General features: G+C 53.9%; 1 protein-coding gene across 1 annotated transcript; it reads right to left on the minus strand.

The window, feature by feature from the left end:
- Window positions 1–1,263: 1,263 nt before the first annotated feature.
- TBX21 (T-box transcription factor 21) lies at window positions 1,264–35,217 on the minus strand. The gene is made up of 6 exons (XM_074940667.1): window positions 34,386–35,217; window positions 5,717–5,871; window positions 4,609–4,730; window positions 3,795–3,953; window positions 3,311–3,372; window positions 1,264–2,170 (listed from the first exon to the last, which is right to left on the minus strand). The coding sequence occupies exons 1-6, from the start codon at window positions 34,967–34,969 to the stop codon at window positions 1,522–1,524; spliced, it is 1,731 nt and encodes a 576-aa protein (XP_074796768.1). The 5' UTR covers window positions 34,970–35,217; the 3' UTR covers window positions 1,264–1,521.
- Window positions 35,218–70,750: the final 35,533 nt, after the last annotated feature.

The raw sequence follows: 70,750 nt of genomic DNA on the forward strand, positions 1-70,750 counted from the left end.
GGGCCTCTCAGACAGTCCCCAGAACTGCCCCGGCAGGCCCCCGCCCAAGGAGCACCACGGTCAGGGCCCCAGCAGCGGGCCTGGTGGGCAGAGACATAAGTCCAGGACTTTTTGTGGATGCCACAAACCCAAACCCATGAGCACAGGGGCTGGCCACAGCCAAGGGACGGGACAGGGATTGGGGTGGGGGGCGTGAAAGGCAACACCCCCCCCCCCCGCTGTGCATGGCAGCAGTGGGACAGGCCCATGACGCCAGGTTGGTGCTGGGGGGGGGGGGGGAGTCGCCCCCAGCAGGGCTCAGGGGGGGGTCTCAGCAGGTGGAGGTGTGTGTGTGTGTGGTGGGGATGCCCCGCACCCCTCAGCTGGGAGTGCCCCTGGGTGCCTCATCCAGCTCGCTGCATTGCCAGGGGCACTGAAGGCCTGTTCCCGCCCCAGCACGGCTGGGTCGCGGCGCCCGTGGGGCCCTGTCTGCTCTGCCCCGTGAGCTGGGGGAACCCAGCGGCCCCAGAGATGAGGTGAAGACACAAAGACCCGGGGCAGACAGGGAGGGGGCTCTTACGTTAAGGGCAGTCTGACAAATCTGGGGGCGGGGGGGCGGAAACGGGGGGCAGAGCCTGCCAGGCTCCAGGGCCCGTCAGGCAGGGCCCCCACTTTGCTTTCGCTGCTCCCCTGAGCTGAGGGCAGGGGACAGCCCGGGGTCACCGCCAGTGGCTGGGGTAAGGTTGGTGCAGGACTCACTCCCCAAAACAGACACCACAGAGCCCAGGAGGGGCGCGGGGGGGGGGAGCACAGCCTCGGCCACCCGCGTGGTTCGGCTCCTTCCCGCAGGGGGCTGTGATGGGCACGGACGAGGCCGCTGTGGTGCTCGAACCCTCGACACGCTCGGCGGGGTGGGGGGCGGAAGGTGCCTGGTGCAACGGAGGGAGGGGCTCACCGCCGGAGGGCAGCAGCGAGCGGGGGGGCGGGGGAATGTGCCCCTGTGCCCAGCCCACCAGGGCCTGGGGATGGCAAGATAGGCGTTCATCAGTGATACGCAGGGTCAGGCCAGAGCTGCAGCCTCGGCTGGTCTCCTGGCTGGCTGCAGGGTAACCGCATTAACGGTGTGTCGGGGGGGGGGGGGGGGAGGAAGGCTGCAGGGGTATGGGGGGGGTGCCCGTGTGCATGACTGGGGCATGGGTCTGTGTGTAAATGCACATGGGTGTGAGCACCGAAGCGTGCACGAGGGCATTTGCGCACGTGCTGATGCACGAACGTGGGCCAGCCGGGGCCCAGCCTGGCTCACACACCGGGTTCGGGCACACGCTCACCCCCCCCACCCCTGTCCCCCCCGCCAACTGTGCAACTGTGGGGGGGTTAAGAGAAGCTTCACCCCCCCACACCTTCACCTCCTCTGCTGCGCCTGTCTGCAGCGACCGCCCCCCTCGCACCCTTTCCCTGGGGACACCCGATATGATTTGGGGGGGCGGGGTGGGGGACCTCTAGCCCCCCAGCACCAGGAAAACGCTCCCTCCCTGCCCCCGCTCAGTTGCCGTAGAAGCCGTAGTAGCCGGGGTCGGCGCCCCCCTCCTTGTCGTACAGGTCCCCGTTGCGGGCGGGGGGCGAGCTCTCGGCGCTGGAGGCGTAGGGCGACACCCGGCGCCGCTTGCACTCCGCCTCGAACAGGCCCGAGTCCGAGGAGTCCACCGACTTGACCGAGGCCGGCTCGGCCCAGCCCTCCGCGTCCTTCCCCTTCTCCTCGCCGCCGGGCGGGGGCCTGGTGTCCCGCACGGGCCGGAACCAGCCCAGCGCCCCGGGGCTGGGCTTGGCGGGCGGCTGCCAGGCGGCGGGCGGCGAGCCGAAGGGGTGGGGCTCCTGGTAGAAGGGCAGCGGGGCGTGGGGCGAGGCCGGCAGGGGGAAGGCCTTCACGCCGAAGGGCATGTACTTGTTCCCGCTGTAGGCGCCGTCGTAGGCGCCATAATCCAGGGGGGCGGCGGGGGGCTGCTGGGAGGCGAAGTACCAGCGGGGCGGCTCCTTGGGCTGCAGGGGCTCCCCATTGTAGTAGCGGCTCTGGGGCAGCGGGTACTGCTCGTGCAGGAAGGACGGGAAGCGGCTGCCGGGCAGGAGCTGCTGGCAACTGGTGGGGTCGGGCGGGGACGGGGTCACGCGGTCGCCCTCTGCCGTCGTGTACATCCTGGGGGGGGACAAACACAAGGGAGGGGTCAGGCAGGGGGTGGAGAGGGAGCTGGACGGCTGGCAGGGTGGGGGGGCCCCTGGTGCCTCAGGTTGGACTCCGGCCCTGGCTGGCTTCAGCGGCGCTCCGGTAACTGAGCTGAGTTTGGGGGGGGGGGGGGGGGGGGGTCTCAGCCCCGCTCCGGGCGGGGCATCCCTGCCCGTCGCCATCCCTTCCTCCGGGCTGGCAAACTCAGCAGAGACACCCGGCCTCGGCGGGCGAGCGACAACGGTCCCTCTCACTTTTTCCACCCACGCGCGGAATAAATGTCCTTCCGTGCACCACTGTCGTGGTCCTGCGGGGATGGGCACCACCCCGAGAAACAAAAACACCCAGACAGAATCTCTCTGTTGAAAAAGTTCCCGGAGGGATAATTACTCCGGCCAGGACACGTTAGGCATTTTAGAACTCACTACTCAAAGAATCAAAGTTCAGTGAAAGAGAGGAATAAAAATCATGAAGGGCACAGACCAGTCAAAACACGAACGTTGCACTTTGAAAGAATAAAATTACAGAGAACGTATGTGCATTGCAGGAAGTCCCAAGAAGGAACAACAAGAACACGTGCGTTGGGAGGTGAGTGTGAAAGACCGTGTGTGTGTGTGTGTGTGTATGTCACACACACACACACACACACCCCCCTCTCTCCCCTCCGCAGCTCCGGGGCTGGGGGAGAGGCGTCTCTCCCGTCCCCGCCGCAGTCCCACATGCCCCAAGCTCCTCCAAGCCCCCCCATCACCTCACCCCGCTGCCCCCATCCTCCATTCTCCCCGCTCACCTGCACACGCGGCCCTTGTGTAGCCGTGCAGGTGCGCACCTTAGCGGGAACACAGGTGAGCGACCCGCCCTCCTGCTGCTAGGGGGAGGCACGTTAAGGGGTCCTGCGGCTTCCCCACCCCCATCCACCCAATGTTTGCTACCCCTCAGTGACCCCCTCCCTGCCCTCCCTGCCAAGGCCCTCTGGCAAATGGGTGCCTCGGAGATGCCTGGCAGTGACCCATTGATGACGGTGCATCAAGGCACCGTCGCCCCCTGGCTGGGCTGGCCCAGCGGGGCGATGGGGAGCGAGCCAGTGGGGGGGCGGGATGGGGGGATACTCACGAGTCAAAGTTGTCCCGGAAGCCCTTGGCAAAGGGGTTGTGGTCGATTTTCAGCTGAGTGATCTAGGACAACACAGGAGAGAGTCTGGGTATGCAGTCGTACCGCGTGAGTGGGGCGGCATGGGGCTGGGGGGGGCAGAGGGGAAGGAGGGAGAGTCGGGAGGGGAAGAAGCCAGGATCCAGGGCAGCCCCCCATCTTCCTAGTGCTCCCCCATCTGTTCCCCCCACCCTATGACACCCCCTGCCCCATTGCTCCCACCACGGGCCCTGATCCACCTTTTCCCAGACACCCGCCCTCTGCTCTTCCCAGCACGAGGCAGGAGCCGGGCCATGGGGTGCGGACGTGACGCTCCAGTCCCCACCCAAGCGCACCATGGGCGGCCTCAGACCTACCCCTCTCCTTGGCACAGCACCCCCTAGTGGCTGCCCCCGGGGTGTCCAAGGGGTTGCCGTGGCCCAGGGAGGCGCGGGGGCCCCGTACTCACGTCGGCGTTCTGGTAGGCCGTGACGGCGATGAACTGCGTCTCCGGGAAGACGAAGGTCTGGGTGTTGCTGGAGGGGTAGGCCTCGTCCCCTTCCCCCTCCTTCACCTCCGTCACGTGCAGCCGCGGTTGGTATTTGTGCAGGGACTGCAGCACGATCATCTGCAGAGAGCAGGGCATGGGAGTGTCGGGAGAGGCGCTTGGAGCAGGGGGCGCGGCGCCCATAAGGGGTGCTCTGCAGCTGGGGGAGGGGCACATTGGGACAACCCGTGGTAGGGTGATCCCCACTGTTCTGCGGGTCAATCTATGGGGGAGACTATGGCAGGCTTATCCTGACTGAGGGTACCATGGGCCTGGGGATAAGCCAGTGAGGGAACGTCCGTGGGATTCATAGCTTTAGATCGATATCATGTGGCAGGCAGTTCCACAGGCTAACTATTGGGCAAAAGGCAGCTCCTTCAGCTGGAAGGAAGGCGACAGAAAGAACGGAACAGAGAAAGCACCGGGGTCCTGGGAGTGAGCCCCACGCCACAGAGACGTGGATGGTGGGGAGTAGGTAGTGTCTGGAGGGTCCAGAAGCTGGAGGGGAGCGCTCCTGCCAGGAACAATGCAGATAGGCTGGCGGGTCTCTGTGTAGTACGCTGTAGGAGGGCGGGGTGGGTACATGGGTGATGGGGACGGGCGTCTGGCCTGTGCCCCGTGATGGGGGACGTTACCCAGGTGAGGGGGACAGGCGTCTGGCCTGTGCCCCGCAATGGGGGACGTTACCCAGGTGAGGGGGACAGGCGTCTGGCCTGTGCCATGGGGGGGTGGTTACCTGTGTGATGTTATTGGACGCCCCCTTGTTATTGGTGAGCTTGAGTTTTCCAAATGAGACCTCCTGGCGCATCCAGTGGGCCCCGGTGTTGGGCGAGTCGGGGTGGAGGTACAGCCGGTTACCTGCCAGAACAGCCCCCTGCTGAGTGCCGGGCTGCTGCCACGGGCCCACCAGCTGCTCCCTGCACCCACGGCTCTGGGCCAGCCCCCCCCACCCCCCGGCAGCCAGCGCCCCCTCCCGGCCGGGTGCCTCCTGCTCAGGGCTTGGAGCAGCACTTGGGGCCAGCCTCTCCACCCAGCTACGGGGGGCGAGTCCCCCCTCATCCAGCCTGGGCCGGGAAGTGCCGGCTGGGTAGGCAGGGGGCAGAGAGGCAAAATAACACATCGGTTATGTGGGGTGCTGTGCTGGCCAGGGAGCCACTGCACCGTCCCGGCTGCCCACAAGAGGGCGCTCTGGCTCCTGGGAATGCCGCGAGCGCTGGGGAGGGGAGTGGAGGGGAGGGAGGGGGGCAGCCGGTGCTGAAGGGATGGGGTGGGGACAAGAAAGGAAGGGGAGGGGCTCCCTGCTGCTCCAAACGGGGAGAGATCAGCTGGTGGGCTGGTCCCGGACCCTGCAGCGCCAGGGGAGTTTGGGGTTGGGCGAATTGCAGACCCTGGCTCCCCAGTCCCGTTCGGGGAAACACGGATCCAGCTCTGCCCCCCCAGAGGGAAAAGGCAGCCCTGAGACCCTGGCCATCGCTGCTTGAAATCTTAACCCCCACCCCCCAATCAGGAACCACCGAATCAGGAACCAGCTGTCAGGTCACAACGAGCCCCCCCCCCCCCCCTTCTGCCCCCCAACACAGCTTCGATAGCAGGCGCCACTCTTGGGAATGGTGCAGAAGCTCCTGGCTACCCAGTCCCAGCCTCTCCCAGCAGGAGGCGCTGTAGGTGAGGGTGCAAGAGCAGTGGCTGGGGCAGGCACCTGGCTCTCCCAGTAGGGGGCGCTGCAGGGGAGGGTGCAGGAGAACCCTAGAGACAGTGGCAAGCCCCGACCACTCCCCTGTACCCAACGCCCTGGTTCCTCAGCCCCATGAACGAGATAACTGGCCTGGATCTCTCCTTCCTACCTGGCATGTTCCCCTCGGCCTTGCCGCACTGGACCCACTTCCCGCCTTGGTACCTCCAGTGGTGCTGATCCACCAGGACGATGTCCACACAGACCCTGTAGTGAGCCACGGGGTCCAGCCCGGAGAGGTTGAAACTAAGAAACGGGAACATCCGCCTGGAGAGGGGACACAAATACAACCCAGAGTGTTACACTGGAGGGGACACCCCCTGGGTCCCCAAATCACACAGCAAGACCCCCGCCCCCCCCCCCCCCACACACACACACACACTTCCCCAGGGCAGAGCATCCTTCTGCCAATGAAATCCCGTGGAGTCTGGCCACGCGGCGGGGAAAGGTCCCCCGAGGAGGGAGCTGGCTCGTGGAGGTGAGCAAGGACCCAGGTGGGATCCCAGCCCGAAGCAGGACGGAGCTGCCCTGAGGATGTATCCGTGGGATATGGGCTGGACGAATGTGATGGCAACACGGGGGATTGGTGTGTGGTGGCTTGGATTGTCCTCATGCTATTATTTATTATGGTAGTGCTGAGAGGCCCCAACAGAGACTAGGGCCCCGTTGTGCCAGGCGCTGTACAAAGACACAGCGAGGCAGTCCCCACCCCAAAGAGGTCACAGTCTGATTAGACAAGACACATACAGGGTGGGAGGGGAAACTGAGGCACAGTGAGATGTGACCAGCCCCAGGTCAGCGGCAGAGCTGGGAGTAGAATCCAGGTCTCCCATTTCCCAGCTCAGCATGGAGCAGGCGCCTTGGTTACCCCTCGGCCAGCCCCATTAGGTTACCCTGTAACTACATGCCCCTAGACAAGGCCAATGCCCAGCTGGTTTCCCTGCCCAGGCAGCTGGAATGCCCCATTAATTCCTGAGCACTGGGGAGGCCCCCGGGGGTATCAAACCAGAGAGATCGGGAGAGGGCTGGGGGCAGAGATTGCAGGAGAGCCTGAGGGAGAAGAGGAGCTGATGGCCGTTAACCATTCCTGGTATTGCAGCAGAGACGGGTCAGGATCGGGACCCACGTGTGCATATACAAAGATGCATTCCCTGCCTCGGAGAGCTGGGCACAGGGAGGGATTGAGGGAAATGGGGGGACTGGAGGAGAGAGGGGAAGCTGGGGGTGGCTATAGAAAGCAGGGGGAAGAAGCAGTAGAGAACAGAGACGGGAAGGGAGACAATGGGGTGGGGGGTGAGGGGTGGAAGCAACCCGCCCACCCCCCCTCGAGCACTGAGCTGGATTATTTCCCAGCTCTTCCCATTCTGGTTCTGAAGGCAGCCCAGCCAGCTGGTTCTGATCCCAGCCCCGCCCCCCAGTCCCTTGCCCCCTATCAGGGCAGATTAGCCACTTGGCCCTGTTGAGAACCCAGCGACTTGTCAGCGGACTGCGACAGGTGGCAGCTCGGTTCTGCGTCCCATGCCCCGGCCCCCCCTTCCCTCTGCCCCTCCTCCTCACTTCTCCGGTTCAGAAAGTGACACCGTTTCTATTCTCAGCCCCATCGCCAGGCCAGGGAAGGGCGGAGGAGCAGGAGAGAGGAAGGCAGGGAGCGAAAAGGGGAATGGAGAGCAATGGCAGAGGACAGCTGGGAAGGGGGAAGAGGAAAGAGGCAGGATCGGGTGGGGCTCACACGTCAATTTCAAATCCCTATTTCAACCCCTCTCGTTAGTGGCCTCCCCATTCGTCAGAGCAAGAAGAGGGGTCCGACAAAGGCAGCTGGGAAATAGGGGACCCTGTCTCCCCACTGCACGGAGGGCCCTAGCCTGGTAGGATCGGGGGGAACAATGCAACAAACCACATCCACGCACGCCTAACAGCCGCCGGCGAGAATCGAACTCAGGACCCTCAAACAATACCAGCCTCTGCAGTTTAAGCCAGGGGTTAGGGAGCGGGTGGTTGTAGACACCGGGGCTGGCCACAAGAGGGAGACATGACCACAATGTAAGGCACGCCTTTAGGGAGTGAGCGCATGGCTCCCTCTAGTGGCCGGCTTTAGGGACTGCAACAGGCTGCTGTTCCCTGCTGAGACCTAAGTCCTCTTAAGCAGCAGGGGCTGCTTTGGTCCTCAAGGCTGCAGGTTCGCTCCAGGCGGACGTAGGAACAGCCCGACTGGGTCAGAGCAAGGGTCCATCTAGCCCAGTGTCCTGTCTTCCCACAGCGGCCGGTGCCAGGTGCTTCAGAGGGGCGACACGTGGCTCAGGCTCGTTATCCCAACGGCGGCAGCCAGGACCAGAGAGGAAACACAAAAGTCCTCTGCAAAGGTTGTACTGTTTTGCAGCCCCCTTTAGGAGATGCTGCCCAGTGACTTTGCGCTTTCTAACCCCCCCTCCCCTCCCCAAACTCTTGCTTCAAACACATTTCAATGAAAAGAGGTTTTGTTTGGCACTTTCAGCGCGTTCAGTGCAGGCTGGGAACTGCAGAGGCAGCCGAGGGACGACACTGACAGGAGGAAGAAAACGAAACTGGCCAGGCTCCCAAAACGGAGCCAAATGGGTTTTAGAGGCCTGATCCTCAGCGGGTGTACACTGGGATAGCGCCGTCCAAATCCGTGGTGGATTAATTATTGGTAATTTATGATGCATGCCCAGATCCTGCTGTCACCCACCCTGGTGTATAGCTGGAGTGTTGCATTTATGCCAGATTTACACTGGTGTGCACCCAGAGTTAGCTTGACAGCGGCGAGTTAAAGATGCATGTTAGTGCCAGGCCCCTCTCGGGTTTACCCTGGATTTACACACTGACTCACGCCGGATTAGCACGAGGGCCCCGAATCAGGCCCAGTCATGCTGATGTAAATATGGAGCAGCAATGCAGCCCTTCTGACCCGAGCCCAGCCTTGCCAATGCCAACCATTCAAAAGTCACCAAGCAGCCCCCCTCCTCCCACAATCGCTTAAAAATCTTGAAATTAAATTTTTTAAAAAATAGATGCTCTTTCTATTTGCCTTCTGGATTTTGAGCCTAGGGAAGTGGGGGGGCTTTACGACTTCAAGCCTCTCTCCGCCACCACGATGGCTGGAACTTACTGTTCTTTTGTTTTAAATGGAAGCCAAGAGTCTCACATCATCACTAGACTCCTGGAACTGGGGCTTTCAGAACAACCAAAATCAGGAGCAAATTGCCAGAGCAAAAATGCCCGAGCTGCCACGCCTGGGATTCTGATCTGAATCCCCCTGGGAGGACTCAGGAGTGAGTCCGCTTCTGTAAGGGGGAGCAAAGTAAGCTCTTGGGGCCAGGGACCATTATTCTATTCTGTTTGTACCTGGCGTCATGGTCCATAGTTCCTATGTGCTACCACAATATAGCACTAATCATAATAAGACTAAGAGCAGAATTTAATCCCCCTCCAGTCCTGCTCATATTCCTGGTGAAGCCAGGAGCTGAGGATTACGGGACGCAAGCTGTTGTCAGTTACACCAGTGTAAAATCTCCACCTCCGCTGGTTTAAATGGGTGACGAACTGGGCTGCCCAGAGAAGGCCTGGCTGGGGCAAGGCTGGCCCAGGTTCTCTCACCAGAGCTCCCATGATCTGTCAATCAAATACGACACCCCCCCATGCCCCCAGTCCCGAACGTGGAGGGGACGGCATAGGAGACAGCAGAGAGGAGAGCGTGTGAATATTTCACTAGCTAGTGAATAAAAGATGGGCCAAGAGCAGGGGGCCAGTAGGGTCCTGGCCACAGCCCTGGGCAAAACGCCTGCCCGTGCTGAACTGACCTGACGGCTCGCAAGGCACCAGGCTCCAGGGACAGGGTGAAGCAGACGTCACCAGAGCCCAGGCTGGCAAGGATGCTGGGCCTCACAGCAGCTCCCCACAGCCCAGCCTGCTGGGTCTTGGGGCCCCATGCAGACACGGTGCACCCGTGGTGTGCATGGACAGACAGGCCCCTCCACAGGAGAGTGACACACTCAGCTGCACCTCTGTTGTGTAAGAGAGACAAGGTGGGGGAGGGAACAGCTTTTAGAGGACCGCTGGGGAGCCCGAAAGCTCGTCTCTCTCACCAAGAGACGCTGGCCCAGTAAAGATACCCCCTCACCCACCTCGTCTCGCTACTATCCTGGGGCCAGCCCCGCAGACACCCTGCGGTATGCCCACAAACACACACACGCTCTGACCCCCTCCCATACAATCAAACACGCACACTTGTAACCCATTCACGACACAGTGACACACACCGAGAGCCCCCCTAGAGGGTGTATGCACAATCTGGCACGCACATATACACGTCCACGCATATGCACACCTGTGACACTCACACAACGCCCCGACTGTGCGCGCACGCAGATTCACACACGCGCCGTCCCCTGGGCACACTCACGGACGCGCACAACCGGTCACCGCCACAGTCCCAGGTAATCTGCCGCACACAAAGACACACCCGCTGAGCCGCACTCAGGCAGACGCGTGCCCCCCGTGGGGCGCGGCTCTTGACACATTAACGGCCCCCTTGAAATATTCACCCCCGACGCGCTCTGCCGGAGGCCACACGCAGGGCCAGGGGGCGCTTTGGGACCCAGGGCCAGGCTCCCCAAATCCTGGCTGAGAGCTGGGGGGGCAGGGAGTCAGGGGATGGGGGGCGCAATGTGGATTCAGTGGGAGCCCTGAGGTGGGGGCGGAGGGAGTCCTGCCAGAACCAGACCCGCTGGTACCGCTCCGTTGGCATGGGGAGGCCAGGGCAGCTCCCCCCTGCCCCGCAGGCTCCATTCCACCTGCCGAGTCCGGCTTTCTCCCCATCATTTCAGGGACCTCGCTCCCTCTCTGCGTTCCCCTTTTCCTCCCCCTCCCGCCGCTGCTCTTCTCTTCCTTTCTCTCTCTCTCTTTCCTCTGCTTCTCTCGGTCTTTCTCACTTCCTTCCTTCCTCCCCTCCCCTCCCCAAGCTTGCCACAGCACATGATGCTCAAAGCCGACAGGCCAAGTCATCGCGGCGCGGCCCCCACTCCCGGCGTGGGAGGGGGATGCCGGGCGGAACCAGGAGGGGCTTTGAGCCGTCGAGCTCCGGGTTTCCTTGAAGCGCCGGCGTTTCTGATAAAGCAGGGCCCGGGGCGGAGTGATCTCAGGGCCGGGGGCGACCTGGCGGGAGCCGGGCCCCGCTTCTCAGAAACGACTTTGGAAAGCCCAGCCCAGGCCGGGCTCCTAGGGCCAGGCTGGACCTGTCGGCGGGCCAGGCCGGACCTGGCGGGGGGCCAGGACCCTCCCCTCCTTCTGCATGGAAATTCTCCTCCCCACTGCTCAAAGAGCGGCCCTGGGGTGTCCCAGGGAGTCATGGGAAGCAAATAACTTTCAGAGGTCACTTCTTCTGCCTGCTTTCACCCTTGGTTACCTCCGGGAGACCCTCATCCCAGGTCTCCTCTTCTGTACTAGTGACTAGTGGGGGGCACCTCTGAGCACCCAGCCTGCCCCATGCCTTGTGCCCTCCCATGTCTAATCTGCCCCGTGCCCCCAGCCTGCCCCACGCCCCTTGCCCCATACCCCAGCCTGCCCCATGCCCAATGTCTAACCTGCCCCCAGCCTGCCTCATGCCCCCAGCCTGTGCCCAAGCCCAGCTGTGGGTTGGCACCAAGGCTCAGCAGCAGAGCTGGGGGTATGGGGAGCCCAGGGCTGGGATAGCGGGGGGTCAGGGTAGTGGAGCATCTGCAAAGGGGAGGAGGAAGTTGGTACAGCCCCCCTGCCCACAGCACGTGGGAATCTGTAATGCTCCTCGTCTGGGTCCAGACCATGTTCCCTCTCCCCTGCCAACCCTTCTGCAGCCAAGATCTTCACGGGCTCGAACTAAAACCCTGGATCCAAAGCATCCTGAAAATCTGGGGCTGTTCAAATGCCCACCCCTGATCTGAGCCGGAAGGTTGCAAATGGCTCCAATCCAGAACTGCACCAAACCAGACCCGCTGCCCCGCTTTCAGCCAGGCATCTCCCGTGACACATCCATTCTCCTCCTGCAGCTGAGTCTGCCCCACGCAGCGGGAGGTTCCTTCTCCACGGGAGCTTAGGTTTTATTTCAGCTCTGAGGTATCGGAGAGCGAGAAGAGGGCTGGGTTGGTGGCACCCTTCCTGCACTGGGATATTTATACCGCGTGGTGCCGGCTCCTTGCCATGGTGACTTGCTGCAGACCAGGGCGGTGGGGGGCTGGGGTAGGTGCAGGCGGGGAGGGATACACTCAGCTGAGCGGCTGCCTCGGGTCTTAAGATCTTTGGTGCCCCCAACTTTCACAGACCCGAGCAGGCTGGATCCTGAGCAGAGTTCAATGGAGCTCCCCGCAGCTGGGAATCCATTCGCAGGAGCTCAGCGAGGCGTTGGGAGGCTATGCCGGTTTCCTGCCAGCTTTCCTTGCTCGATTAGGCAAACGAATTTCCCAAATGCTTGCCCCGAGGCTCCGCTGAACCTGGGGAGTGTGAGCGCTTTGCTGCTCTCCAGGAAGGTCTCTGCTCCCAGGGCGCCAGGATCTCCCCCGAATAATTGTATCAGAGACATGATCTTCATGCCGAGGGAACAAGCCCTCACCGTGTGTGGCTTCTGCCTCCCGATGCTGCTGATTTGTGGTGGCACAGAGGAGCCTGAGGGTGCCGTTTTCATGGCTGCGTCAGCAACGTATTGCCCCATATGCTTATGGGGCAGGTGGGGCTGGGGCGTCTCAGGCCTGGTCTTGGTGCCATTAAACTGGTCACGTCCAATGGAAGCCGGAGCAGGCCCTGAGTTGAATCCGACGTGGAGCCAAAAGCAGCACCTCTGCACTGAAATGAAGCCACTTCTGGAGTGGAGCATGTCAGTGGCCAAACAGCTCGCAGCAGCGGGGAGACCCCTTCCTCAGAGAAAGCCCCCCCTGGAGTGGATTTTCACGCCAGCATCTTTGTGCTCCGTCACTCTTGATTGACAGCAGGGGGAGGGGAATCAGGCCCCCAGTTTTAATCCAGTGCTTAGAGTTAGGCCCTCTCTCTCTGTGTCCCAGGCTTTTGGGTCCCAGGGCATTTAAGTGCCTCTGGAAGTTTATACAACCTCCCCCCACATAGTATCTGAGCACCCAAGGGTGGGGTAGTGGTGGGGAAATCAAGCCCTTTAATTACGCACCCTCCCATTAAGGCTCCTGAAACCCATTAATGAAGCCTCACAAAGCCCTGCCCCAGGAGGTGGGTATCATTTTACCCATGGGGAAACTGAGGCAAGGAGGCCTGGCTATGGCAAAGCTGGGAGTAGAACCCAGGCATCCTGCCCGCCCAGTCCCTATGTGCTAACCACTGGGCTACAGCAGACTTGGGGCTTTTGCAAGGCCAATGCTGCCCTCATTTGGGGGGGTTAGGGGGGAGAATTTCTTGCCCCCCTCTGCCAGATTGCTATGATCCCCGTTGGGCATCTCCGCTGCCTCTCCAATCACATTAGTATCAGCCCCTGATGGATGGGCTGGGTCCCCCGTATCGTCCCCAGTCCCTTTGGGACGGAGATCATCATCTCTGTTTGGCTTTCACACGCGAGGGTAAGAGCCTTGGACAGAGCAGGGGGTGGGGACAGACAGGGGAGCTCTTTGGACTGGACCAGCTAGGAGCCAGACCTCTTGTTTGCAGAGCCCAGGCTTCTAGCGAGTTAGAAATGAAGGGCTGGATCCTCCTTCAATGGAGCGACGCCAACGAACCCCCGCTGAGCTTTGACGGGAGACATCAGCATTCCTGGCTCCGTGATCATTTGGACGTCTGACTCTCACAGGCACGGGTCTGCACCAGCCAGGGATCTGACCCGTTAGATTACAGGCAAACCGGTTCATTGCTCTTATGTTGCACAGTCAACGGATGTCCAATCAGTGCGAGCTACACCGCTTTGAAACTTACACCAGTTTCCCAGCCCCTATACACAGGGGGCCTGATCTTGGTTGCACGGGTGTCAGTAAGGAGTAATGACAGGTTTCAGAGTAGCAGCTGTGTTAGTCTGTATCCGCAGAAAGAACAGGAGGACTTGTGGTACCTTAGAGCTTAACAAATTTATTTGAGCATAAGCTTTCATGAGCTACAGCTCACTTCATCGGATGCATGCAGTAAGGAGTAAGTATCAGAGGGGTAGCCGTGTTCGTCTGGATCTGTAAAAATAAGGAGTAACTCCACTTTGTATTCGTACAGGGCCTAGTGCGATGGGGTCCTGATCTTGCCTGGAGTTTCTAGGCGTTACTTTAATACAAATAAATCATAATACTGTAATGATAGAAGTTAATAAAGTACAGGTAGGAGCTGAAGAGAAACAGTCACGCAAAAGTGTCCCATTCATCACGAGAAGGCAGACAACTAAATATTGACAATTTTGATAAGTGCTTGTCTACAAATGCAAGAAGTTTAAATACTAAAGATGGGTGAACTTGAGTGCCTGGTATTAAATAGGAGATTGATAGAATAGGCATCCACAGAAACTTGGTGGAGTGATGATAATCAATGGGTAATACCAGGGTACAAAATGTGTAGGAATGACAAAGTAGGTCATGCTGGTAGAAGAGTGGCACTTTATGTGAAAGAAAACAGAGTCAAAGACAGCAAAAATCTTAAATGAATCAAACTGCATCAAAGAATCGCTATGGATGTAAATTCCATGCTCGAATAATATGAATACAGCAGTAGGGATACACCACTGACCACCTGACCAGGATGGTGATAGTGACTGTGAAATGCTCTGGGAGATTAGAGAGGCTACAAAACCAGAAACCCCAATAATGATGGGGGATTTCAACTATCCGCTTATTGACTGGGAACGTGTCATCTCAGGAAGAGATGCAGAGATAAAAATCTCTAGACACCATTAATGGCTGCTCCTTGGAGTAGCTAGTCCTTGCACCCACAAGGGGAGAGACAATTCTTGATTTAGTCCTAACTGGTCCAAGAGGTGACTATAGCTGAAGTGCTCAGTAATAGCAACCGTAATGTAATTAAATTTAACATCCTTGGGGAGAGGGGAAGTACCAGAGAAAATCACTACAGCAGCATTTAACTTCAAAAAGGGGAACTACAGAAAAATGAGGAGCTCAGTTAAACAGAAATTGCAAGGAACAGTCACAAGGGTGAAATGCCTGCAAACTGCATGGAAACTTTTTTAAAAACACCATAAGAGATGCTCAAACTATATACGCCCCAAATAAATAATAAAATAATAATAATAATAATCAGGAAAGGGACCAAAAATATACCACCATGGTAAACAGAGTTAAAGAGATGCTTAGAGATAAAAAGACATGTTTTAAAAATTGGAAGTTAAATCCTATTGAGGAAAACAGAAAAGAACATACTCTGGCAAGTCAAGTGTAAAAATATAATTAGGCAGGCCAGAAAAGAATTTGAAGAGCAACTAGCAAAAGACACACACAAAAATTTTGCTCTTAGTTTTAAAGTATATCAAAAGCAGGACACCTGCCAAACAATCAATGGGGTCCACTGGTTGATTGAGGTGCTGCAGGATCACTCAAGTAAAACAAGACCGTTCCGGAGAAATTATATGAACTTTTTGCATCGGTCTTCACTGCAGAGGATGTGAGGGAAATTCCCACACCAGAGACATTCTTTTTGCTCAACGAATCTGAGAAACGGTTCCAGAATGAGGTGTCAATAGAGGAGGTTTTGGAACAAATTGATAAATTAAATGGTAATAAGTCACCAGGACTAGATGGCATTCATCCAAGAGTTCTGAAGGAACTCAAATATGAAACTGCAGAACTACTAACTGTGGTATGTAACTTATCGCTTAAATCAACCTCTGTACCAGATGACTGGTGTTTAGCAAATGTAATGTCAATTTTTTAAAAAGGCTCCAGAGGTAATCCTGGCAATTACAGGCTAGTAAGCCTGACTTCAGTACCAGGCAAATTGATGGAAACTATGGTAAAGAACAGAATGATCAGACATATAGATAAACATGATATGTTAGGGAAGGGAAAACATACCTCACCAATCTATTAGAATTCTTTGAGGGTATCAATAAACATGTGGACAAGGGTGATCCAGTGGATATAGTGTACTTGGACTTTCAGAAAGCTTTTGACAAGGTCCCTCAGCAAAGGCTCTTAAGCAAAATAGGCAGTCATGGGATAAGAGGGAAGGTCCTCTCATAGATCAGTAACCCGTTAAAAGATAGGAAACAGAGAGCAGGAACAAACAGGTTTCACAGTGGAGAGAAGTAAATAGCAGGGTCCGCCCAGGATCTGTACTGGGACTAGTGCTGTTCAACACATTCATAAGTGGTCTGGAAAAAGGGGTAAGGAATGAGATGGCAAAATTTCAGATGATAACAAAAGTACTCAAGACAGCTAAGTCGAAAGCTGACTGCAAAGAGTTACAACAGGATCTCACAAAACTGGGTGGCTGGGCAACAAAATGGCAAATGAAATTCGGTGTTGATAAACGCAAAGTAATGCACATTGAAAACATAATTCCAACTATGCATGCAAAATGATGGGGTCTAAATTAGTTGTTACCATTCAAGAAAGAAATCTTGGAGTCACTGTGGATCGTTCTCTGAAAACATCTGCTCAATGAGCAGCAGCAGTCCAAAAAGTGAACAGAATGTTAGGAACCATTAGGAAAGGGATAGAGAAATCAGACAGAAAATATCATGATGCCACTATATAAATTAATGGTACACCCACACCTTGTACTGCGTGCGGTTCTGGTCACCCCATCTCACAAAAGATGTATTAGAATTGGAAAAAGTACAGAGGTGGGCAACAAAAATGATGAGGGGGATGGAACAGCTTCCGTATGAGGAGAGACTAAAACCACTGGGATCGTTCAGCTTTGAAAAGGGACGACTAAGGGGGGAGATGATAGAGATCTATAAAATCATGACTGGGCTGGAGAAAGGGAATAGGGAAGTGTTATTTACCCCTTCACATAACACAAGAACCAGGGGTCACCCAATGAAATTAATAGGCAGCAGGTTTAACACAAACATAGGGAAGTATTTCTTCACACAACGCACAGTCAACCTGTGGAACTCATTGCCAGGGGATGTGGTGAAGGCCAAGACAATAACTGGGTTCAAAAAAAAAAAAAAAAAAAGAGTTAGATAAGTTCCTGGAGGACAGGTCCATTAATGGCGATTAGCCAGGATGATCAGGGACGCAGCCCCATGCTCTGGGTGTCCCTAAACCTCTGACTGCCAGAAGCTGGGACTGGACGACAGGGATGGATCACTCAATCATTGCTCTGTTCTGTTTGTTTCCTCTGAAGCGTCTGGCACCAGCCACTGTCAGAATACAGGACAGTAGGCTAGATGGACCATTGGTCTGACCCAGCGTGGCCATTCTTCTGTTCTTATAATCAGTGGGTTACTGGGCTCAATTCTCCTCCCACTTACCCCAGGTTCACACTGGTGTAACTCAGCTGACCTCACTGGCTTTACTCTGGATGAATGCCAGTGGGAGTGCACAGAGCATCAGGCCCCTCAGCGTGAGAATTGGTGTGAGATCACAGTTGCTTCCCCCGTTGCTTAGGTCATGGTTGACTCTAGCCCACTGGGGCCAGCAGGAATGTGTCCCGGTTACAGGCTGTTTCCATTGGCATGTGGAATCACTCCCCATGACCACACCCCCAGGTACAACCCTCCTCACTCATTCCACCCCACGCCGACTGCGGTAATGCGGTGTCAGGGAGTCGCTCCCCGTGGGCCCTGCAGCGTTTCAAACTTCCTCCTGGGGCTGAAGGTTTGGTTGTTTTTCCACTGAGCTTCTCTTTTGCTTTTTCAATCACACATCGGGGCGGCAGCAAACGGAGCGTAACAGACCACACACACACACAAACTACCACCTCCTATTGGCACTGACCGACGATGCACACACAGGCCCACACAATCAGCTGGAAAGGGGAGGCACCCTGGGGAACGAGGGGCCTTAAAATTACAGCCAGACCAAAGAAAACTGATGCTCTGGGTTCACTGGCAGTTTTGACAGGTTAAACAAAGAAAATGATTTGGGGCCAAACGAAACGGTCTGTTTGACCCCAAAGGTTTCGGTTTTGAGCATTCTTAAATATTTTTGAATTTGAAAAGAAAATAAAGGCAACGTCAAACCGGAAAAATCAAAATGTTGAGACCCCCCCCCCATACCCGCTGCCGAACAATTTGGTGAAACTGACGCAACCTGCGAACGGTTCTCGCTCGCGCGTTTTGGCCCCGAGACTTTCAGCTGAAAATTTTCGCCCACCTCTAAGGAAAACCCTCTTCCGGCCGGATCCTCCATCGACCTAGCGCTCCTGATGGCAGAGGGGCTTTGCTGATTTACAGCGAACCAAGACGCCGGGCCGGATTCAGCGCCACATCACGGCGGCAGAACAGAGAACCAGCCCTCTCGGCTCGATCGTTCAGCGTGCTTCTCCTAACCCAGACACCGCCGGTGAAGCCACATCGGGGATTGTCCCCAGCTACGAGCGCTGGCTGGCCAATCAAAAGGCACACGGATTGGTGTGACCAAGCCGGTCTTCAAGGTCGTGTTCTTTTAAACAACTGTGTGGAATTTCCTGAACACACTGATTTCAGCAGGTTTCCACCCCTTCCCCTTATTTTTCATTTGAGGATCTTAAAGCACTGGGCAAAGACCAATTGTATGAAAGCTCACAATCTCCCCCCAGGAGGTGGGCCATCCCCATTTAAAGATGGAGAAACCAAAGCGTGGGGTCTTGGCCCCAAGATCACAGAGAAAGAGCTGGGGATAGAACCCAGGAGTCCTGCCTCAGGCTTCTGCACACCGACCACAGCCGGAAATAGAATCCGCCCTCCAGCCTGTCTGTGACCACCAGCCCCCCAGCCCAAGGAATAGAAGCCAGGAGTCCCACATTGTGGGTCTCCCCAGCTCTCACCACTAGACCACATGAGCATGTCCACAAACAAAAATTTCTTCTTCCCTTCACAGAGACTTCAGCAGGGTGACCACCTGGAGGGGATCACATGGAACACCGGTGGAGGCAGGGGATACACACACAGAGCTGTGCCAGGCAGAGAACATCTGCAAAGCTCTCGCCAAACCAGTACGGCGCCAGGACCCACCCTCTGGCTGAGGGTTCAAATGTAGCACACGTCTCCCGGCCGAGCCACAGTCTGAGCAGCCATCCTCAGCCTGGCTTGGTCAGTAACAGCTCGGGGAGGGGGGGAGGAGCTGGAGTGCTGTGGCAGGGAGTTTACAAGGGCATAGATTCTGTTCAGACCAGACCACCTGTTTCCCCCCTTGTAAGGGACGCCAATGACAGCCCTGGAGTCCCACTGAGTTATCCCAGCTGAATTCCTGGCTCCCTTGGAGTTTAAGAAGCCCTGGCAGGATCTGTCTGGTATCTGCTCATTGCTACGCATTACGGGGCCTGCTGATATCGCTGGTAACCTCCCCACACGCACACGCTTCACTGGTTTCAGTGGGAGGTTTGGCCCTGATGGATTTATTGGTAGTAAAGTAAGAACGCATTGTGGGCATGAGTGATAAAATCCAATCCCAGGGCAGGATCCAAATGTGTCCAAGGCTGGTTGGGATTAAAGGGGAGAAATCTGGGGGGTCTCTAAAAGCAACACAAGAATGTTCTCAAATTGGGCAGCCCAAATTGGAGTCAATCCATAGTCGATGCCACAGCATCCAGCATGGATCCCTGAGCCCTTTACAGACTGATAGAAAAAGATTCCCCTTACCCACCACTGGAATGCAACCACCTCTGGGGGGGAGCTCAGCAGCTGTGTAAGGGTTTGATCCAAAGCCAGTGGAAACAGTTCAACAGGCCATAATAGCACCCAATAATGCTGCACAGCGGTTTCAGATAGGAAGCGAAGTGCCACAGAGCTTGAAGAAATGTTTGTTCCTACGGCCAGATGGGCAGTTTTTAGATTCTGGAGCAGAGCAGAGGGGAGATTTTAGGTGGTTTTAGACCTTTTTTTTTTTAAGCGCTAGTTAAAAATAATCCACTGGTCTGGTGACATTGTGGGAGATGTTAAAGGCAGGTTTTCTCCCCACAGGGTTGGCTGGGGCCTTATGCAAACGTGTGCGCTTGAAAGCAGAAACTCGGTCTCTGATTTTTAAACTCAATGGTCCAGACTCTCATCTGGTGGAAACGAACGCAGCTCCACTGGTTTCAAAGAAGCCACAGCGATTTACACCCACTGAGAACTTGGCCCCTGTTTGATAGCGTTTTCTATCCACTTTCCGCTGGTGTAAATGGAGGGCCGGGGGAACCTGCCCCATACTCCCTACTGAAATCGATAGAGGTAGGGTAAATCTGGAGTATCGCCGTAGTGAGTCAGGGTGGCTATTTTAACCTAGGCCTTTCCTATTTAAATGTCTCCTCCTGCACGTGGCTGCATCTAGACTGCTGGACTGCCTCATCAATGTGCACTGTGTCAGCAGGGGACACGCAGGATCAGGCCACCCCCCCACACATGCATTGACTCAGCAGGAGACACGGCGGTTGCCTGATGGTGCGAAACTCTGAGTTCTTCGCCTGCCTAGCGCAAAGTCGGATTCTTAGGTGACAGCCGTCCTGCCTCCGGGCACGACTCCAATACCAGCCCTTGGGGACCGGGCTGTGATGAGCTACCGAAATCAACAGGAAGCAATTGCTGAAGTTAAATCTAAACATTACTGAAAGCCACGTGGCCCTGCCCTGCATGTAACACAATGAGCTAGTGCAGAGGTGGGCGAACTACGGCCCGCGGGCCACATCCGGACCGCGGGACCGCCCTGCCCAGCCCTTGAGCTCCCGGCTGCGGAGGCTAGCCCCAAGCCCCTCCCCCGCTGCCCCCCCCTCCCCTCAGTTATGCCACCGCGTGCGGCTTGCGCCTGCCCACCTCCCAGGCTTTCCAATAAGATAAGGGGCAGGAGGTCCCAGGGGGATGGTCAGGGAACAAGGGTGGTTGAATGGGGCGGAGGTTCTGGGAGGGGGGGCAGTCAGGGAACAGGGAGCGGGAGAGATTGGATGGGTCAGGGGCTCGGGGGGGGGGCCGTCAGGGGGCAGGGGTGTGGATAGGGGTTGGGGTAGTAAGGGGACAAGGAGTGGGGGGGGGTTGGATGGGGGGTGGTCCCGGGAGGGGCATTTAGGAACGGGGGGGTCTCAGGAGGGGGCGGTCAGGGGACAAGGAGCAGGGGGGTTGGATGGGTCAGGAGTTCTGAGGGGGGCAGGAAGTGGGAGGGGGCATATAGCGGGTGGGGGCCAGCCTATTTGGGGAGGCACAGCCTTCCCTACCCAGCCCTCCATACAGTTTTGCAACCCCAATGTGGCCCTCCGGCCAAAAAGTTTGCCCACCCCTGATCTAGTGGCTAAAGCGTTACCTGGCGACTCTGCAGATGTGAGTTCTAATCCCCTCCCTGGCAACAAGGCTTGGGCAAACCATTATTTTGAGGCTTTATTTCCCCTCTCGTCTATTTATGCTCCATGCTCTTTTAGCGCTGAGCACAAGGAGGCCTCTTTGGCGTCTCTAGGCACGACCGCCCCGGGTGTGGACACGTCTGGCTGGCGTGAGAACGTCTCATCTGCGTTATAGGCTCTCTTCTAGCAAGGGAGATTCTCCTTCAGCTCAGAACACTGGCGGATCTGCCAGGACGCTCCACATGGCCATAGGATGCAGCGCGGCCTTGCCTGTGAAATCCTACCTGACCTCCTGTTTGTTACACTAGAATACAGGTGCCGGGCCCTTGATTGCTGCATATGAATGTAACCCAACCAAGCACGTCGCTCTCTGCCCCATAGAGTGGGGCTGAACCCCATGGTGGTCCAGGAGGCACCTGCAAATGGCTGATGGCCTAAGTCGGACAACAGACTCGGGCTTTTCGATCGAGGGGGTTGATCCCAGCTGCTGAAAAACCTTCCAGGGGTGCAGGAGGGTAAAATACCCCGTGTCCTCACCAGGGCGCCACCCAGAGAGAATTCCCTTGTTTTCCCACAGTATGGCCGCAGGGGTGTGGAGAAGCCTGACCCCTAGTGGGTGCACTTGAGGGATGCAACCGAACAGTGTCTCCTCACAGCCCCTGTTGAGAGCAGTTCCTATTTATTTGCGGCCGGTCCCTATGGCAATGGATGGACTGCATCAGTGAGGACTGGCCTGGAGAAAGAAGAAGAGCTAAAGGAAATCTCTGGAGAGAACTTCTCACAGAGATGCTGGAAGGGGATCGGATCTCGCCCCAGCTCCAACTGCCTCTGTGGCCCAATTCCGATCTCACAGCACTGCCAGGCCCCAATTCAATGCAGCACGTGCTTCACATTAAACACGCACCTTGTCATTACGCTTCCTGCCGGCCTGGCTCCATTTGGGGGAGGGGTCTCTTCCCCTCACCTGCCATGGGGCGATTCTGATCCGGCTCCTGAAACCTTTCTGCTCAGAGACTCCTCTGGAGAAACCCCTCTCCTGTTCTTGGACCTTCTGCCCAGCCTTCCCCACCCACTCCCATCCCTGGCACGGGTGCCTCTTCCTTCCAAAACACAGTTGTCTGCCCCTCCCCATCTGCACCCCAGTCTGGGAAGCTAGGATCCAACTCCCTGAATCCGCAGACTTTTCTCACCCCACAAGGGCAGGCCCTGGTCACAAGGCTTTTAATCCCAGAGGTGTCGGAAGATCAGGCCAAACCAGATCCCACTGGCAGGGGGAGGGGGCCTGGGAGCCATTCACCCCTCATTAAACGTGTCTTTCACCTTGCTCCTGAACCTCTTCCTTCATCAGCTCTGTCTCCACCTCAGCTCATCTGAGCAGGAACCTTCCTTCCTTTGTGGCCGCTTGGCCCCGACCCCCCTGGAAATGGATTCCCAGCTCAGGACTGGTCTCCGCTGCATGTATGCGGCAATTACCCCAGAGCACAGTCCCACCCTACGTGGCTGTAGGAACTCCACCTCCCGCAACGGTGGTAGCGTGGTCAACGGAAGCATCCCTCCCTCAGCCCAGCCACATCTACACCAGAGGCTAGGTCAGCTGAGCCCTTAGGGGTGTGAATTTTTCACACCTGAGAGCCATGGCTATGTTGATTGAGATTTTTAGGGTCGCCCAGACTGCCGCTGCCCCAGTGGAAATCCGATGTGGCCCCCCCGTCTTCAATGGATGCAGAGTCCCAATCTCCTCCCTCCAAGATCCGGAGCAGCGCCACCGACTTTAAAAGACTAAATTTTTCACCCCCTCACTTATCCACTGACTCTGGATTTAGGCCGGCGTCGCTGAGATCAGACTCTGGCCCTTCAATGCAGCGATGTCCACTGCCAGTCAGAGTTGGGGTTGATTCCCTCCCGGCTCCATGTCCCTCCACCTTTGACTTCTCTCTCTCCATGCAAGACCCCAGCCCTGGCAGCCCTCAAAAAACCCCAACACCTGCTTCCTCCACTCGTGCCCTGGTGCCTCTGGCAGAAACTCCGTGACCGTGTGGACCTTCCTCCACTGCGATGCCATCCTCTCCTCCTTCAGTTCTGCCCTCTCCCTACCAAGCAACCCTGCCTCTCCAACCCGGCCGACTCCCATGCCCCCAATCCCAGCTGTTTGGACTCCCTCCTCAAACCGTCCCCCTGTCCTACCCCTCCACTTCTCCCGCATCATAGGATCTCCCCATTTTCTCCCTGCCAGCCAGGCCCCAAAACACGGCCCTCTTTCCAGACCCTCCCATCCAGGCTAGGTCTAAATCTTGCCAACTCTTTCGGCAGAACCTCTCTAAGGGCTAGTCTACACTGGAAGTGCTACAGAGCTCTCCCGCCGGCATCATAAAACCAGCCTCGGCGAGAGGCAGCAGCTCTGTCATCGGGAGACACTCTCCTGCCGGCACAGTGCTGTTCACACCCATGCAACTTACGTTGCACAAGGGGATGGCTTATTCACGCACCCCTGAGCAGCGTAAGTTACAGAGCCATAAGTGGTAGTGTGCACCCGCCCTGGTCTACACCAAATAACCACATCAATCAGGTGTGTGAAAAATCCACACCCCGAGCGAAGCAGTTATACAGACCTAATCCCCCATGTAGACAGCACTGGGTTGACGGGAGGGCTTCTCCCCCGGCCCTCAGGGAGGTGAATTGACAACGCTGACAGGAGAAGCCACGGCCTGGCCTCTCCACCCGTGCAGCTAAAACTCTCATCATCTCGTGGCCCCGACCAATGCAGTCTTGCCCTGTGCCGCCCCGTTCAGACTGCTGCTGCTAAGAGCATCATCGAGCACCCCACCGCTCTCTCTGGATCTCTCCCCTGGCTCCCCCTTTCTCCAGCACTTCAAATGCGAGCGATTTGCCTTCACTTTCAATTCTTGTCAGCTCCCCGCAGGGGGTGCCAGCCCCACTGGTTACAATTTCAACAAGCCCCTCTGTGCTCGCTCCCACACGGCCCCTCTAAACATCCCCAATCCCACCTCCTTGGCCATCTTCCTGGTGGTCTTCACTCTGCTGATGAAGTGGAATCTTGTTCTCCTGCAATTCCCTCAACTCTCTCCTTTGCCTTGATCCTACAAAAAACCGGCGAGGCAGCTGATGCTGGTCCCGGCCCATTGTTCCCTCGGACCCCCCCATCCGCATCCAGCCGCTGTCTCTTGGACCATCTTTTTGTTCTGTGTTGGGGAAGCACCTGGCACAATGGGGCTCTGAGCCTCCGTGGGGGCTCTGCCACCTCCCACCCCCCTGGAGGCTATCGTCCTACAAACACCATCCAGCCCTGATCTCAGCTGAGGCCTCTGGACGCTACAACCATTACGAGCCAGATGCTTGGCTGGGGTAAATCAAAGCAGCTCCATTGATTTCCACAGAGCTAGGCCGATTTACACCAGCTGGGGATCTGGCCCAGACGACAATAGACTCCCCAATCCAGAATGAACCAGAGTGGGTTAAAGGGACTGGACCAGGTTTCAATTTTTGGCAGCATTTCGGGGCTGGGTTTGGGGATGTGACACCAGGCGCCGATTTGGATTGGCGGGGCGGGGGGGAGAATGGATTGGCATTTGGATTGGCATTGGGCGGGGGGGGAAAATGAGGGGGTTGGGGAAGGCACGTGTGCGCTGGAGATAAAAGTCCCACCGCGCTGTAATGTTGCATCAGCAGGAGCTGTGAGCGTGCGGGGACCAGCCCCCCGTTCTCAGCGTCGTCTGCTTTTCCCTAAGGGGATCGGAGCGGGGTCAGGGGGAAAAAAAAATTAACTGGCCCTGAGAACTGAGCATCTTCTGGCATCTAAGTCACAGCTCAGCCCACCTGCCGCCTTGCTGGGAGGCGGGGGCGGGTTAGTTTGCAGGAGGGACCCTATGTGGACGCGCCTCTGGGAAGAGGCAGAGACGGTCGTGCAGCGAGAAAAGCCCCCCCGGATCCAGCTCATGGGAACGTCCCGACAAGTCAAAAGGACGGACAGGCCGGCTCATAGAGCACGAGAGGGGGAGTTTGGAACGTGGCCTTTCTCTCCTTGTGGATCCCAATCTCACCCCAACTTCAGTGGGAATTCTGGGGGCAGGAGGGGGGCTCAGCCAGGTGATAAGGCACAGTCTCCTCCTTAGATCTCATCCATGTTAGAACGAACATGCTAAGGGCCAGACCCTCAGCTGGTGTAAATCCACTGACTTCAGAGCAAGGCTTATTTACACCTCACCCACTGGGGAGCTGGCCTTCAGGCCACGTGGTTCCCTCCCCCCATACCAGTCTGCTACTGAGAAAGAAAATCATCCATCATGCTGGGGACGCCAGCCAGCCATGCTATTTCTGCTTGGTCAGAGCAGCCCACGGGTCCTGGGCCGGAGCTATGTCCTCACCCCCCATGTTCACGCAAGGCCTTTGAGGCTCTCAAGCTACACCTGGTAGGGGGCTGAGCCTTCTGGGAGCAGGGGCCCATCCCCTCTTCAGATCAGAGACTGCCTTCGAGATCCAGATTACCACCACTGGGGCTTCCCTTTTCTTTTAGCTTCTTTCCTCCCACGGAAGGAGCATTTTTGTTTGTTTTCCAGCTAGGTCTGAGCCCAAACCTTCCTCTCTGAAGAGCCCCAAGCTTTGGGGCAGATATAGTTTAAATGCCTGCTTGCCAGGACATCACTGTTCTTATTCACTATTCGTCTTGTAGCAGCAACTAGGTGCCCCAGTGACGGACCAGGACCCCCCACTCCTAGGCGCTGTACAAACACAGACCCAAAAGATGGTCCCTGCCTCCTACAGCTTACGATTGATGGGCTCATACTCATTTTAAAGTCATTGTCCTAAAAGTTCTCCAGCAGGCCCCAGAGGGAGGGCTCCACAAAACAAATACAATAAATAAAAACCTGTCTGTGAAACAAAGGCAGGACCTAGCTCGTGTTCTGTCCCACCAGTTCTCATGGGTAGGGTGGGATGGCTTCTTTGTGGGAAGAGGAGCTGCCCGAAGCTCAGTGTAAAGAAAAAATTTTAATATAAGAATGAGAGGACTCAAAAATGGTTCTTTTGTGACTGAAGGGACACAACGCCGGGAGGCCTAAATTCAGCAAAGCACTTGAGCACCTGCTCACAGTTAAGTTTCAGGGCAGCAGCCGCGTTAGTCTGTATCCGCAAAAAGAACAGGAGTACTTGTGGCACCTTAGAGACTAACAAATCTTTTGAGCAGAACGGCTGCTTTAAAGTCGCACCGAGCTGAAGATCTCTGCTGAATGCAGGGCCCTCACCAGGACAACACAGAGTGCGGCAAAGGTGGGCGTAATCAGCACTGGAAGAAACAGGCATCACCAGAGCAGAGCAGACCCAGGATCCAATTCGTCGGGCTCAGAGACCCAGTCTACATAGCGATCAGAGGCGTGATCGCAGAACATGACCGCACCCGAGTTCACTTGAATCTCAGGCAGCAACAGCAGGGAAGCCATGGCCGCACAGACTAGCCACCCAAGGGTCCTGAGGGAGTTTGTGCAGCCCGCACTGCTCCGCTCCCAAAGATAGCTGGATTAAAGCTCACGCAGGTGTGTCTACGTATGCTGCCATCACACCTCTGACCGCTGAATGGCCAATGAAGCTGCAGGAAACCCACACAATAGTTTAGGCAGGGCTCTGCTAATATGGTGATGGGTGCTATGGGGAAAGAGTGGAGAAGAAATTGAGCAGATTATTCAAAATATCTATTGCCAGTGTTTAATTAGCCCTTAAATATGAAGAATTTAAAGCACTTACACTACGTTTATCCTACCCAACATAACAGTAGGCATTCACCGGGTTGTTAGTTTTGCCATTCTTGCATTGATCTCACCACACTTCCCTCGCTGTCCGACAAGCAACTACGGAGACATTCCCATAAACGGGCCAGGTTTTCTGCTGAGCGTAAGTGACACAGCTGCATGGACGCCATTGATTTACGCCAGCTCAGAGTCTTGCCCAGCAGTACCGGCCCCCGAAACGTTTATAAATAAATATATTTCACATTTAAGCAAGTTTCGGGCGCGTGGGGACTTTGATGTGGTTGGAATTTTAATCTGTTACTGTGCAGGGGACCGTTTTATCTCTGGTGGCAAATATCATGTAGAACATCGAAAGAGGAACGCTTTAAGACCCTACATTCTAGCATGTGCCTGAGGACTGATCTATAGAAAAAACCCTGGCTTAAGCAACCAGCAAGGACTGGCCACCTCTTGGAAGCCAGAGCCATATTGTCTCAGCATCGAGGTAATGCCTTGGGGCTGCACTACACAGATTTTGTACTGATACCACTATGTCAGTTACGGGGCTGGTTTTTTTAATTGATCAGGTTATACCAGTACATGCCCTGACCTCCCCTCCGGCCCCTGGCATCCCATATGGGACTTGTTATACTGCTATAAAGCACCTTTCTATTGGTATAACTGCATCCGCACTAGGGGGCTTGTATGAATTTAACTACACTGCTTTTGTGTTTAGACAGCCCTTGGGGTGTCAAAAAGATCTGTGCTCCATTGTGCTAGGCACTATACAAACACACACAGTTCCTTCCCCAAAGAGCTTGGTTTTCAGAAGGGGTGAAATCCTGGCCTTACTGCTGTCAATGAGAGTTCTGCCGTTGATTTCAATTGAGACAAGCTGTCACCTCATCAATTTTAAAATGTCACATTTGATTTCAAGTGTTGTTGCAGCCGTGGTGGGCTCTCTAATATCCTTGGACAAGGTGGGTGAGGTAGTATCTTTGATCAGACCAACTTCTGGTGGTGAGAAGGACAAGCTTTCAAGATTCGTAGAGCGGAAGAAGAGCTGTGTGTCTGTGGAGCTGAGAAGTGTGCCTCTTCCACCAGTGGAAGTTGGTCCAATAAAAGATATTACCCTCCCTCACCTTGTCTCTCTAACATCAGATTTAAAAACAAACTAATATTGTTACAAGCAACACCTAAGGTTGATGAGGTTAATGAGAGGAAGTGGAGAGAGGGGGAAAAAACCAAAACACATTTTTCTATATGTTTTTCCACATTGTTTACTTTGTGCATTTGACAGCCCTCTGTGTCTTGTCAGTTTCACCATTTCCTCTGTTATAGTCAATTTCATAGTTTTCCCCTGTAGAGTCAATTTCCCCTGATTGTTGGTGAGTCTTTACACACTACAGGGGAAAGAAAATCTCTCTCTCCCCAACCCTCTCTACCTATGCACAAGAAAACATGATTGTAAAATACGGTAGGGGGACTCCAGGGTAGGGGTAGGCTCTGAAACCACTTTTAAATTATTTTATTTAAATGGACTGGTTTGAGTTGATGGGGTCTCTCTAAGCAGAACATTCCTACTTTGACTTCGGTAGGGAATTCTGCTTAAAAATTGACAGCCCAACACCATGGGGGCGATGGGGCTACTCTGAGGGCTTGTCTACACTTAAAACGCCACAGCAGCACACGACCTATGCCGACAGGAGATGGGAGGGATTCCCCCAGTGGTGTGGGTAATCCACCTCCCCGAGAGGCAGTAGCTAGGTCAACTGAAGCATTCTTCCATCGATCTAGTGCTGTCTACATGGACACTTCAATTGTCTCAGCTTGGTACAAGGTTAGGGAACGTATGAGCAAGTAACAATGTATTGCAACCTAGACCCAGCTCCCTGAGCGGCTTAGCTGAGTTGATCTAATTTGTAGGCCAGACCTGACATACAGATGAGGACCTGATGCATAGCTTTTAGTAAAGGTCAAGCTAAATTGTACTGGGAAGTTTGGGTTTACTTTGAAAGTGCTTGCTTAGGAAAGGAGGTGGCTTATCACTGTTACTTCTGTAATAAACATGATTCCTGAAAGGCGGGGGGGGGGCTCTGTCTAGGTTGCAATACATTGTTACTTGCTCATACATTCCCTAGCCTTGCACCATGCTATCATACTGCTATGCTAAGCACAAGGTGGAGACCACAGGAGTGTGGTTCTGACACAGAAGTGGGAGGAGTGGGCTGGGGTGAGGGCCATGGCTCGCTGCTAAGGATAGGAGATGGAAGGATCTGGGGCGGTGATGAGTCGTGAAGCAGTGACACAGGGAACGTGGAGGTAAGTGGGTGCGAGTGGAAGATTCTGTAGGTGCTCTGGTGGAAGGATATTTCGGGCCAACTTCAGAAGTGAGTAAGTCTGTCCAGAGGGAGTCAGAGTCCTCTAGCCTGCCTTGCATATCAGTCAGTCAGTCTAAGGGAATCTAAGAGCACCTAAGCCACCCACGCATAGGCCTTGCCTCTGAATCTGCCCTGTTAACAGGAATGTCCTAGTGATGTGGGTGGAAGGGTCTAGGATAGAGGGGCGGGTGCAAGCGTGTGGAAATCAGTGGCCTGGTGCTGAGGTGGGACTCCCATGCGAGGCCTTATTTACAAACACAGAGCCTTGTGGCAGAGGGGGGGTGTGTGTGTGTGTGGTTCCCAGTGGGGGCAGCAGTCAATGGGTGCAAAATTTGCACCAGCTGACTTTCTGATTTTCCCGCTCTGCAAAGCATCCTCCCGCCACCTTGCCTGCTGAAGGAATGAGCTTTAGAAGGGGATAGTCCAGGGTTCTAACCCTAGGTCTGCTGAGTCCCTGTCTGGTTAGGACAGCACGAACTTCCCGGTCTGTAAAATGGGGATGAGTCTACTGTCCCCACCGCAGTGCTAGGAGGACTTCTCTCATAATGGACCAGCTTCACAACAGCCAAGTTTGATCGTTAATGGGTTTGCTGAACCCCAACCTCCCGCCCCCCAGCCCCTTTTAACCTCCTGAGCACACCACAGAACACAGCCCCGCTTGCTCCCTTTGGTTAAAAAACCCCCGCCGTGGAGGGGCGGCGGGTGGGCTGCTGATTTCCTGAGTCGACTTGTCTCCCAATGAAAAGCCTGCCGCCGAGTCTGAGCTGATGAAAGGGCGCAGAGCCACAATAACCACGGCCGTGCAAGAGACAGAAGAGTCAGGGAGGGATCATCAAAACCAGACGCTGCTGCTCACCTCCCCCCCCACCCCGGCCCGCTGATATCAACAAGGGAAAGAAAAGCTCTTTGCAGAGTAACATAGCCGGGCTTGCCTGGTGCAGACTTCAGTGGCATGTGCGCCCCATTTTACACCGGGGAGTGAATCAGGTCCATCGACTCCAAGAAGAGTTTAGCCTCAGGGCCAGTCTATCTTTGGATTTACTTTGCACCGGTCCCGTGCATCCGTGCAAGTTGGTGCTTACTCCAGTGCAACCCGCCCTGGTAAACTGTACCAGTGCGAGCGCAGTTTTGCACCAGCACATTAGGGGCCCTGCACTGGTGCCCCTCCCTCCAGGGAGTTACATCAACACAAGTTTTCCCAGTTTAGACAAGCCCACAGCAAATAAAACTAAGGAAGGGGTCTCCAGCTTTGGCTGTAAGATTGCAGTCGTGTTCTCATGGGGTAGAGCACACTGTAGAAGTAACAGGGACTGTCTCACGCCCTGTGGAAGGATGGGTCCGGCACCAGATTTGTCCCAGACGCCTGTTGAAAAGAAAATTACTGCAGCGATGGGTCAACCCACAGTGGCGACGCTCCAAGGAGCCGGGTTTGGGACAGAGGCCTGGTTCCCTCAAAGGTATTTAGGCACCTAACTCTCGCTGATTTCAACAGGCATCTAAACATCTGGGCCTGATCCATGGCCAATAAAACCATGGCTCCAGCAGATGCCAGATCAGCCCCTCAAACTGTAGCGTGTGTGTGAGCAAGAGACAGATGGGTCCAAATGATTTCCCACAGCACCTGCTGCCAGTGGGGAGCAGCTGCTCCAGCGCTTTCACCTTCCAACACACACACAGTTCCTATGGGCCATTCGGAGAGGATTTAAGTATCTTCCAAAAGAGAAGGAGCTAACTGTTAAGCACCCCAATTCAGGGTGAGCACAGATAGATACACACACACACACACTTCCCCTCTCTCTCCCCCTCTCCCTCCAGGAGTTACCCCAAACTCAGAGGTCTTAGTCAACGTCAGACCATGAGCCCAGAATACTGTAGCTCTTTCTCGTAAGGGCATGACCTGCCTCGGCAGAAGTCTGCATTAAAAGACAGCCACACTCCATGCCCAGCCAGACTTGTTTCATGGTTGTATTTGGGCAACAGCTGATTTCAAGGAGCAGCCCTTTGGACACTCAGGTTGGATCCATGGGCAACCCCACAAATTCAAGCCTAGCTGAGTGACCGTCATGGAACACCCAGCAGATCCCTCTCTTCCTCCCCAAAATTCACAGCGCTGGGGAGGTAATGGGCTTCCCTTCACTCTAAAACCCCAGTGGAACCTGATTCTTTACTATTCAGATTGCAATCAGCCCAGTTTTGGGTGGATCTCAATTTGGCAGTATCCAGATGAAAGGGGCCTGACTTTCAGTCATCATGGAGCCAACCCCGGCTCCGAGAGAATGAAGCCCCCTTTCCGGGGTCGCAAGTGAGGCACACAAAATCTTTAGCCACTTTCGAAAATCCTGGTCTACACATTCACACAGCACTGTTACAGAAGAAGGATCTCAAAGCACTATCAAAACCAACCAGCTTCACAGACTAGGTGCCGCAATCCTGCTCCCACTGAAGTCAATGGCAAGACTCCAATCTAGTGCCAGGGCAGCAGGACTGGGCCCTCTCTACATGTGAATCATTTTAAGCCCCTCTGGAATGCAGCCACCTCTGGGCAGCATTTGTTTAAACACCCCACAGCAACAGATTAATTTAACTCATCATACTCGATTTAGTGAAAGGCTCAGAGGGGTGGAATTAACTATGTGAATGCATCCAATGTGCAGTTAAAACTCGTTTGGAAGGGATTTACTTCTGGGTTCAGGGGAAAGAGGAAGCTATTTCTTCTGGTGATATTTTAGTAGGTTTCTATATGACCCCAGCAGTGGAAAAAAAAATCTCAGATGCTGAAAACCTATCAAATATGTTCCACCCCCAATCTGAATTTAAATTTCCAGAGGAGCCGAGTCACTGGGGTTTGCAGGCAGAGAAAAGAATTGAGAGAGTACTAGCCAGGGTTTTTCTAGCTCCTGGTGCTTTTGGATATATCGGGTTGGTATTTCTCTTTTTTTTCCTTCCCCTTCCCTTGATAGTGATGGTATGTAACTGAATCGCCCTGAGTGCTTCGCAGAGGGCATGCTCCACAGGATCGTAGGCCTGGAAGCCTGCGTGGGAAATGAACCGGCCTTAACACGTTTAGACTTTCAACACATTAAGCAGGTTGGTTTCGGCATCAAAGTGACACCGTCTGTCTGGGCCAAAGAAAGAAAGAAAAAGCTGATAGGTGCAGAGACCTCCTGGGTGGAAAGGAGATGCCCCATCACAGCAGCAGCCAAATCCACCAAATCAGGTCTGCGTTTTAGCCATTTCCAAAGCTCTGTTTTGCCCGGATTTGCAGGGGCAGCTCCAGCTTTTAAGAAGTTATTTAAAAGCATCTTATAAAATGCATTAACCCCGGCAGAGGACGCGAGAAAGCACCTAAAAGGGAGGCAGGTTAGGTTAAAAAGAAGGGGCCAGATCCCCCGCTGGTGCAAATCGGCACAGCCAGAGGGTAGTTGATGGAGCTCGGCCGATTGACACCAGCCGGGGGGGGGGGGGGGGGGGGGGAGAAATCTGGTCCAGTGTGTGTGTGTCCGCCTGTTAAACTGACACTGAAATAGGACTGTCTGCTAAGAAGCAGACTGCCGCTTAAAGAACAAATGCAACACCGCTCCCAGGCCCCAAGCTGAGAGTGCTGAACACCTTCCAGGACTAGGCCCTGATTTTGTAGCATCTTTTCCCTGCAGAAGTAACACAGGCAGACTGATCTATGATGGCATTGTAAGCACAGACAGCCCAAGGTGAAACAAGCCTGACACCTTACAGACCCTACACCCACTGAATCAGAACAGTAGGACTGGAAGGGACCTCCAGAGGCCGTCTAGTCCCATCCCCTGCACTCATGGCAGGGCTGTATTACATGAAATCAGAGGCTCTCTTGCCCCTGGGCTTCAGAGGCCGGCAGATGGGACAAAGCGTCCCCATCTGCAGCGTGGGGGAGCCTATGACATGGTGGGGGCTGCTGAGGTGGGATGTTTGTCCAGGGCTTGGAGACGACTGGGCCAAAGGCGGGCATTCATTAGGCCACTTCCTGGCATTTCAGGGTTCAGATTCCCTGCTGGCCTGAGGCCATTGAAGTCAGTGGAGTTATGCCACCAGAGCACTGGGCCCTAGGTTGTCATCATCGTGATCATTAAAGGTCCATTTCGAGCTGACAAGCCTGGGAAAGGAGGACATGATTTTACTGTCCGCTAAAACCCTGGATTCCTGTGACCCTCACCACGTACTGCCTGGGGACCCCCTGGCACCAATTCAAACGGTTTCTCTCGGCTTGTTGAACTAGCTGGCACGCTATCTGAGCGAGCCTGCCACAGCCCAGAGGTTCAGAACCTGCCCAGCCACTCTGGGGCAGACTTGGCACCAGGCCCCCAAAGACCCTGAGAGTACCTGGCCCGAGAGTGTCCAGCGGGCACCAGCGGCTGAGACCTGCTGGGCACCCAAGCAGAAATACAGGCTGTGAGGCGGGAGACCCGCTCAGATGGCCAGGCGGACAGCAGTTGGCTTGGAGCCCTCACTGGCAGAAAGACAAGAGATTAGGGAGAGAAAGCCAGTGTGTGGAAGATCAAAGTAATTCTACACACCCTTGTCAGGGCCAGATTTTGGTCTCAGTTACACCAGTGAAAACACAGAGCAACCCCCAGGCACTTCGCTTATTACTCGCATTACTCTCGTAGCTATGAGACTTCGAGCCCAGGAGGCCATCCTGCCCGGCGCTGTACAAACACAGCGCAAGACCCCGGCTTTGCGCCGGAGGGGCTGAGATCCGGCCCTGGGGCCCTGCTGCTGTCCCTGCCGGGGCCGCGTTACGCCCTGGCCGCCGGACCGCTTTGGCATTTCCGTCACCCAGAAGGATTTACCGACCCGGCCGGTGCCAAAGAGCCGAGAGCGCCGAAGACAACTCCCGGCACTCGTCTTTTGCAGACCCCCAGCGAGCCAGACCCCGCCCCGGGACCCGCGCCCTACACCCCCTTAGCCCGGTGTCCCACTCGGGCAGGTAGGTGCGGGGCGCACGGCGGGGATCGGGGAGTTCTGGCTCTCTTCAGGGAAGTTTTAGGAGTTGGATGGGGGAGCTAGAAATGGGATCGCGTTAGGGGGCGGCGATGCGGGGGCTCCAGGTCTTCCCCCCCACACACACACTAGATTTGGGGGAGTCCCAATCTCCCCACCACCACTACTTCATCAGACTCCCCCCCCGCCCTTGTAGGGGGGTACCCGCCCCCCCTCCGTCAGTACCAAGCCCAGTTCCCCCCCCCACACACACACAGTCCGGAGGGGCCCAGACCCCCCCTCCCCGCCCCGGCCTCACCTGCCCTGCTTGGTGATGATCATCTCGGTCTGGTGCTTGTGAAATTTGGCCCAGAGCGGGTAGTTGTTGAGCATCACCTGGACTTTGCCGGAGAGCTGGTAGCCCGGCACCGGGTAGAGCGGGCCCCGGGGGAACACGTGCTGCACCGCGCCCGGGTAGCAGCCTTCCCCCGCCGCCGGGCCCGGGTAGAGCTCGCCGCCGCCCGGGTAGAGCTCGCCGGGAGGCAGCGCGAAGCCGTGGCTGCCCGGCTGGGCGGCGGCGGGCGGCGGCTGGGGTCCGTAGGCGGCGCAGCTGTTCAGGGCCGGGCTCAGGAAGCGGCCGGTGGCCGCTCGGGCGGTGGCCGGGCTGCTCACCCCGAAGCCCCCGGGGACCGTCGGGGCGCTGTAGGGCAGGCTCAGCGGGCAGCCCTCCGGAGCCGGGGCGTCGGGGAAGTAGAACCGCTCCTGCAAGCCCATCTTCAGCTCGCCCGGCTCCTTGGGCCCCTGCAGATCCAGCGGCTCCTTGGCAAAACTTTGGCTCTCGGTCCCATTCAGCATGGTGAGCGCGGGGCTGCTGGCTCCGGTGGCTGGGTCCAGGGCTCCCATCGACTTGCCAAGCGAGGCGGGGTGGCAGTTCGCAGGGGAGGTAGGTGTGCGCGTGGGTGGGGGGGAGATCAGCCCCCTCCCCTCCCTCAGCAACTCATCAGGGTTGTGCAAAGAGGGGGAGGGAAAAAAAAAGAGAGATCCCCCCCCCAAAAAAAATCTTTGCAGCGCTCGCCCCACAGGTCCCAGCCCCACTTCAGCGGCGGCTGAGTCGGCTTCACACGCAGCCCCGGGGCTCCATCGCCGGGCCTGACACGCCAGGAGCAAAGGCAGAAGGAACCCCCCCCCTCCCGCCCCCAGGTCGGTTTGCCCAAAATCCTCCTAACTAAAGATCCCAGGCAGGACCCGCTCGCTTCCAGGGGGCGGGGGGAGGGCCCCCCTCACACCTCCCCTCTTTCCAAGGGCTACGCGAAGGGGGAGGGGGGGATTTCCCCCCACTCCTGGGAGCTGCCTGGTCTGCCCCGCTCTGTCACTCCACCTGCCCCATCCTCTGCCTCCGAGAGCCGCTCAAAGCTCCCTCTTATAAAAAGCAGCCGAGCCACTGGGGCTGCGAGGCTCCGCCTCCTACTGCCTGCTGGCCACGCCCCCCTTGGAGGGGGAGGGGGTGCCAGAGATTCGTTCCCTTCCCTCTTTAAAGCTACAGGCACCTCCCATTCTGAAGAGGGAGTTGAGATGGGGGGGCGGGGGGAGGAGAAAAGGACACTGTCCAGCCGGGGGGGGGTAGGGATAGCTCAGTGGTTTGAGCATTGGCCTGCTAAACCCAGGGTTCTGAGTTCAATCCTTGGGGGGGGGGGGGGGCATCTGGGGAGTTGGGGACTGGGGACGCTGATAGTCTATAAAAGGCGAACTTAGGGCCCCGATCCTGCCAGCACGGATGCATGTGCTTCACTTGAAGTAGCACAGAAGATCAGGGTGTTGGAAGGGACCTCAGGAGGTGATCTAGTCCAACCCCTCCCCCCTGCCGCAAAGCAGGACCAATCCCCAACTTAAATCATCCCAGCCAGGGCTTTGGAAGGAGGTTCACCACCTCCCTAGGCAGCATTGTTGTAGCTGGGAAGGTCCCAGGACGTCAGCGAGGTCTCACCCACCTTGTCTTGCGCGCCAACTAGGCAGCTGCCTAAGGCTGCAGATTTGGCCCAGCTGCCTTCCCCCTCCCCCATCATGGCAGGGCAGCTAGGCCGATCACTAAAATTTGTCCCGTCCACCCCTCCATCATGAGGAGTGGGCAGCTGGGGCCAATCTGCGGCCTTAAGCCTGTGGGGGAGGTGGAGTTTTGCCCAGGGCAGCAGATTATCGTGAGCAGCCTCTGGTCCCCACGAAGCCAGCGGAATCACGCTCATGGTTGCAGGGTCAGATTGTCACTTAGTAAGGGGTCAGTCCACTGCAGTTGCATCAGGTTTGGGTTTGATTCTGTAATCAGGGCTATGCTGTTTAGCCGTTGTTATTTCACTTGCTTCAGAGTGAGATGGGCACGTCCCAGACGTTTATAATCATCAGTTTGCTCCCCACATTTTCCCTCTTTTGGTTTTCCGATCTCCCCACCCCCAAAAGGTCCTGCCCATTAATGCTTAGAACATCCTCTGAAATTTTGCAAATGATTGGCTGCAGCATTCAAAAGTTAGCATGTCACAGACGGACGGAGAAATGCCTTCCTGTTGATTGGAAGCCCTTTGCAAGCTCAGCCAGTGAGATATCTTGCCTAACATAGCTATGCTGTCTGTAGTGCAGACAGTCTAACAGAGGTAGGCCCCCAAATCTCATTGGAATTGGGCACCTCATTTTGGAAATCCCAGCCTATGGCTCCAACCCTGCAAACACTTACGCCCACACTTTACTTTATGCAGGCAGGTTGATGTCAGTGGCTCCGCCTCTGTGCGCAAAGTTAAGCAATTGCAGAAATATTTGTCGGATCAGGGCCTTGTTTGCTTATTTCAGGGTGCAGAGCACCTGTGCCGAGCTCTAGCTGCTTCACAGACCCCACATTTGCATGGATCTGATTGCAGGATCAGGACCCAATTGTTCCCCTAGGATAATCACCCCCCAGTCTGTGGGGCTGAGCTGGGGGAGGGGAAAGGTGTCTTCCAAGCTCCTCCCCAAAAATAAACTGCACCCACAAGTCATCAAAATGAGACACTGCTCACTGTAGAGGTTTGAAATATAATGGGGTAGCACTTTTGGCTTGTTGCGTTTGGTTCATGGAATCACAGAATCTCAGGGTTGGAAGGGACCTCAGGAGCTTCACCTAGGCCAACCCCCTGCTCAAAGCACGACCAACCCCCAATTTTTGCCCCCCATCCCTAAATGGCCCCCTCAAGGGTTGAACTCACTACCCTGGGTTTAGCAGGCCAATGCTCAAACCACTGAGCTCTCCCTCCCCCCAAGGGTTCCTTCCTGAGTGGGGGGTATCCCCAAACGTCACCGCTTGAGACCTCAAAATCCCACCCAGCAGATTGGGCTGTTCTGTGACCCTCCCTCTCCTTTTCCACGAAATAGATTAACATTGAAATGATCACCCCAGTTAACTCCTCCTTGAGATGAATGGGGGTGTTAGCCTCTCTCCAAGCTACTGGCCCTGGCTCTCTGCAGGCTTGCATGGATGTTTTGGCAGCGGTTACTCATGGGTCACAGCTGAGGTTTCCTTTGCAACTATGACAGCTTGAGACTTTTTTTTTTTAAGTGAAAGATAGATTCTGGGGAAGAAGATAGTATCTTCAAAGAGGTGCCAGGATGTTGTATGGCCAAATACTAGCCCTGTTATCATGGTCAGTGGAACTGGAGTCAGAGGATCCAGGTTCCCTGGAGGAACCATCATTGAGGGGAGTCCAGGGGAAAGAGGAAATGGGGGATGTGGGCAATGGAGACAACTCAGCCATGTGGATGGAGCAGTATTCAGAGTCCCAACTTGTTCAACTGAACCCGTGGTCAGTTTCACGCTTTGCAAATGCAACAGCTCAATCTAAGCCCTGCATCAAGAGAACAGCAAAAATAAATCTCATTAAATAGTAATACCCCCTGTAATAAAGATGATGGTCATGATAAAGAGGTGAGGGAGGCTGTTGGATTTTCCAGGGATTTTAGAGACCTGGGATCCAAACTTAAGACACTGAAAACATGTATTATATATTTGTTTTGTCATACTGCCAAGGAACCCCAGTTATGGATCTGGACCGTGTGGTGCCAGGCGCTGTACAAACACAAAGCAAAAAGATTGTCCCTGCTCCGACGAACTTACAATCGAAGTATTAGACAAGAGACAACAGGTGGATACAGACCCACGAGGGAATACAATGAGACAATATCGGTCAGCGTAATAGGCCCGTTTTACGCATGCAAGTAAATCAACACACTTCACTGACTTCAGTGGGCTTATTGGCATGAATAAAGTTACTGGCAACACATTTGTAGTGTTTGTGGGACCATGCTCTAGAGTTGCAGGGTAATTTGCATCCAATAAAAGTTTTGTTACTTTGCAAGATCTTTAAATAGGATTTTTCCAAGGAGGGGGTAAAAAATGCCAGGATAGAAAAAGAACTTGCTTTAAAAAGCATAGGCAGGGGGAGAACTGCTTGTTTTACAATTTCAGAGCAGCAGCCGGGTTACTCTGTATCCGCAAAAAGAACAGGAGGACTTGTGGCACCTTAAAGACGAACACATTTATTTGAGCCTAAGCTTTCGTGAGCTACAGAAATATGGAATGCATCCGATGAAGTGAGCTGTAGCTCACGAAAGCTTATGCTCAAATAAATTTGTTAGTCTCTAGGGTGCCACAAGTCCTCCTTTTCTTTTTGTTTTACAATATTTCAGTTCTTTTATTTTTGTTTCTGCTTTCCCCCCCCATAAATCTGTGGTTTGGGGCCAGGATCCTGTAGTCCTTGAGCTAGGACTACCTGTATGAATAAGGGGATGCATATAAGGGTATGAGCTAGGTCTACCTGGGTGGGAAGATTTGTGTTGGTGGAATCACAGGGACAGTCCCATTGATTTAATTGATACTGCTGGTTTGAGGAACAAAGGGTTAATCGGTGAGTCAGGGTTCAGGGCATCCAGTACTCCTGTGATAGGTTTCAGAGTAGAAGCTGTGTTAGTCTGTATCCGCAAAAAGAAAAGGAGTACTTGTGGCACCTTAGAGACTAACCAATTTATTTGAGCATAAGCTTTCGTGAGCTACAGCTCACTTCATCACTCCTGTGATGAAAGCCATACAAGGATAGATAGATAGATAGATAGATATTGGGGTGTGTATGGGGATAGATAGATAGATAGATAGATAGATAGATAGATAGATAGATTAGATAGATAGATAGAACAGGGCTATTAAAAAGACACTTTGAACATAAACCTCGTACAATCAAAAAGCAAATTTTAGCCCCTTGGTACTTGCAAATATTGCAACTGAAATAATTGTACAAATAAAATTTCCTTTCCACCATTTGACTTGTACATTTCCCTCAATTTGGACATTGAACCTCGTCTAGTCACTTGAATTTTTTTTATCACTTTCACCTTCCAGTTGTAAAGCGTTATGCTATGTACCGCTCGACACTAATTATTAATCCATTATTATTATTCCTCACGACACCTACCCCCCACTAGCAGAAAGGTCTAAACATTAACATCAACATAACAGTGACACCGCAGGGAAATGCGTCAAGCGAAGCAGCAAAAAACATGCACCCCCGTTCTTAGTGAAATTTCAAAAATCAAACTCTGAAGCATTTTCAGAATCAAAAAATAAAAAATCAGAACCGGATGCATTTTCTATTTATATCCAGGGTTTGTAACTGCAGCAAGCCTGAAATGTCGAGCCTAAAATTCCTTGACAGCACCTTTTCAAAATGTTCATTTGGAAGGTAGAAGGAAAAAAAACCAAACTTCCGCTAGTGTTGAAAAAAAAACCACGGTGAGATTTAACACCGGGGCAGACAAATCAGCTCCCCACAAATCCGTGGGCCTGATTCGGTTCTCATTTACACAGGAGCGACTCCACTGAAGGACATTTGAATGACAGTGGGAATGAGAGGCACAGGGCTTCAAAGAAAGTGCTGAAAGCTAGAGGAGCCCCCCGCTTCCGGACAGAAAGTCAAACTCATTTCAGGCTAAAGCGAATGTGCCCGGGTGGGAAGTTTGCGCTGACATGAAAGGAGGGGTGAGGCTGGGGGGGAGCATCCTGGGAGAAATGTCTGAGGTCAACAAGATGTTTAGTTTTTGTTTATCTCCCAGGCAGAGGGTCCTGGAGTGCCCGTCCAAGCTCTGTGCCACGCGTACTGGGATCCATTAAGTGCAGCTGCAGGCCATGCAGACAGGATGTTGCTTTTAACACTTTTATATGTTCAGGTTTTCTTCTCTGCTGTGGTGGGTGTTTTTTTTTAGAATGCTCAAGAAACCTGAAAAATCCAGTGCTGCCTCAGGGGCATCCCCCCTCTGCCCTCCAAATCATTCACCCCAGTCCATGCCCACCTCCTACACTCATCCCAGTGCCAGCCATGCCCACCCTATCCATTCCTCCCCGTGCCAGGCCACATCCACCCCAAATAAGCTTGCAATCAAGAGACTGTCCTTCAATATAAAGACAGGTTTCAGAGTAGCAGCCGTGTTAGTCTGTATTCGCAAAAAGAAAAGGAGGACTTGTGGCACCTTAGAGACTAACCAATTTATTTGAGCATCGGATGCATCCGATGAAGTGAGCTGTAGCTCACGAAAGCTTACGCTCAAATAAATTGGTTAGTCTCTAAGGTGCCACAAGTCCTCCTTCAATATAATGTTTCCCAGTGGCAGAGCTGTGACACCTGTAAAGGAAATCCCCGTATCTTTCCCTACAGTGACCATTATTGTTGTGGCCATATTGAGACCCGGAATATTAGTGAGACAAGGTGGACCAACATCGGCTGGTGAAAGAGACAAGCTTTCAAGCTACACGGAGCTCGTCTTCCTTGGCAGCTATCCCAGAGAAGTGTCTGTCAATATTTTCCATTCCCAGAGGGAACAGAGTATGCAGGGGACGGTGGCCAGGGATCACTGATCTGACTGTGGGATAACAGCCCCAAAAATACACTGATCAGGAGGGTTCTCACCAAGCTATTTATTTCCACATCTCAGCCTGTCACATTCTTTCTTCTCATTAGAACTCTGAATTTAACTCACCTTGGAGATCACACTGAATAGAAACAGAACACCAGATATTCGTCACTCCTATGTTTTTTTCCCTTTCCCCAACTATAACATAAACAGCAATTGCTCTCCTTCTTGCGAGCCCCCTCCAGGCTGGAAGTCTGTTCTCTTCATCAGTGGTGGAAATATTGCGACAGCCACTCCAAAAAGTTTAGACAAGAAAATTAGTAGCCCACAGGCTTAGGGCTTGAAGTCAATGGCTGTCTCTCTGTTGGGCTTTGGATCAGGACCCCAGCAGCACATTTGCCAGAACTCGGTAAGGAGCATCCACAGTCACTGCCAGATTTTCAGAAGTTCTCAGCTCCGGGTCTGAGAAACAAATGGCTTTTCCAGTTCACTGGCAATTCTGAAATTGTCAACAATGGAAGAACAGCCCTACTGGGTCATACCAAGGGTCCATCTAGCCCAGTGTCCTGTCTTCCGACAGTGGCCAGTGCCCGGTGGGTGCCCTAGAGGGAATGAACAGAACAGGTGATCATCAAGTGATCCATCCCCTGTCGCCCATTCCCAGCTTCTGGTAAAAGAATTTTGGGTTGGACTGAATGCCATAGTTGGGGTCGGGAAGGAATTTTTCTCCAGGGCAGATTGGAAGAGGCCCTGGGGTTTTTTTGCCTTCCTCTGTAGCATGGGGCATGGGTCACTTGCTGGAGGATTCTCTGCCCCTTGAAGTCTTTGAACCATGATTTGAGGACTTCAATAGCTCAGACATAGATGAGAGGTTTATCACAGGAGTGGGTGGGTGAGATTCTGTGGCCTGCATTGTGCAGGAGGTCAGACTAGATGATCATGATGGTCCCTTCTGACTTTGATATCTATGAATCTATGAATTTTGGTTTGGACTGAAAGATTTCCAAATTTCTAGGGAATTGAAAAGCTGAAACAGATTTCGTTTTGATTGCTTTGTGAGAATTTTAAAATGTTTCTGATTAAAAAAAAAAAAAAAAGAAAGTCCATTTTGAAATGAAAAGTCCTTTCAAACCCCCAAAGGAAAATGTTTTAGTTTGAAAATGGCCCTTTAGATTCAGAATTTTTTTGTAAAAGGTTTTTTTTTTCCCTAAATGAAAAATTTGGTGAAATTGACGCGTGTTCGAGAAAGGTTTCAGTGTTGCAGAATCTGCATTTTTCACCAGAAAAAAAGTGTGTGAATTTTTTCCCCAGCTCTTGTCAGCACTTAGTGCTAATAAGAGCCTGCATCTAACGCTAACTGAAGAAAGCTGGGAAGAGCACCTGCAATGCACACTTGAGAACACCAGGGTGAGAGACGATGGAGGCAGAAGAGAATCCAGTTTAGTAGCACTGATTGCTGGTTTGCTTCATCCAGCACTCATCAGCGAGAGACTCTGGTCTGGGGTATCCATCTTTCCAAGAAACATTCTCCCACTGTCTCTTCTGCCCCTGCCACGGTGTGTGGTCATGTCCCCTCATCAGCAATTACAATACCCTTTCACATGATCTCTAGCTGGAACGGCAGGGCCTGGCATGTTCGGTGCTGCAGGCCCCAGTTCCAATCATGCTGTCTATATTGACGTAACCAGATTTCACCCCCATTCCCGCTGGGACTTCCCATCATACCCAGCTTAGCGTCCCATACGACATCCAGACTGCGGAAGATTAAGGAGCAAAAGGAGCAATGTGCTTCTCTCCCTCCACTCCTCCAGGCCAGAGGATTCGAGATTATGGAACCCTTTGATGGGCACTGACTTCTCCTGCCCACCCTGAATTTCAAAGGGAGAGGAGGCTGCTCCCCTTGGCTTTCTTCCTAATATGTGCGTCCACATCACTGGTGGTCTCAAAAACAACCCTGTTTATCCACTGGAATAACCACAGGGGGCAGCTCCCATCTCTGGCTATCTGAGGCCTGATTTTCAGAGGCTCTGAGCTTCCATCAGGACAGATTCTGAATCCCATACTCTGCCCCCTACTCCACAAGCAAGTGTCCTTGACTTCATTGGAGTGCGGTGCTATTCAACAGAAGCTGGACGTGACTGAGAGACAGTTCTTCATATCAACGGGCATCAGGGGCTATTTGTTCTGTGTTTGTACAACTCCGAGCACAGTGGGCTCTGGGTCCGTGACTAGGACTCCTAGGGTAGGTCTACACTGCAATGTTTAGTCCCGCCAGTCCAAGTCAGCGGACCCGAGCCAGCTGCCGCCCTGCCGCGGGTCTTTGACTGCAGTGTAGACGTGCCTCTAGGGCTAGAAACTACTGAAATACAAATAAATAATATATGCACACACCCCTCTCTAAGCTGCTGTGTCCCAAAATCCCCTCGCCCTGCCATGTCCCCAGATCTGCCGTGCACCCAAATCCCCTGGCGCTGCGCTTCGCTGCCCACTGGATTCGTTGGGGAAGTGACACTCAAACCATCTCCCTGCATCAGCTGAACAGGGAGAGACCACCCTGGGAACAAGGCAGTGGATCTGCACAGCCCCCTTCCCCCAGTGTGGACCAGGCCCAGGGGAGCTCCCAAGAGTCAACCTCTCTTGAGACAGAGGAAATGGGGAGTTAAGGATGTGCAAGGCTCGGGGAGCCCCAGGGGGCTGGGGGGGAATGTGTCTGGGTGGATGGGAGCGACACCCTCCGTGATGGTACTGAGTAGCCCAGACTGATGGGCCTGGCTGCCGTCTCTATAGAGGGTTGTGTATTGCCCCATCAGATGCAGCTTAGCAGCCATTTCAGTCTTTTCAGAAGTTTAATTGTTTAGAAAGGCTTCCCTTCCCCCTGTTTAAATCTATATGCAAAATCGCCCTAGCTCCTCTTCCGGCTCCCTGCCAGCTCCTCCCAGCACTGTAATCCCCCACGAATTAGAAGAGCAAAGAATTGATATTAGGAACATTTAAACAGCTGTTTTATTCAAGGATTTTACAATGTGGGCAGCCAGACTGGGGAGGCTTTGGAAATCCAATATCCTGGATCCAGATGTCCTATGCTCTGTGTCACCTGCAGCCTGGCGACACACCCAGGGAGGACACACATGAACACACGCTGAGGTGCAAAGATATTGCATCCCTATGCACCTTAATCCAAGCCTCGTGTGTGGCTCCCCACTCCCCCTGAGAAAACGGTGTCCACGAGGATCCCCAGCTGCTTTACAAACTATACACTTTGGCCACCTCTGGGGTGGACACCTTGTTACCAGCCCACAGCAATGCTGCACATCAGAAGCAGTGGAGGCCCAGAAATAAATCAATCTCTCATCAAAGTTCTTCCCAAAAACTTTCCAGCCAATTCTTGTGTCAGGAAAACTTTTGTTAAAAGAGAAAAGGGGGAAAAAACCACCCGAACAACTCATTAAAAGGAGACAAGAAAGAATTGCAGCCGCATGTGTTCCTCTGACGTCACCACGTGCTAATTCATTCCTGATTTACCATCCCCAGCGAGGATAAATTCACAGGCACACGCCCCCTCCTGCTGTGAGATCAGCCCTCCTGGCCAGGAAGCAGAGGAAGACAGACAATTATCAGGCTCACCAGCTTCCCTGCTGCTCCCATTGTCAACCCAGGCAGCACGGGCCAGTGGACAAGGCACTACACTGGGGCCCAGGGGACCTGGGCGTTATTCCTAGCTCTGACCTGCTGTAGGACCTTGGGCAAATCACTTCCCCTCTGTTTCCTTCCTCCATTCTTTGGAGTTCAAGTTATTTTAGGGCCTTGTCTACACACACGTTTTATCACTTTGGCTAAAACTGAAGCGGTGCAATCCTCACTAGTGTGGACACAGTTGTACCAGCATAAAAAGTGCTTTATACCAGATTAGCTACTCTTGCATGGGAAGTTATAGCGGTAGAAGGCATCCCACCACATGTTTGTACAGCACCTAGTGCAAGGCAGTCCTGATCTCAGCTGAAGCCTCTAGACACTCGCTGTACCACAAATCCTGGCAATTCCAGGAGGATCCTGACACTCTAAGGGCCCCTCTACTCCTCAGTGGGGCTTTCACAATCAGAGATGACCCAGATCCAAACTGGGACCGCTTCTTGGCCCTTGTCTTAAAGCAGCTAATGGCACAATTGTGCAAAGCGCTGCAGGAGTCCCAAGACAGCCCTTGTCCCGAAGAGATTACCGTCTCAATGGACGAGTCAGATAAAGGAAATCAAGTATCCCCATTTTATAGACGAGGCCCAGAGAGGTTAAGGGTCTCCCAGGGAACCTGCGGCACAGCCAGGAATTGACCCCAGGGCCCAAGAATGGTTCCCTAACCATGACACCATCCATTCCTCTCCACGGTGCAGGGTTTGATTCAGACCCACCTCCTAAAAGAACAGAAGATCCGCTCAGATCACAGGTCCTCCGGCACGTCTTCGCCCCACGCTCAAAGCCACCCAGCCAGCACAAACACACAGTCCAGGCTCGCAGGGCTTTGTTACAGCAGAGCAGGTGCTCGGCTCGTTCCAGATAAAGTTGAGAGGGGTTACCGTTTGAAAAGCCGCCTTTTCGAAGTCCTCTCGCATCCACATTCTGACTCAGGCGGTCTTGGAAAGCCCTGTGTGGCATCAGAGTCCAGGGAAGGGTGAGCGGTCCAAAACGGGGGCCGTTGGAATCAGTGGTGCTGAAGTGAGCTGTAGCTCACGAAAGCTTATGCTCAAATAAATTGGTTAGTCTCTAAGGTGCCACAAGTCCTCCTTTTCTTTTTTAGTGCCCCTAAAGAGAGACATCAAAATGTCACGGTTCTGATAGGCTTGTAGGTGTCTGCATACGTCCGGATCTGTCTGTATCTACAAGTATAAGCCTGTGCATGTCTGTAAAAGGCCCAGTATTTATATATAAGTCTGGATCTAAAGGTAGAAGCCTGCAGATGTGTGTATAAGTCTGTAGCTATATGCATAACCCTGTACCTACGCTTGCAGCTCTGTGATTTCTCCCCCTCTGTATCAGTATTCTTCTTTCTGCAAACCTCATTGATACAAACATAAATGAAAGGTAAGGAATGCCCCAGCACTTGGGCTGCCTAAAGCTTGACTGGACAAGACCCTGGTAAACAGTCAGCACAGGGAACAATCCTGTATTGCTCCACATATCTCCTGCCCCCTACCAGGGGACAGGTCTGAATCAGTGGATCTTTTCCTCTCTAACATCTCTGACCAGATTCCCAGCAGGGAAGAATAAATCACACCTGGACGTTCGTTTCTGTTGGCTCTTTGCAAGGAAAAGGGCCAGAAACGAATGTTATTGGTAAAAAATAATAATAAGGGTAGCTAGACCGGCAAGACAGATAAGATGCATGCTAAGGACAGAGTCATGGAATGGATGTCCCCGTTCCATACCAGGTCGACAGCTCCATGGACATCTTAGGTATTCAGTCTTCTCCAAGACGTGAAGAATGAACATTATAGCCCCGCCTGCAATATAATGGGATTTGGTCCCATAGGAAAGGGCAGAATTAGAGATGAATTCGATGGGGAGGGGAACCTGTCCCTCCCATTTCACCACCACACCAGCAACATAAATAAATCAGTAAAGAAATCCAGCATGTCCCAACCAAGAAAAACCAGCCAAGATCGTTAAGGGTGAAACTGGCTGGAGTGAAGAGGATGTTCTGCTTTAGATTTATTGCATGACTTTTACGATCTCATGATGCCCATAAAAGCCCCCAGAGGAAATTTCAGGTCATTGCCGAGAGTTGTTAAAACCAGACAGCTGAGCGTAGGCTTCTTCGACCATCGTGAGACACGGCTGCAAGCAGCGATTCGAGGGCTCAGATTGGCGTTGGAGGGGAACAAAGCGCTGTTCTGAGCTGGCAGACTTAGGGAATCAACGTCCCGAGGAGAAGAGAACTGAACTGGCCCCTTTTCAGAGCCCCGAAAGAGGATCTTCTAGGGCGGCGAAGGAATTCTCTGTCTCAGGATGGCTTCAGGCCAAAAATGAGCCCTTTTCTGGAAGTGTGAATCTCGGTGTTTTACCAGAGAGGTCAGTATCATTGTCACTATTGTAGAGATGGGGAAACCGAGGCACACAGAGGGGCCAGGACTTGCCCACGATCACCCAGCAAACCAGCGGCAAAGCTGGGGAACGGTAAGAGAGCAGCAAAGGCATGTTGCATCTCAGCTGCCCCGTCCCAAGCACGTCCGGTTTCCTGTGCTCTGTGGCACACAGGCACCCTCTGAGGTGCAGCGGGCAGGAGGAAATGGCTCATGCCAAGGGATCCGGGCAGGATATGATTGTGGTCGTGGGACTTTTGCATTTTCTGTCTCTCTCTCTTGCCCTGTCACGCTTCCAGCTCAGGAAGCGCATTGGCGAAGTAGCTTCACCCTCTCCGCCAGGAGAGCTGCCGAACCCTGCAGCTATGCTGTCTTGTTCAGTGTGGAGGGAGACCCCAGCCGGGGTGGGGCTGTCCAAGGGTGTTAGACAGGTGGTGCCGCTCGGCAGCTCCGTTTGTTCTGAGTCAGCGCTCAGCGGCTGGGGACGGCCATCTTGCAAGCCGCTATAGCCCTGAGCTCCTGATCAGTGATGACCTCCGGGAGTTTTCTGAAGTGGGTTCTTATCCACATTCCACCTGGACTGTTTACACTGGGCCTGTGGATACAGTATCCTTCCTGCCTTCCACAGCACTGTGGTGTCCTGTTAACCAGAGCTCACCTTTCAACTCAGCTTTGGCTGCCTTTCAGCTGGAGGTGATCCCGGGGCTGGGAATCAGCCAGCCAGGAACCTGACACTGTCCCCGGATAAGTCACTTCAATTCAGCCGTGCCTCAGTTTCCCCACTGGAAAATTGGGGATAACAATTCTTACCCGCCTTTGTCAGTCGCAGAAGCAAGTTACTATTCGTACAGACCTTTGGCAGGTGAAGGTGCTGTGCTGGTGTACCCACAGTACGGGGCTTCCAGATCGGCATGTGTAGTTTTGGGGGGAAGGAGGGGTCAGACTCACCCCTGCCCTATTTTGAAGGCTGAAATGAGACTTAAATGGTGCAGAAGCCTTTTGCCTAGGGATGAATTTCATGCAGACAGCCTATTCCCAACCCCCTGCCAAGAGCTAGTAGCCGCCCCTATACATCCAACGGCTGGTTGAGAAACTGTATTCTTTCAATCTGGATCAGCTGGTGTCAATCCGTGTATCTCTGCGGTGGCCTAACTGCTCTGAAGGAGCTACGCCGACTGACGCCAGTTGAGAACCTGGCCTAGAGGAGCCTGTGCAGATACCATGGGCTAGGATGACCATAGTTTCCCAAAGGGAAAACAGGACACCACATGGGGCTGGCCCGAGGCCCCCTTCTACCTTGCAAGCATGGGACCGGCTCGAGTCCCCACTGCCGCTCGCCCACACAGGGCTGGCCTGAGGCCCCTCTCTACCCCCCACGTGCAGGGCCGGGCCAAGACCCCCTGCCGCCCACCCGTGTGGGGCCAGCTCGGCCTGAGCCACTCTGCTGAGCCCTCCCTCCCGCGCAGGGCTGGCGTTGCCGCTCGCACCCTCCCCCGCGTGTTCCTCCCCGCCCCGCTAGGGGTCCCACCCCACTTTTTTGGCAAAACCGGGCATTTGTCCCATTCGCTCTTGCCAACAGACGATCAGTTGGCAAGAGTGAACGGGGGAAAATGCCCAGTTTTGCCAAAAATGTTGCAACGGCCAGGACAGGGCTTAGAAAAGGGGACTGTCCTGGCCAAAACAGGATGTACGGTCACCCTACGTGGGGCCCAATCCTGCCAGCTGAGATTCATGCCAGTTTCTGAAGATTTTATTCAAGCAAAACTCCTAGCAAGAGCAGTGATCTGGGGATCTGGTCCCCTATACATATCATGCCAGACCCTCAGTTTGTATAAAGCAGCATAGCTGCCTGGCTGTTAGTGCTCGTGGGCAGAATGAACACTCTGTTAGGGGAGGCGCCAGCGATAAAGATGAACACACAGCCAACATTTTCGTTTCAGGCCACACATGCTTTGCAGTGAAGTCCCATTTGCAAACAGTCTATAAAGGGTTAATAAATGATTTAGCGATGTGTCAATAATCGGCTAATCAATTGTTAAGAGACTCCAACAGATTGCTTCTTACCACGCGGCATAACCGTCTTTAACCCGTCTATGCTGATAACCCTCTCTAAGACACACAACCCACGTCCATGCTTAGAACATCTGTCAATCGTTTATTAACCTCTCCTTTGCCGTGCTGCCTACAAAAAACTTGACAGTGGTTAGGCAGCTGGTGTAATGAGACCACTGTGTAGCATCAGCATAATAATGTCCAGCTCTTATGTAGCGCTTTTCATAAGCAGAGCTCAAAGTGCTTGACAAAGGAGGGTTGTAACATTATCCCCATTTGACAGATGGGGGAAACTGAGGCATATACCAATATTGTCTCAATGATTCCTTGTGCTCTCCCCCACCTCTCGGGGGGAGGGATAGCTCAGTGATTTGAGCATTTGCCTGCTAAACCCAAGGTTGTGAGTTCAATCCTTGAGGGGGCCATTTAGGGATGGGGGCAAAAATTGGAGATTGGTTCTGCCTTGAGCAGGGGGTTGGACTAGATGACCTCCTGAGGTCCCTTCCAACCCTGATATTCTATGATTCTGTCTGTCTCCGTCTCTTGGCCTATACTTAGATCGTAAGCTCTTTGGGGCAGAGACCATATTTTTGTTCTGTGTTTGTACAATGCCTAGCACCATAGGGTCTGGCCCATGGGTTCAGTGGAGATGCTCCTGATTTACATCAGCGTGAGCGAGACCAGAATCAAGGCCTGTATAGCTGTCAAGAGAAGAGTGTAAATAAATCCAGTCAAGTGCAGCTGGAGAGAAGTTTCTTTGCATCGCAAAATGAGCAGAGCTGGCTGGAAACAGGAATTTCTGTTCTGTGAGATATTCCAACAATTTGAAAAAAAAAATTATATCACATTGGGAAACAAAAAATCAAAAGTTAGGAATTTCTTGCAGAATGAAAGTTCCAGAATTTCTGATTCAGGACTATTGGAATCTTTAAGTTCATTAAGGTAAAAACATTGGTTCAATACTGTTGAAACATTCTACTGTAAAATATGAAAAGTACCCTATTAAACATATCATATGGCACCTAATTTAATATTAAAATAATATTTTAATATAGTATAAAAGTCAAAATGGCACAAATCAAAAGGAGAAAGTCAAAATTAAACATCTGGACATTATTGAAATGAGAAAGTCAGACGGATTCTTTTCCCTGTTGAAAATTTCATCGAAACTGACACATTCCTACAAGACCTTTTGATTTCAGCAAAATGGCATTCTCCGATAGAAAAGTCTCCCATCAGTGTTTTTTCAACCAGCTCAAGAACTGAGCAAGCACGAGCCTAGATGGGCAGGCAGCTGGGGCCAGACATGCAACTGGTGTAAATCAGCATAACTCCAACAACTGCTGGTTTCCACCAGTAGAGGGTCTGTGCAGATCCTGTTGTTATTAACAATAACCCCATTCAAATCCATTTACAAAAGGAATCCTGATATGAAGGGCAGCCTGAAGTCTGGCCGCGGTTCAGGTCTGAGGCAGGAATATGCAGGACTGGGAGATTCAAGTAGAGGATAAACCAGTGGGGCTGTTTCTTAATAAATCACGTTGTTCCTTTTTTCATTATTAAAAGAAGAATAAAATAAAATAAAATAAAAAAGGTCTAAATTAGGTCTCAGGAATAAAAATACCCCATCGGAAAAATTTGCATCTCACTTTTGCTATGCAGCCAGCCCTGACGTAGAAGGTCAGGGAGGCATGACAGCAAACTGCAGCCTGGCAGAGTTGGGCCCCTGCCACCTGGCAAAGTCCCGGGGAAAGAACCAGCAGAGCCAGCTGAAAATAACTGCCCAGTCATTACACACACAAACGGACACCAGCCATGCCCAGAGACACCCAAACACAGAGCCCTATCAGCCACTGTGCGTGCATTGCACACAACAGGATTGTGGTTGTGCATAAACACATTCACAATTATAGGGCCAGATCCGCAGCTGGGGTCAATCAGGGCCAGGAAAGTCAGTGGCTGCTACGCCAGTTTACACCAGCTGAGGATATGGACCTGTTAGCTTTACAGACCTGAATCACTTTCCTCATCTCAGTGAAATGCAGCCAGCTCTGGGATGGAAGGCAGCAGCTGTTTTAACAGTGCACAGCAACAATACACAACAGTTTAGGGCAGGAAGTGAGAAAGGATCCTGCACCTAAGAAACCCTTGCCTATTGTCTCGAGGTGCTGTGTAAAGTATGAAGCAACAAACGACATCGTGAGTGTGCAATCGCTTTTAGAGGTGTAGGAAGGCCTTACAAATGGATAGCACAGACTGTCCTGTTCTTTAAGCAGATACAGACTAACACAGCTTCTACTCTGAAACCTGTTAAATCCAGGCTTCCAGCTCCTCTGCCTTCACAGAGCTGATCTGAAGCTCTGAGGCCCAATGACACACACCTGTGTGGCAATTCAGGTGACGGTGGCTGATTGGTTGGGAGACACAGACGCACAAAGTAGTCAATGACAATGAAATCTCACCACCGTTCCTTTCTCAGCACGGGGAACGACTGTCAGAGCACTCTACATTGCAGTTAGACACCCGCGGCTGGCTTGTGCCAGCTGACTCAGGCTCGAGAGTTAGGGTCTGTTTAATTGCGATGGAGACGTTAAGGCACCGAGCTCTGCGGCCCTCCTACTGGGCAGGGTCCTAGAACCTGGGCTCCAAACCAAGCCCAACCACCTACATCGCAATTAAACAGCCCAGGTGTCTAACTGCAGTGTGGACACACCCGTGGAGGCTAAGTCAGCTGGCCCAACAGGGTCACCTTAGAGCTCCTAGAACAGACAGGAAGTTATCCTGCAAGGCTATTGTGACAGTGAGGCCAGGGACAACTCACGGACTGGCCTTGGTTGTCCCTGGCATACTCTTGGGGTGCAGCAGGGGGGTGGGGGGCACAGATCAAGCAGTCACTAGGCCTGGTCCCTAGCTGGTATAAATCAGCCTGGTTCCACCAAAGTGCCGATTGACCCAAGCCGAGGATCTCACCCCTCGCAATCACACTGAGTTATATAAGGCTCTTGCAAGCTGCTTCTTCCTTCCGACCTTCTTCCTTCTTGAAGCTCCCCAGTGGGGCCTCTCCCAGCACATTCTTGCCTTTGATTCATCACCCCGAGTAGCTCATCTACTGGAGGGAATGATCATTGCATCCACAGGCCCGAGCCAGGGATCTCCATTGTGCTAGGTACCACCCTGACCTTCATTAGCGACAGTCCTGTCCAAAAGAACAAGCTGGCTAACTATCAGGAATGCAACTTACCAGGCTAGAACGCACTGCGCTTGGGCAAGTACGTAGCAGCTTCCACCCAAAGATGTTAATACAGCTGTTGAGTCAGCACCATTACCCCCATTTTACAGGTGAGGGAAACTGAGGCATAGAGAGGCTAAGTGACTTGCCCAAGGTTACACAGGAAGTCTGTGGCGGAGCACAGAATTGAAGGCAGGTCTCCCAAGACTAAGGTAGAGCCCTAACCACTGGGCCATCTTTCTCCTCCACTGACCTGCTGTTGGACCTTGGGTGAGTCACTTTCCCCTCTCTGTGCCTCAGTTTCCACTCCCACCCTTTGTCAGGCTTGCCTACTTTGCTCGTAAGCTCTTCGCGACAGGGGACTGCCTCTTACTGGGCGCCTAGCACAATGGGGCCCTGATCTTGACGGGGGCCTTTCGGTGCTACTGCAATACGAACAATCCACGTTAAAACAAAATGACAGTCACAGCTGGCGCCGGTGCTATGGGTCTCAACGCAGAGACATTCAAGCCTGACTCTCCCTGGGCTGCTGAGAGTGGAGGGCGTAAGGCTGACCGGGGGGAGCAAAGGGTGATCTCTCTGCACGGCAGAGCTGGCTGTACAAAGGGCCCCATGTGCGGTATAGGGAAAGAGGTGGCCTGCAGCCATGGAACTCACTGGGGGGGAAAGGGCTATTTCAGGTAGTGCAAGCCCTGTTCCTGAAGAGCATCCCAGGGCTGCAGAGCTGGCAAGCAGCCCCCTTAGCGTTAGTTAAGACGTAAAGCCAAGGGAGAGTGTGTGTGGTTGGTGGCGGTGGCATGAAGAGGAGACCATCAGACATTAGCTGTCCCCCCCCCCCCCCGCACCCCATCCCACCCCGCCTCTGCTCTGCCGGTATCGTGTGTTCGAGTCATTTTCCCTTGCCCTGGTCCCCCGTGGACTCACAGCTCTGCCTGCGAAGAGGCATTGTCGATGCAGCGCGATATATCCTGAAAGCAGGCAGCTGTTCTGCCGGAGAACTTCCCCCTCCACCCCGCTCGGGAAGAGTTGCCAGTTAATTATAACGTTAGGAAATGGCAAATTATTCAGTTCTGGGGCTGACATGTTGACTCACTCTGGGTGTCTGTGAATGCCACCTCCTGCCTGGCCCCCCCGGGAGCACCGAGCCCTGGGCCCTGGCCTCTCTCATCCCTTCAGACAGGAGCCTTCACATTCGATCACGAAGGGCCGTGGATATAAGGCTCTGAAATGTACGAATCTTCATTCGCTTTCTGGGTCTCTGATCAGAGCTGGCCCTAGCAGCTCAGAGGGTTAACCCTCTGTCTGATCAGACCTTTGGCCTTGGTCCAGGCAGCCTCTACCTGCCAACCCTCCCTTCTCATTGGGGTGAGATGTAGCAGGCCCCAGCCAGCTCCTTGTCCTATTAGATTCATCTCCTGCTTTGGTGATCAGCTGGGTTAATAATAAACGGGTTCTCACGTCTTTTTTTGAAGCGAGGTTAATGCCAGCACAAGGGGGCAGGATTCTATGTTGGAAATCTGGCCAGACGACCAGCATTAATAAGCGCCAAGAGATCTTTAAGTGGCGTGATCGGCTAAGAACCTGGGATATTCACATCCAAAAGACGGCACCTCCAGTGCCATGGTTAAAATGCCACCTATCAAGTGACCAATTCCATATGGGCTTTCCCTAGAGCTCTCCCCTCCAAAGTCTGACCTTGGGAGATCTCATGGGATAACTACTTAGGAGACCTAATGGCATGATAGCTTGGGAAATCTCACAGGCTCACGGCCCAAGGGACCCCCGACTAAAGTGAATTTAAAAAAAACCACAGTATTCTCCATAAAAAACATCAAAGGAAGCAAGTTTGAACCTTGTCTCTCTCACCAACAGAAGTTGGTCGAAAACAAGAGAGGACCTCACCCACCTTGTCTCTCAGAAAAAATGAAACGTTTTCATTCCATTTCAAAAACCCTGTATTTGTTTGGGTTTTTTTAAAAAACAGAAAAAGCAAGCAATGGAAAAGGTTCCATTTTCATTTTTTTCCCTCTTTTCTCCTCTTTTCATTTCCATGGACAACACAGAGAAATGCAGAGAGGGGAAGGGGACAAAAAAGGGGGGGGGAGGAAATGTGTTTATTTTTTCCCATGACCACTCCCTTTCCGCCCCGCCGCCCCACAAACAAATTCAACAAAAGCAAAAAACTCCACTGGACATTTTCTTGTTTAGTCAAAAAGCCATTTTTCACCCCCTTCCCCCCCCCCCCCACAAAAAATGCTTTGATGAAAAAATTTTGAGCCGCTCTGCCTGTGACAGCATCCAGTAGAAGAGATGATTCACTAGACCAGGCTGGTTTGGAATTGAGATTAGTCACCCTCATCTCACGAGGACCACAATTCATGGGGTGATCCCCGAGCGCCTGCAGCTTTCGTCTGCACTGGAAGGAGCATCAGAAGAACCTCTTTCACTGTACTTCTGCTATGGAACTCAAATGCAGGGAGAGTTTGCCTTTAGACTGGATCAAAACCCAAGCCAGGGCTTAGAGAGACACCCCCCAGATTTTTGGGGGTCGTTCACATCAGTGGACGGATGGGTTCCGTTTAGCTCATTCTAAAGCTAGGCTAGAGTTGGGACATTCAGACCCAGCTCCACATTGCAACCACTGTTCCCTCTAAGCTCGGGCGCATGTGTGCGCGCACACAGATCCTAACCCCCTAACCTCCGAAACACCGCGCACACAATAATTTGCACAGAAGCACAAAAATTTGCACAGAAGCAATTTTTTGCGCACACGGCCTGTCAAAAATGTACACAGAAGAAATTTTTTGCGCACACAGCCTGTCAAAAATTAGAAGGAACATTGATTGCAGCTCCTCCAACGTTCGGATGGAGGGTTTCGATTCTCGGGGAGAAAAACAAACCAAGAGGGCAAATACGGTGTCTACTGCAAAGCAAAACTGTACCTGCGGCCCACTCGGTCTTTCCTTAGTGCGGACAGCAGCCTACATCTCTATGATAAATGGGGAGGTGATGAAAGAAAGGTTAAACAAATAGTTATGAGTAATAAACATGCCCTGTTTCTCTCTATGAGACTCTAGGCTGTGTGCTCATTTTATGATCAGTGTGATTTGCGGACGGTCGATCTGCTCTTCAGTTGTCACTGGCTAGTGTGTCATTTGCTCTGCGTGACAGCTACATTACACGCACGTTTTGCCCAGACGCAGCCTTGTGCGCGCACACGCGGATACTTGTATCCGGAGAAACAAAGCGACCCCCGTATTCAGTTACTGTAGGCAGCGTAGTTGGAGACGGGTCGGTCCCAGCTGTGACCCTCAGAGGACCTTTCCCAGCCCTGAAGACGAGAACGTTTGGCTCTCACCCCAACAGAAATTGGTCCCATAAAAGATATTACCTTGCCCACCTCGTCTCCCCAACATTCAATGCACTATTCCCCCACATACACACACGCTTTCAGCTCCCTGCAATCACTGGACTACCTGGGACTCGGGGCTAAACCCCTTGAAATTAACCCTGTGCATTCCACAGCGGCCCTGCCCTCTCACCCAAGCGGGCGAGACTGGGGTTTCCTGGGCCCATCTCACTGGTGCAGCAGCAGAGGGGACCCTGGGCCAGGACAGGGCCTGGAAAGACCCTGCCCTGAGATGATCACTCCCTGGCTCTAACCTGGCCACCCCTAGGGGCAGGGGTTTAGCTCCTGTCAGTGTCCCAGAGGGGAAGGAGCAGAGCAGAGAGGGTTCCTTAATCTTCGGGAAGGAAGCGGGCTCTGGTTACCCGGCAGGGCCGACAGCTTGCACTGTAAATGGAGAGGAACAGGAAGAAAAGCTATTAACATATTTCAGCTGGTGCCATCCAAAAACAGCCTCACTGATCAGCCCTGGGGGGGTGAGGGGGGGCAGCATTCCAGAGGGTTAACCCCTTCCAGGCTCGGCTCCACCAACTCCAGTGTCAGGGCACTCACTGTTCCTCTGTAATGCATTCCCCCCCCGCCCCGACCCGCAAATGCCCCTGGGCCTGGATTTCTCAATTTGCACCCCTCCCCCCCCACAACTATATCAATCCCCCCTCACAGCGGGCATTCGGCTGGGCACAAGCTGCCACTTGATTCCAGCATGAACACCCCTGGCCTTTGTCGAGACCCGTTCTCTGGTTCTGCAGTGAGCCCATCTTACAAAGAATCCAGCACCATGAGCTGGCTAAGGGCTGTGCATCACGGCTGCCCTCTACTGGATGAAACCAGAATCACCTCACTGTGTCGGACCTTCTACTGCCGGCAGCTAGTGGAGATTCTCCTTCAGTCGAAGCAGCCACAATCTTGGCTTCTGGGAGCTGGAGAATCTGATTCTACCCCCACAGCTGCCAGCACAGTGACAAGGATGAGTTCCTAGATGGCCACGGGGAGGTTAAATTATCTTGTCATCACACAGCGCCTTTCATACCAGAGGATCTCTAAGAGCTTTGCCAACTGGCTATAGCTCTCCCTCTAGCTTAGGCATTCCTAAGGCACTTTAAGCATCAAAGCGCCGAGGGCTGCAGCTGTTTGACAGTGCCAAGCCACATGCCACAGCAGTTTAGGACAGGAAGTGAAGAAGAATCCCAACCCTGCTTGGAACGGCAAGGGAAGATTTTCGGGAGGCAGCTTGCAGCTCTCCCATTTGGAATGTGGACAGGGCCACGGAGCAGAAGAAATCTTTGCAAAATGTGCCATCTCGCATGACCCCAAATGGCCAGGCCCAAGATCTCACCTGGAAAGCATCATCTCCAAAAGGACAATGGAAAAGCTCCGTTACCAGGCAAGGGCATTGGGTTCAGACGTGGTTCAGATGGAAGAGCGCCTCCTACTGAATAGTCAATGCCACTCCCTGCAGCTTCTTTGCAGTGCAGTCGGAGTTGTTAACAAGCGGAAACACGACATTTAGGCCCAGATCTTCAAAGGTATCTAGGGCCGTAGCTTCCATGGAAATCAATCTAGGAGCCTTATTTCCTCTGTGGCTGCAAGGCAGTGCCACCTGACACTGAGAAAAGCAACTCTTGTGACCGTTATCACGAGTCTCGCATCACTTACGGTTTTCTTAAAGTCCCAGCTCCTGGAGTCATGTGAGTATGAGAATCCCCCTCCCTTTTTTCTTTAAATAAAAGAAGTTCCTCGCCTTCATGGTTGGGGAGAAAAGCTTGGAAATGAGATCTCCTAAAAGCTCAAAATCCAAAAGGCAAATAAAAATAACCCACCATTTTTGAAATCGCATGGATTTTTAAGATGATCTCATGGTTTGAATGCAACCTCATGCTCAGGGCGACCCTAAGCCTCTGACTGCCAGAAGCTAGGAGGGGAAGACAAGCATGGATCAATCCAACTGCTACATGCCACACGTTAAAGTCTGGGCCAGTTGGTCACTCACAGTGATGTAACTCCATCAGCCTCCCGGGGCTTACTCCCGATTTGCACCAGCGAGAGGAGAATCAGGCCCTCGGTGACGTTAACCAAAGTCTTTCCCTTGACTTCCGTGGGCTTTTGGTTCAGCCTCAGAGGAATGCAAAAAGAAAAGGAGGACTTGTGGCACCTTAGAGACTAACCAATTTATTTGAGCATAAGCTTTCGTGAGCTACAGCTCACTTCATCGGATGCATGAGCTATAGCTCACGAAAGCTTATGCTCAAATAAATTTGTTAGGCTCTAAGGTGCCACAAGTCCTCCTGTTCTTTCTGCGGATACAGACTAACCCGCTGCTGCTCTGAAACCCGCAGAGGAATGAGTCTCTTGCTGGTGCACTTCCAGCGCACTTCCAGGCAGCTTACAGAGCTTCAGGAAGCCAGCTTCAGGAACCCAGCCCAGGTCTCTTTCAAGGTTTTGGGATGCCTTTGGAACGACCACCCGGCAAAAGCAGGACCGCTCCTGCCCCCTATTTGTGCTTCTCATTCTTCAGCTTCAGATGTTTCTCCAGTGTCCGTTCAGCCATGACCCATAGATCTGAAGGGCCCATTCTGACCATCTCCTCTGACTTCCTGCATCATACGGCCAGAGACTCCTGCCTCAAGCCCATAACTTCTGCCTCCCAGGCTTGACGCAAGCGATGAAGAATTCATCATGTCCGTAGGCAAGTTGTTCCAATGGCTAATTTCCCTCCCTGTTAACAAATTGTGCCTTATTTCAAGTCAAAATTTGTCTAGCTTCAGTTTCCAACCATTTGACCTCGTTAAGCCTTTTGCAGCTAGGGTAAAGAACCATCTACTATCAGAAATCTCTTCCCCACTGATCAGGAGGGCCCACACTTTTTCACCCCTAATGGGCTGATGTTTGTCCTGTTTTCATGCCTTGTTTGGTTGTACGTACAATGTTTCACACCCAGTGAGGGTGCAATGCCCAGTCTCGAGTTCTTTCAGGTGTGAACGGGAGCCATGTGTTCACACCCCGCTTTTTGCCACATGAAAACTTAAACTGGGGGGAAACTGGACATGAAATTCAAAAGCGGAGATGTGAGAAATCACGAGCACAAGAAAGTGAGCTATGACAGGCCACCAGGGAGATTTGTAGAGGTTGGTTGGGGGACGGGGAATAAATAAATCCCGTATCTGCAAAGCGCTGAGTACACTGTACTAAATAGATAGGGACACCGATTGGAACCTGCCTTAAGTGACCAGAGACGGGATCATCAAAACAGGTCTGCCTAACAGAAGATGGTCTCTGACTTAGGTCCCCGGTCCACTAAGAAATTGATGCGCCCCGATGATGGTTGTCAACAACTGGTTCTTCAGCTGGTGCAGTTAATCCAGATGGGACAGTTAACATTGGACTGCGTCCCTAGCACACTTTGTGCACCAGTGTAAAAAATGGTTTTATCCGTCTATGGCAGCACGTGGCAGGAACCGGGCAGAGGGGCGTGTGAGAGAGAGAACCAGTGGGAACAGTGGTGCACGCTCTGTGGCAGAAGATGCTTCCCACCCTGCAGGGTTTCCCAGCCATTGTGTTTCCATGAGCCAGAGACTGCGGTTGGGTTAGAATGCAGTGGGCATGTGTTTGTATGTGTGTGGGGGGGTGGGGGGGGAGGAATGGAAATTAGATAGGATCCAGCTGTGCCCCCCCATCTCTTAAGCATAGGGGGTGAGGGGGTGACGTGCTTGGAAGGGATCCAGCCCTGAGTTATGGCATGAAGAGCATGTGTGACCAATTCGCCATTCAGTTCCAACTCTGGGGATGGGGGGGGAGGAAGGCTGCTGAGTTAACCAGCTTCCCTGGAAGGAGGCAGGGTGTGGGGGGGGTGTCTTTCCTTCCCTTATCCCACACTCCCTGGCTAGTCAGATTTCATTCTGGGCTTCCAGAAGCTATTACACATCTGGGAAAACCTGTCCAGTCCCCATTCCTGTGCTCCCCCTCCCCGCTGGCCCGCCATGCATCCTGCCTTCAGGGCCTGCTACCCAGGGTGGCTACTACTTCAGAGCCTGCCTTCGGGAGCCGAGACAGCACCTCGAAGCACAGAGCGGCTGATCCTAGGGCCTTAGCTAGACTGGGCTGGGTCGGGGCAGATATGCCCTGGCCCGGTTATACAGCTGCACCGGTGCACTAAAATCCCCTGGCATCGCCCCATCGCCAGCCCTCTTTGACACACAAGTGCACTAGGCGCAGCACCGTCCATGCTCTAAGACGCCCCGAGAAGCAGCCACGCAGGAGAGGGAGCAGGAGGCCAGTGGAGAGGCGGGAAGAGAGGCGAAGAGTCCGTTTCACACCCACCCCCCCAAACCCGCCTCTCCCTGACCTCCTGTCTGATTCCTGTACGACGCAATTTGTTTCAGAGGGAACCAGATTTTCTCTGAAAACAAGCTTTCCCCTTCCCAGCGCTCCTGGGGTGTCTCCAGTCCCTGTCTGCCCAGCTTAGCGTAACTCTGGAAAGCCAAGTCTCTGGGCGGATGGCCAGGAGGGTTCCTCCTTCATCAGAAGGATTAAAAGGCGCGGAAGTGATGGGTGCTGACCGCCAAGGCAAGCTGGTAAACACAACATGTGTTACATCTTCTGACAAAAAGCAAGGGTCAGAGCTCCTGTCATCTGCTGATCCGCCAGGGGCCTGGGGACCAGAGTGGGAGGGGCGGAAGAGGGAGAGAAAGATGGAGTGACAGAGAGTGGGAGGAGGGTGGGGGGGGGAAGAGAGAAGGAGGAAGGCAGGGAGAGAAAGGACTGCCAGACGGCATGGCAGTGGAGGTAAAGAGAGAGATGCCAAAACGAAGGGGGGGGCCGTATGCAGAAGTGATGCATGGGGGGCCACGTGCCCCCCCCAGATTTCTGCCAGCATTTCTATACCCTGCCCTGAACCCCGCTGCATATCACCAGAGCCTTTACGGTGTACCCCCCTGTGGCAAAGTGGGGGAGTTTCTTCTTTTTCCTTGTTTCCTATGGGGGATTTTCTTGGTTTTCCTATGGTTTGCATGCAAAGGGGGTGGGACTCAGTTTCCCTAGGTGCTACGGGTTTAACGAGGTGATGGGAGAGGGAGTTTGTTCTTACACAGGACCAGCGAGGGAACTTGGGACCCCAACCACTGGCCTGGAGAATGGAGACCCCAGCGACTGGTGACCCGGTGACCCGGAGCCCAGCTCAGGAGCCCCAGCCGGTTCTGGCCAGTGGGAGGACAATGAGAGGAGAGGAGGCGCAGGAGACCCTGTTTACCTGGAGAGAAGACAATGGACAGAGGCGGGACTTGGGGCCGGTGATCTCAGATGCCCAGCTGGGAAGCAGGGGGGCTCTGGGCTGGAGGGAGGGAGCAGGCAGAGCCCACCTGGATGCAGGGGAGACTTGGATGTGCTGTGCTGGGGGAGGCCACGCCTGAGGTCCTGAGAGTTTCCTGTGCTGGGTTCAACGCTCAATAAACCCTCCTGTGTTACGCTGGCTGAGAGTCACTCCGGTCTAGAGAACAGGGTGGCATCATCCCCTTTGGGGGGTGGAGGCCCTGGCGGTCCAGAGCAAGTGGACTCCCTGAGGGGGCCCACGGCGAGAAACAGGTGTGCTAAGGCTCAGAGAGGAGCGGCTCCAGGAGGTGGAGGGGCTTAACCCCGAGAGAGAGTGGACCCTCGGGAGAAGGGCTGTCTCACTGAAAGGGGCACCCCCCACAGACTGCACGGGGCCAAGAGTGGGCAGGATCTGTGAGTCCGTGACACCCCCCCACACACACACACACTATCAATCATCTGGCTGTGTGCCTGCCCAGCTTGGGGGGGGGGGCGGTGAAAGTGCAGAGAGAAGGAACAAGTGGAGGAAGGGAGAAGTGGGAAAGGAAGGACTGGAGAAGGGGAGCGGAGGGGAGGGAGAGGCCAAGTGAGAGGGCTCATTGGAGAAGGCTTGAGAGGGGATGGTAGAGGAAGAGAAAGGATGGATGGGAGGGGAGAAGGGAGGGAGGGAGGCAGAGTGGGGAGGAAAGGTCTGTATGATGCCCTCTTTGAGGCCGGATATTCGCCCCTGGGGGCGATCAGCGTTTCCCCTCCCAGCGTCCCGGGAAGGATCGGGGCCCAAGGCCCCACGCACAGCATCCGCCTGGACAGTCACAGGGCTGAGCTGAGCTCCAGGTTCCCTGAGTCCCAGCTGGATAAAGCCCTGGGGGAAGGAGGCTTAGGAGAGGAGTTAAAGCAAGAGGCTGGGAATCCTGGAACTCTATTCCCAGCCCTACCATCAACTCCCTCAGGCACGTCACTTTCCAGCCCCGCTCTCTGCCTCAGTTTCCCCATCTACCCGTGGAACATTTTTGCTTCCCTACCTCAAGGAGGAGGCTTGTGATGCTTCAGTCTTGCTTGCAAAAGCACTCTGAGATCCTTGGGTGGAAAAGGACAGGTACTGTGGTTACAACTAAACAATTTGGATCAGTCTGGTGTGCCAGTCTACAATTATAACAGCAGCCCGAGATCAGGGCCCCACTGTGCCAGGCGCTGCCCAGACACAGAGCGAGAGACCGTCCCTGCTGCAAAGAGCCTAGAGTTTAAATGGAGCAGACTGTAAAATGGATGGGAAACTGAGGCAGGGTGGTGACTTGACTTGCCCAAAGTCAGCCTACAGTACAGCTAGGAATAGAACGCAGGTCTCTTGAGCAGGATCCTATCCACTGGACCACGCTGCCCCCTCAGTTTCTGTGCCATGATCCAAAGTACTTTGCGATTTTCACATTGGTGACCGAGTGGCCAATGGCTCAGCTGACAGCCTGTGGGGATTTCTTACTAGGCCAGCAGCTGTGTGATTTCACACAGCTTGCCTGAGCACCCGTCTCCGTAGCCGTCAACGCGAAGGGACGGCCTTTCAGAAACCCTTGGCTGCCCCGGAGGCCTAAGGACGGGCCCGATTTTCTGAAGTGCTCCACGCACACCCGGCAGCAGCTGCCGCAGCGCTGGCTGGGTTTTGGGCAGCGCTCGCCCGCCGATCGCTCTTGAAAACCTGGCCCGAGGTGAGGCTTAGCAGGTTACGATTTCTGGCCAGTCCCGCCCTTCAGAACGAGAGGTCAGAGGGGACGATCACAGGGGTACTTTCTGGCCGATGCATCGGTGGCCAGACCCACTCGGATTGCCCTGTCACTCATAGTGAGCCAGTGACATATTGATGCTGGTGGGGGGGGGGAAGTCATGGAGACATAGACCTCCCACATGCAGTGTAACTACAATAGGCTCAAGACCACCACCCCCCGGCTCCCACCGAGCGCTCCTGCACGACAGAGCGCCCGGGCCCCTGTTCCTCAATCGCTGCCCAGGCAAGGAAACCGCGCAGCATTTGCTACTGTACGTTGATATTGCGATAGCCCCGAAAGGCCACAACCAGGTCGGGACCCCCCCGCCCCCGGCCCTGGGGCGCTAGGTGCTGTGCAAACACACAACAATTGACGGTCCCCCTCCTGTTGCATGGCTCGGATACGATTTTCAATGCAGCTGTGCTTCGTTTTGGCTTTACTGACAAAGTGGGAGGCGCTCAGAAAAGAGTGGGGGGGGGGAAGATCAGGAGTGGAGGGGGTGAGTTATAAGTTAAAAAGTAACTAAAAATGTGTATTTTGGCTACGGGGCGTGTCAAAGGGTGGATCATTTACACGCCTCTAAGCACTCAAGCCAGATCAGAGACCCATCACGCTACAGGGACACACCATGAGAGCACGCAACTGGGGAAAGGGACATTCCCAGGCAGAGCGGGGATTAGAACACCGGTCTCCTGAGCCGCCAGCCAAGACCCGATCCACTGAGCCCCTCTACCTCTTCGGCATAGCAAGCAGGAGAAAGAGCCATCCTAGATAAACCACTGAGGGGTTATAACTTGGGAGAAGGGAAAACACAGGCTGAAAGTTAGGGCAATCTTCCCAATAGCGAGATCTGAGGGGCGGAGGAATCGGCCGGCCCAGCGAAGGGCAGAGAACGCCCCCTGGATCTACCTGGTTGATAAAGCCTCAGAGGAGAGACTGCAGGGACTGGTCCTGCCCAGGCCCACCAGGGCGGGCAAGATGGGGCCTTGTCTTTAGCATCTCGGCTGCGGTGCATTCTGTGCCGAGGGGAGGAGACAGGCCTGGGCCCTGCCAACTGGAAACCAGAACTGGGTCCTTCCGCTGCCTGTGATGGACTGGCCAGGTGAGAGCAGCCCTGAGAGTGCAGGCTTTGCCCCCCATGGAGCCCCCCTCCAGCACAGCACATGCTCCAGCCAGGGCATTAATTGTACAACAGCACTGGGGACAGCTGGGGACAGCTAACCCTGCAGGCATCAGAGGGGAGAGAGCGAGCGCCCCTCTCTGCTGGAAAGGGAATTGCCTGCCGATCAGCCACTCTTCCGCTCCCGGGCCTGCCCCAGTTCTCCGCTCTCACGTACCCACGGGACAGCGGCGCCGTAGGAGGAGCGAGTGCAAGATTGCTCAGCAGCGGGTGAGACCCTTCCTCCTTCGGCAACCCACGCCGCTCCCAGGCTGCCCCCAGCTCCCGCTTGGCTAGGAAGACCAGTGGGGAAAGAACCCCCCCACCACAGTATCTAGAGAAGAAAGAGACAAATCTGATTGCCTGATTTCCTCTTTCCCCCAGCCTGAGGCCCCACACCAGCCCAGGGTCCTTCTAGATCAAAGCAGCCTCTGTGCACAGAACAAGAGGAGGGTGGGCCCAGTGGTTAAGGCCCTACCTCTAGGACTTGGAAGAGCTGGGTTTAATTCCCTGCCCTGCCACAAACTCTAGCTATGACCTTGGGTAAGTCACTTAACCACTTCGTGCCTTAGTTCCCCATCCACCCCTTGGGGATTATAGCCTTGGGGTGTAAGGATAATTGCAGTGCATTAAAGATACTAGGGTGATGGTCCCTATGATGGTTGGATAGATAGTATGCTCCCCAAGCTGGGAGTGTAGGAGGAGAAGCCAAGCTCTCCCTGGGAGGTGGGAAAGATGGGCCAGAGCAGTGGATCTCATCTTGTGGCCTGTAAGGACCCGATCCTCATGTGATCCCCTCCCTTCTCCCCTGTAAGGACCCCACGGCTTCCATCCAGCAATGACCCGGCTGGGTCCCTCTGGACTCTGTAGGACTTTACGTTTATTATCATTGCCCGACAGCCTCTACCGTCCCCATCTGCCTAGGCCACTTTGCAGCTTGGATCCGTTCTCTCTCTTTGCCGGTGCGTGTGCTACCCACAGACTCGATCACAGCCTGAATTTACCCACACGGGAAACCAGAGCCAGCAGGTGGCTTCAACATGACAGCCGGGGCTGTCTTTTTGTTCTGGGCTGGTACAGCACCACAAACAGAGGAGACAACTGTGATCAGCACGCAAAGCAGCTCTGCCAGCACACCGGCGGCCTGACCACTGTGAAGTGGTTTGTAGCGATCCCAGCAGAGGATGGAGTTCAAGGGGGCAGCGCTGGTTTAGGGGATGGTTCTTCCACACACAAAGGGCAGCAGGGGAGAGAACACAAACCGGCAGTCACGGCTTCTCTTTCTCCTTTTCTCTAGGATTTGAAAACCCAGACAGCTGCCCCCTCCCTGCCACTCTGAATACCCAGCGTGACACAGCCCCGTGTCTGGGAGCCGAAGGAAACGCCGTCAAAACTAGAAGGAGCTGTGGGTTTTTCTTCCATACAACTGGCTTCATCAGAGCCGGCGCTCGCGCCGAGACAGGCTTTGGATCGTGCTTGGCGGAAGAGTTTCCAGCTGACCTGACACACCGCGATCCCAAAAGGAACGCTCGAGCGACAGGGGAGCGGGGAGAGGGACGTAGCCGCAAGAAAGTTGGTGAATCAAGCCTGCGAGACAAAATTGCTCAATGAAAGCAGGGGGAATGCCACACTTGCCCTCGCCGAGCGGTGACACCAAACTCACAATGCCTAGCGCTTGCCCATTACAAACAAAGAGAGGGATGATTAAGAACGAACCGGGGCGCTTGGCCTCACCTTGGTGGGGCTATCAGCATTTCAGATCTACTTAAGGAACGGCCTGGTGAGCGGGGAGCCGTTCCCCATTTCATTTACTGGCTGGAAACCGTGTGCTGCTCTGCACCCGGGTGGGTGGGAGTGGCGGGGGACGGCGGCCCGCTCTTCAAACTAGCGCCCTCTGTGCAGCGTGAGCTTGGATGCCCCTGGGAGTGGGGTCACACCGTTACCAGAAGTACCAGCAGGTCTGTATTCCGGGGGTGCCCCCTATTGGCTCCCCCCCCCGGAAGCAGTCTACTGCTTTGCTTTCCATTACCGGAGGCAGCGCGGGTTGGGGGTAGGGCACTGGACTGGGAGTCAGGAGACCTGACCTTGACGCTCCAGATTGCTACTGTAATAATAAGAAACGATTTCAGACGGATTCATCTCAGCAAGAGGATGTTTTAAAAGATGCAGCATTTTAAATTCTCCCGTTATTCCCGCACCCTGAAGAACTCCTTGCTGGGCAATCCTTTCTGCCATTTACCAAATGGTATCCTGGCTCCCAGGAGCCAGGGAGCCCCCTTACACATGGTGGGTCACTCAGCCCTGGGTGAAGAACACTGAGAGCAGATATCAGACCTTTTCCTCCAGAGATCTTCCCCACTTTTGTCTAGGATCATTAACTCTGTTTAAGAAATGGGGGAAACTGAGGTACAGAGCCATAAAATGACTTGCTCAAGGTTAGCCACATAGCTGGGACTAGAACCCCAGGAGTCCCTAGTCCTAGGAGCTGGCCACTAGACTATCCCTGAAGCTCCCACCGGTGTAACAGAGAGCAGAATCTGGCTCATTTAATGACTTCTTCCCCTGGTTTATTCTTGAGCCTCCCTCTAACAAAACCAGCTGCAAAAGTCCGAGTGTCCCTTGGCCACGCGTGGCATTGGTGTTCTGGTCTCTCCAGCACACCACGCTACTTTTTGGAGAGGAGACTTTTATCTAGTCTCTTTTCTTTGTGGGTGCAATTTGGTTGACATCCGGCAAACATCTGGGCCAAGCAGGTGTGGGGGGGGACGGGGACGGTTGCTATTCTTACAAGTCACCCACAAAACAAGCCTTACCCACGGGAGTAAAAATGCAACTCCGCTCACATTAGAGCCTGGAGATGATGCTCGCGCAGCTCCCAGAGTTCAGGGATTGCATGGGACCATGCACGCCGCTCCTTGAGTGGGGAGAAACTGTGTAGTGATTTCTCCCAGCCACAGTCACCAGCCACTTGGGGCACCCAAATTCTACTGTCCCCTCCTAACCCATTGTGCCGATCCGGGCCCCTCTCTCTCCTACACGGGGGGATGAAATAGTTATCCCACTTGACAGTCACATTATGATCACAGGGCAGCAGAGTTAACCTCTCCCTGGGATGAATGGGACTGTCAGCCCCTCTCACAGCTACTGGCCCAGGGCTCCCTGCAGCATCCGCAGGCTGGCTCCACAGTGGTTACACTCCGGTCACGTTTTTGAAGGTGTCCTTTGCAGCCATGACAGCTTAAGGATATTTTATTTATAAAGCTGAGATTCTGGGGATCTAGCATCAGAAAGGGGCTGGTGGGCGGCACAGCCTGGTAATCTGCGCTCTGGTGCCTGGAGAGCTCCATTGCCCACACACGGCCTTCCCACCCAACACGGGTCATCAGTAGGATTTGAACCTTGACCATCAACACAATGCATAGGCCTCTTGAGCTAAAAGAACAACCCCCTTGGCCAATAGCAGTAGTGGACCATTATCCTGCATGCAGACCAGCCACAGCACACGCTGCGAGCATGTTAGCTGAACATGGTCTGAACAAATTCATGCAGGGCTTGGAGGCGATATTAGCAATGCCATGTTACCAGCCCCAAGAATTCAAAAATCATAAGTCAGATGACCCCTTCAAGTAGGGTGATTTTTAACAGAATCTCATTACATTTAAGCAAAAACACATTTTCTTTGCCTCTGGTGTCTGAGCCTTTCCTAAAGGCACTCTGATCATGTTTTCAAGCTTTCTTCTGCAACCGCAAAGGCGAGAAACTTGGTTTTCATTAAAAAAACAAAAAAACAAAAAGCAAGATTCACATGTAATCACAGGACTCCAGCGGGTGGGGTTTGAAGGCACACATCTAATCTCCCCAGAGTTGGCGACGCCACGGCGAACATTTTGCATTCCTCGCCCAGCGTTAGAACTGATGCAGGGTGGCAGGGAAGCAGGGGCTAGGGGCACATTGAAGCCTCTGAGCCAGACCTGCCCAGCGCTGGCACCAGGGTAGCAGAGAGGGCGTTCGCCTCCTCCCTATTCAGGGACTCAGCTCTCAGGGGCTGCCCTAACTTGTCCCCCTCTTCAGTGACTCCTTGTGGGGCTTTGCAGTGCCACAGAATTGCCAAGGTGAAGATCCAGCCGCACACCCGCCTTGTGCCCTCTTCCCCCCAGAATGGCTGCTGGAGCCAGGCATGGTATGCAGAGGTCTTAGAGCCAGCCTGGTGCTTGGGAATAGCGGCTATAGGTGTCGGTCTCACTGGGATGAGGCACGGATATTGGCAGGAGACGCCTGTGGGGTGACACACACAATATAAAATGGGGGGGGGGATAGTTTGCTGTTTGGATTATGTGGCTGTATCTCTGCCCCAGCTGTTAAAAATTCACACGGGAAGTTTACAAAACAAAATAAACCTTTTTTAATGCTTTCCTGCCCCCGGCCCTCGAGTTGCAAAACTGTCAACTCTTCACTGGTGGAAAAGCCACAAAAAATAGGGGGCGGGGAACAGAACCTCCCCCCCCCCAACAAATATACACCAAAAAAATAAATACAGTTAATCAATCCACCACCATCCCCCAAATTAAAAGTAAATACATAAAACCCTCAACCTATAAGCCAGGGATCCGCTCGTTTGGAAAGAGAGAGAGAGAAAGAGAGAGAGGGCTTTTGGAAATCCAAAGTGACAAATGATGCCTCGCGTGCATTAATTGATGTGACGCTGGGCTGACACCGCAACCCCAGGAGGGGCTGGCGTTCAGGGAAGAGAATCCAATCAAATGTTAAAAATAGGTCAGAGGGAAGGAGATAAAGCCGTTTTAATTTCGGCAGCTAGTTAAAAGAATCTGCCCCCGGCTACAGAATGCTTAATGCAAGCCCGGGCAGTGACATCAGATCCCAAAGCCAGCACAACCGGCAAAGGGTGAAAATACAGTAAGCGAAGCCAGTTGCAGGACACGCAGGCTGGGCTTTAACTTGGGACGCCAGCTAGGGGCATAACTAAGCCCTGAGGGGAGATCACACAGCACGTATGGTCCTGGGCACAGGCCTGTGTTGAGAGAACGTCCGCGCTAGGATCAACCCCACCTCCACCCTGTGCTCCAGCAAAGAGACTTTCACAGCCCCTGTGATCATGTTTGCCGGGCAGCCCACAATCTGTAAGGTATTTAACCTCCCACCACACCCGGGAGGCAGGGCAGTGCTGGGATCCCCATCATACAGCTGGAGAACTGAAGCACAGAGAGGCTAAGTGACTTGACCAAGGCCACACGGGGAAGTTAGCCCACACGACCCATTTAACCTCCTCAGCTGAGCCTGCCTCAGTTTGTGCCCACGATTGTTGCAATGGGGGCGGGTGGGCCCCACCTGCTCCAGCAGGGCGAGGCTACGTCCCCGCAGCGACCACAACTTTGGGTCAATACCGGCCTGACTGGAACCGGCGCCCGTAAAGCTAAAAGTAAAGAGCAGCGGGATGCGGAGTCGGAGGGAGGGCGAACAGCACGGAGCACTTGGTCTCCCATGGGAAAAAGCCGCTTTGCGGGTCCTGTCGCTGGAGAATTTCCCAGCACTAAGACTCCAGCAAGGGTTTACCGGGGAGACTTTCCAAAACCCGGCTGCGGGGAGAGCTCTCAGGCTTCGCCGGGCATTCACGCGTTGGCTCCGGCGCTCCGGTTTGGTGGACGCTCCTGTCTGAAAGGGTCATGGGGAGTTCAGCCTGACAGAGACACCGCTTGCTGCCTATGGATGGACCAGGCTGCCACGGGCTATGTACAGAGAGACACAGCTGCAGCACCCCGAGGAAAGGCCGAGTGGGGGACGAGGCTCCCCGCGGCTGCCAGCCAGTCCAGCTGGCCAGCCCATGGCAGAAGGCAATGCTGGAGCCCAGTGCAAGCTCCCTGCTGTCAGTGTATAGAGGAACTAGCTGGCAGCTCAGGAGTGTTGGGTCCAAGTCACGGACTCCCTGGGTTTCAGAGAGGTTGAGCCAGAGGGGACCATTAGATCAAGTGATCCAACAACCTTGGGCAAGTTACTTCATCTCTCTGCCGCAGGTCCCCGTCCATGAAATGGGAACAATAATTAAGCACGACAGCGCGGGAGACAGGAAGTTTTGTCTGTAAGGTCATTGGGGCAGACATTGTGTACAGCACCTACCCCAATGGGGCCTGGAGCTTGGCTGGGGCCTCTAGCCCTGGTTGTAATGTACACAACGTCACAACCAAAATCAGAGAGCCTAAACTGGGAGCTGAGGGAACAGCCATTAGCTAGTAGCAACAGTAGGCTGTTATCTTCTCTGGGAACCAGTCACTAGCTAACAAGTATTTTGCCAAATTGGTTCCACCGAAGTCTTTGGGCCAGGCCACAAGCAAGCTAGCAACTACAAGTCTGCTCTTACTTTTGCTACATACCTACACCTACACACACACACACACACACACCCTGAGCCTTGTACTGTTCTAGATCCCAGTGCAGAGTGAGTGTCACGCACCATCATTCAGTTTTGGTAGCTTTCAAACAACCCCCTGCCCCAAGAAGCCCAGCTTGGCGCTGGTGTAAATGATGCCGCACTGAGCAGGGCAGTGGCGAGCCAGAGCCTGGGGTGTGCCTGGCTTCGTGGTGCAGGGGGGTGTAACTTGCATCCAAGTTGGGGGAGCAGATGCAGGAAGTAGCCCCACAAACCCTGAAGGCTGGCTTTATGGCAGGGGCGCTGTGAGGGCCAGCCTTACTTAGAGAGGAAGGATGGCCCAGTGGTTAAGGCACAAGCCTGTAACTTGGGAGGCCTGGGCTCGGACCCTGGCTCTCCACAGACTCCC

Source organism: Natator depressus, chromosome 27, assembly GCF_965152275.1.
Source record: "Natator depressus isolate rNatDep1 chromosome 27, rNatDep2.hap1, whole genome shotgun sequence".
Lineage (NCBI taxonomy): Eukaryota > Metazoa > Chordata > Testudines > Cheloniidae > Natator > Natator depressus.

Bases quoted from the DNA above. Each gene is read 5' to 3' on its own strand.
- TBX21 (XM_074940667.1), bottom strand. From the start codon at position 34,969: ATGGGAGCCCTGGACCCAGCCACCGGAGCCAGCAGCCCCGCGCTCACC. The intron at 3,954-4,608 runs GTAACCACCCCC...TGCTCTCTGCAG, and splicing joins CGTCCAATAACATCACACAG to ATGATCGTGCTGCAGTCCCT. The intron at 2,171-3,310 runs GTGAGTATCCCC...GTCCCCCCCCAG, and splicing joins TTCCGGGACAACTTTGACTC to GATGTACACGACGGCAGAGG.